This window comes from Ambystoma mexicanum, chromosome 5q (genome assembly GCF_040938575.1).
Source record: "Ambystoma mexicanum isolate Mex_15411 chromosome 5q, UKY_AmexF1_1, whole genome shotgun sequence".
Classification (NCBI taxonomy): Eukaryota; Metazoa; Chordata; class Amphibia; order Caudata; family Ambystomatidae; genus Ambystoma; species Ambystoma mexicanum.
Window position 1 is genome coordinate 1,208,600,495 of NC_090933.1, and position 72,089 is coordinate 1,208,672,583.

The window sequence follows — 72,089 nt, forward strand, 5'->3', positions numbered from 1 at the left end:
CAAATTGGTGTGACAATTCTTCCAGGTAATTATCGTCTGAGGGTACCATCTACTCCTGGGCAGTGAATTGGTTAGTTATCTACTTTCTTAACAGTACAATAATACGCTGTACCTGCATGTGCGAGAGAAAAGAAAGAGAACATTCAGGTGTTACATGTGTATAGGTGCAAACAATGTCCTTCAGTTCAATTGTTACTACGGTGGGCAGGGGGTCAATGGGCAGAGGGTTTGGGTTTTAACTGGCGGAAGTCTCTTTACCCTTTGATCGTGTAACCATGGGGTGGGCGGTATGGGGATCACCCCTTTCTTTTCTAATAGTTGTCTCTGGGGGATATGGCGGGTGGCAGGGTATGGGGACACTTAGGCTGTTAGTCGTGGTAGAAGTCTCTTCCTCCGTTGGTGACGCTGTTGTTGCTCTTCCAGTGGCCCTGTCGGTGGTGCTGGGGCGGGTCTGGAGTTTGTAGATCTTTACGTCGTGTAGGTGGTTCCAAGCACGTTTGTCCTGTAGCTTTACTGCTCTCGTTGATACCTCCTCTACCAGATGGGGGCCAGTGAATCGTGGACTGTTCCACTTTCTGTTGAAATTGCGAAGTAGTACGTGGTCACCTTTAGCAACTTTGCACAGTCCTTCCTTTTCCAGTTCTTTATCCACGTCTTCTTGTTGATCACTGTTAGACCCGCCCCGCGTGCGCTCGAGCTGTTGAGACACAAACACTACACTAGTAATCAAAGAAGACACATATTTGTACATTTCATCACCAAGAACACTCGCAGTACTCTCGTGGTCAGTAAATGCTCTTGATGTTGGCGTTAGTGGAAGGCGCATTTGACGTCCGGTAACCACCTCGTGAGGGGTGAGGTGGTGGTCGGACCCTGGTCTATTCCTTAGCTCAAATAGGGCTAATGGAAGGCAATATAACCAACTCTTCTTTGTTGTTTGCTGTATCTTTGCAATTGCCTCCTTTAATAGGCCATTCAGGCGTTCATATATATACCATTGGCCTGTGGGTGGTATGCACATGCAAACTTATGCTTGATGTTCAGCAAGGATGTGATGTGCTGGAACATTTTGTTTGCGAAATGTGGGCCATTGTCTGACCTCAGTACCTCGCACGCTCCCCACCTGGGGAAGACCTCCCTCACTAGGAATTTAGCTGCTCTAAATGCATCTGGGTGTGAACAGGGCCCTGCTTCAATCCACCTCGAGAATGGGCATACTACTACAATCATATACCTATTTCCTTGACATACGTTAATCATATCAACATAGTTAATATGGAGATGCCGGAAAGGTCCCTCTGGCCGGGGTATAGTACCTCTTATCACCTTCAGAGTATGGCCAGCCGTAAACTGTTGACATGTGAAACAGTTGCTGATAAAATTTGACACATGAGAATTTAACTCGGGGCAGAACCAGTCTTCCCTAATTCGTGCTGCAATACTTCCTTGCCTGTGTGGGCTGGGTAGTGCAGTTGGCTCAGGGCGGTGTTCAATAGTGCCAGTGGTATCACAATCTTTCCAGTGTCACCCTGGCACCATAGTGCGTCGGTTGGTGACATTGCGCATCCTCTTTTTAGCCATATTTCTTTTTCGGCCATTGGTGCAGCCGCTTGTAGCTGCATGATCTGTGTGGCTGGGAGATGAGTGTACCCTTCTCTTATCAACATCTCTTTAGCCACTCCCCTCCCTCTCCCTCTCCGTGACTCTGGGGGGTTCCATATCTCACCAAAGTATGCAGCATACTTCGCATGTGCGTCTGCTGCTGCATTCCCTTTTGAGATGTGGTCTTCATCATTGGAGTGCGGTGCATTTGACCAAAGCTAATTCTTGGGGATCATTTATTGCTTCAATTAGTTCAGCCAATAGGAGGGCATATTGCACTGGAGTGCCATCAGCTCTCCTAAACCCTCTTCTTCTCCATTTCGACAGCCCTGACTGGACAGTGGATGTAACATATGCGCTGTCGGAATATATGGTCACTCGTTTGTCAAAGCTTTCCTTCAACACCAAGATCAGTGCAACTAATTCCGCTGCTTGAGCGGAGTAATGCTGTGGTAATTGTACACATTTCGTGGCCACACACACCGGTACCTCCATCATTTTTACCACTGCTGCCCCAGTCCTCCTTACACCATCCCTTTGGTCGATAGTTGATGATCCATCAATGAACAAGAGCTCACCTCCCTCTAGTGCGTTTTCTTCAACCTTTCTAGCACATGAGTACATGTCAGTTATTTGCGTACAGTCGTGGGCATAATCTCCCTCCTCAATTACTTCTGCTCGGAACCTTGCAGGGTTGACCGTGCTACATCTAACAATTGATAGTTCAGCTCTGGATAAGATGATCTCATAACCTGATGCCCTTTGCGTGGTTAGGGTGGACTTAGGTTTATTCAATATGGCAAATAGTGCATGTTCCACAAACAGCGTAGTTGGGCACCCCATGGTGATTGCTGATGCTTTCTCTACCGCAAAAGCAGCTGCGGCGAGACCTTGTTCGCAAGGGAAATGACCTAGCATCACAGGATCTAAATGGCCGCTGTAAAAAGCTACTGGTTTGTAGCCCGTGCTTGTTTTTTGGGCCAATACTGCTTTCATTACTGCTGAGTCGCAATGTGAAAATATAAAAAATTGTCGCTCATAGTCTGGGGATGCCAGTACCAGAGCAGTTGATATCGCATCTTTCAACTCATCAAAAGCCTCTTTCATTTCCATTGTGCACCCCAGCTTTTTCTCCCCTTTATTAGCTTCCTTTAACGCCTCAAGCAGGGGTCCTATGTATGAATTGTAATCAAATACCCATGCTCTACAGTAGTTGCACAGACCCAGGAACTGCTGCAGTTCCCTCACTGTTTGTGGCACTGGTGTGTTTGAAATGGCCTGTGCTCTTTGTGGTGTAATCTTTCTTCCATGTTGGGATATGAGCTGACCAATGTAAAGTACCTATTCTTGACAGTATTGTAACTTTTCCATGTCTACCTTGTAACCTTTCTCAGCCAATATGGTCAACATCTTTAATGAGTCCTCTCTGCATGTTGTTTCGTTCGTACTGCATATTATTATGTCATCGACATACTGCAACACTGTACTTTCCACTTCAATGTTACCCAAATCCATCTGTATTACTCTGTTGAAAATTGAGGGTGATTCGCAATACCCTTGTGGCAATCTGGTGTGTTTCCACTTTGTGTTTCTGTAAGTGAAGCTTGTCAGATCTTGTGAGTCTGGGTGCAATGGTATTGAGAAGAATGCATTTTTAAGGTCGATCACTGTAAATCGTGATGCTTCTGCTGGAATGCCACACAATATTGTGGCCGGGTTTGCTGCTATGGGGTATTCTGCTTCTACTATGTTGTTCAAGGGCCTGTGATCCTGTATGAAGCGCCAAGAACCCCCTTTAGACTTGCGCACTGGGTATACAGCCGTGTTACATGGTGATTCTGAGGGGACCAATATGCCATTATTTATAAGGGCCGTTATGGTTTCATATATGCCCTCATCTGCCTCTTTTGATAGTGGGTACTGTTTCACTCTGGGGAGTATTGCACCTTTTTTCAATTTTATCCTTACTCCCCCTATACTTTTTATACACCCTACGTCATAGGGGCTAGTAGTCCACAATGATGTGGGTACCTTTGTCATATCCTCCTTAAAGAAGGGGACTGGGGTGCATGCGGGTGCCTCAAGTGCCATTGCAATTTTCTGTGCTACTTGTTTGTACGCCACTCTTAGCCATACTTCCACACTCATCATAAACACCATTTCACCTTCCTCCTTTTCTTCTGAGAACAGCTCCTCATCTGACACCTGGGTCAGTCTACATCCTTCTGCTAGTGCTATCACTGCCCTCCATGCCCTTCCTTCTCTGTCTTGGGCATGTACAGCAATGTAATCAGCTGTTGCTATAATGCTCTCAATGTCCACTGGAACCACCTTCCCTTCTGGTTCATCGACTGGTGTTTCTGGTCTGAACAGATAGGCTGCTGGCCTCCTCCATATTTTTCCCTCTATCCCTGGCATCCATGCAAATGCCATGTCTGTCCCGTACTGGAAGAGTTCGCCATCTACTGGCTCCGCCCTAATCGCTGTCTGTCCGCAGTATGCTTGCATAATCTGTCGTGCTGTGAGCATGTTAATCCCTGGGGTAGAGCAAATTATGCCGTCCTCAGTAAAGGAGATCGTCATATTCAACCTGTTCATTATGTCTCTCCCCAGTATATTTACTGGTGAGGCACTATAAAATAGAAGTGGAACTGACAGGTCATAATCTCCTATAGATAAGGGAATGTTATCAGTAAAAGGAACCAACCCTCTAGCCCCAGAGAATCCTTGGGTTTTCATGGCTTCGCCTGACATCTTAAATTTACCTTCCCTTATGCAAGACCGGGTCGCCCCGGTGTCAACAAGGAATGATAATTTTTTGTCACCTATCGTTACCTCTATGCGTGGTTCCTCCGCACTATTAGGTGTTACTGACAGGATGGGACACACCAAGGCCGTCTGTGGGCTGTCCTATTGAGGGTACAACGATTGACCATTTCCTGTGTAAGGGTTGTGTCCCAGGACCGTCATCCTACCCAGTTGTGTTTGTTGTACTTGGGGTTGTTGTGTTATCGCTACCTGTTGTTGTGGCAGTGAATGTGTCTGTGGCTGTTGTTGTGTTATTAGTTGTTGCTGTCCATTTCCCTGTTGCAACGTCTGCTGTTGCTGCATGCCCTGCTGTTCCTGTGTGGGCCTTGGTTGTCCCTGTTCACTCCATGATGGTGTTCCTGGTCTTACTCTACACGTGCGTGACATGTGCCCTAATAATCCACAACTCCAACACACCGGTGGTTCCCTACTCTGCCATGGAAAGCTCACTGTGTTGTCCTGGTATGCTGGTTGCCCTTTGGGGTAGGAATTTCTAAGTCCTCCCCCTTGCTGTTGGGTATTATATCCGTATCCTCTCCCTCTCATAATTCCTCCTCTCCCCCTGTTGTAATTATAATACCCAGCTCCTGGCATTGGGTATCCTCCTCCCATGTTGGTCGTGTATGGTTGGAGTGGCGGCACCTGTTGTGTTATAGTCTGTGAAGGTGGTATTTGGGAGGGATCTTGTGCAGCCACTACTTGTGTGGGGTTTTGGGTCATTGTTGTAGGCGTAGTTATTAGTGCCCCTTCCATTGTGTATTTAGTGAGCTTTATCTGTACTAGTTTAGCCTCTTCCGTTTTCCTGTCCTCTTCCTTTTGTTTCATTTTTCCTTGCCATGTCCTGCAATGATGCGCTATAGTCAGTTGTATCTCTGGCCATGCTTTTGCTTCCATTCCCACTACTTTCTTCAATTGTTTCTGAACTCCTTCTGGGAGCCCTTGTACTAGTATATGATACAATTTTGCTTGTGTTTTATCCCATTGTTCTCTAGTTTCCATGCGCCTCTTCTCTTGGATTTCCTGGATATAACCCACAGGATCTTCGTTCTCACGCATCTTGCGTGAGGTAATTGCTCCTATGTCTGATGTGTCTGGGTACTGTACCCTCAGTGCCTGCCATAGTGCATGTCTGCAGTTTGCGAATGGTGCCCCATCATGCGATGTGTTTGCTATTGTTACCCCAGGGAATCCCGCTCTTTTTCAAATGTCATCTGCTGCATCCCCTAATATTGATATTAGAAGGCCCTTTACATCTCCCACTGCCAGTTTCTGTCCTGCGGTGTGTTTTTCCATTTCATATATCCATTTACCCGCACCTCCACTTAATGATGGGAGCCTGCACTTTATATTTTCTTTGTCTGTATGCTTCCAAGGGACTTACTGTGATCTAACTCCTCCCCTCTCCATAAGTGGCATTAAGTTATGTCTCGTTTTACCCTTTGTGTTCCATAGAATCAAGTCCTCACACCCTTCCTCTTCTTCCCTCTCTTCTACATCGTCAATTTCGTCTGTATTTCCCCTGCTCGTAACTCTTTCTTCTCCATCTTTTCCCCTTCTTCCATCACTTCCTGTATTTAATATGGGTATGTGTTTTCGTCCTTCCTGCCTGCGTCTAGGGAGGTTTCTAAGCCGACATGCATAGGGTGTCAGTTCGTCTGTAAAGGGCGCAAGTTTTATTGTTCGTGACGAGCGTGAGGTGGTTGAGCATGTAGGGTGGGACGGGAGAGGGCGTGATGGGGACGGTGTGGCCTCATATGTCTGTCTTTCCACTATTCCTTGCTCTTCCCCCTCACTTCTCTCCAGTTCATCCTTTCTCCTACGGATCCATGGTGAGTCTGTGTTGGTCCGGGTGATGTATAGTTTATCTAGGCTTTCCCTTTCACTGTTTCTTCCTTCCTTCCCCACTCCTTCCTATTCTTCACTACAAAAGTCAGTCATAAATGGTAACCCCCACTCGGTCTTTTTCCCCTTGATTGTTACTGTTTTTAAGTTTATTAGGTCCAGTCCTCCTTTTTCTCCTTTATCAACCGCTCCCCCTTGCGCTGATGTTGTTGCTACCTCTGTGTCTCTATATACGTCCCCCCACAGTTCACTCTCCCTTCTCCTATCTTCTCTTTCTCCTTCATTTCTCTCCTCCATCTCTTCTACCATTTTCCTCCCTTTTCCTTTTTAATTCCTCCATTACTTCACTACTCACCTGTTCCAATATTCTTTCATCCTCTTTCTTCCTTTCCCATTTCACCCTTTCCCTTTCTAATATGCTCTCTATCACCCTCCCTTCTTCGTATTTTTTAGTCGTTTCTGATAGTAATCTCCTCTTCCACATTGCCATTTCTTTTTCTTTCTCTTCTTCTTCCCTTTTCTTTTCTCGCAGCACTGCTCTTGATACCCTTTCTGCTGCTGCCTTTACCCGTTCAGCTTCTCTCTTTTGCTCCTCAGTTTGTTCCCTTATTTTTTCCAATTCGTTCTTACCTTCTTTTCTTTTCCTCGCTCTCTCTCTTTCCTCCCTCTCGAGCTGTTTGATCAGTTCGTTCTGCTCATCCCTTAACTCTGCTAGTCGTTCCTCCAAAATCTCTTCCTTTTGCCGTAACAGCTCTTCCCCTCTCATTCCACTCTCCCTGGTATTATCCTCGTCTGTTTTCCTTACTACCTCCTTCTCTTCTCCTGTTAATGAACCTCGTAATTTTAATAGTATCTGTGCAGCTACCCACTCATCATTTCCTATTTCCACAGTTTGTTCTTCTCCAGTCCTCCCCTCCCCTGCTGGCATTTTCCTATGAGCCACATATGGTGGAGGGCTGTATGCCGGATTCGAGTACCCCTCAGCCGCCCTTAACTGACCTCTTTCTATTTCTCCTAACTCCCTTAAAGGGTACAATCCCCCTCCCTCTGTTTTCACTCCCTTTTCTAGGGGTATATCGTTGCTCGGTTCCTTTTTTATCTCATTTGATTTATTATTCTTTTCTCCTCCCTCTTGTCCGTTCCCCGTGTTCTTTGGGTCTTCACTCCCCTTTTTCCCATCCTCTCCTTCCTCCTTGATCTCTTTTTCTTCCAGTATTTCCCCACAGTGAACATTCCATTTGGTCCTGGTCGGGACCCTTGGAACATCCTCCATAAATTAAACACCTCCACGTGGTTTGCCAACTTCTTCCCTTTGTATGTATTATGCAGATGGTTTAGTAGTGAATGTTGGGCATATGGGTCGAAGCTACCATTAGGCGGCCACAGTGTTATCATTTTGTTGTCCGTCCCCTGGGTCCATTCTATGCTATACTTAATCAGTTTCTCCCTATGGGGTGACAGTGTGGTACATATGTGTTGTAGTGGGGTAGTGAGGGTGTTCCCCCACCCTCCCGATCCTGTCCCGTATGACATAGTAGCGCTCCACTTGTTACCCTTCCCCTATTTGGTAGCGGTTATCTCAATAGCAGTTTACAATATACAGCCTTATATCGTTACCTGGCCCCGTAAGTTTGGGGACTTGCGATAGTCCGCTAAGGAAAATTATTAAAATATAGTATTTACATTTATATATTTTCTTCTTTCTTTCTTCCTTACACAACACCCTTACGGCCCCCTGCGTCCGAGGCGCACATAGCCCCCTGCGGCTGCGTACCCCTTGTGACGTTCTTATACAGTCGTCCTATTTTCAGTTGCTCCTCCTCCTTCTTCTACACTCGCCGTGGCCGGCGTTCTTCGTGCGCCGCCACGTCCCCCGTTTCGCCTTTCCTTGATTAATTCATTACCGTTTATCTCCGTTCCCACTCCTTTACCACAGTTCTCTTCCCCACCACTCTCAGAAGGAAAGATGCCTTGTGCTCGGGATATCCTATGAAAGCCCTATTGGTGACGTCACCGATCTCTTCGAGCTACTGGTAAGTTTTTCATATATTCTTTAAGTTCAAAATACACTTGCAATCTACCCCCGTTAACCTCACAGCTGTCTTCCTGTCACTCCTGGAACAAGGTAATCAATAATATAATCGGACTGCGCACGCTGCGTCGCCTCGCGTGTGATACGCCCCTCGACAGGAGGGCTTAACCAGCCAATTATCTTCCGTATTGGGCAACTGACTAGCTACCGCCTACAGGGAAACGTCATCTACCTATCGAGTTTCTTGCTCGAACAATAGGGATCCTCATCTACTCATTGATCAATAAATGCCAAATCGTAGGAAACCACACACACACACACACCCTTACACGTAGTCGCGACCTAGGCCAATCGGTGTCTACGAGCAGCCGCACGTGATGTTTTTGTGCTCCGCCCCCCTCTCTCGCGTAACGTAGCCGACTGCTCTCGCATTCGTTCGGCTACCATTCATGTCATTGCCAACACTAAATTGTCAAGACCTTTGCCGCACACCTGTGCAACACATCCCACCTCCCGTATTTGATTCAATTTCACATTGCTTGTTGTGCGTGGCATGCTCACCAAGTTCTCTTGATGCGGGGCCGCTCGACTGCGTGCACCCCTCCAAGCGGCTCGCCGCCTCCCCTCGTCTGGACCACGTCTGGACACTCGCCAACCACGGGCGGGATACTTCTCAACCGGCTCCTGAAGGCCAATATCCGGATTGCGCTGTCCGGTCTTCTCGCAGTTCCGCGATGGTCCTGTAGTCCTCAGAAGGGGGCAACGGCAGAGGGGGCCGCGCCGCCGGGCCTCCTCGCAACGGGAGTACCTGGAAAAAAGTAAAAATAAAAAAGCAGATCTTAAACAGATCTCAGCAGTGCCTCCAACTTGTCGGGGGGAGAATTCTGCCGGGGTCGGCCGGGCCGTCCGCAGACCTCCGGGCAGGGAGGCCCCAACTCCTCCCGTATATCCCAAAAAAGATAGAGTATGAGACACACGCAAGAAGCAAGGTGACTGCTGTTTATTAGACAAAACGGCAGGGATGGGTCAAGGAACGTACGCGTCCGTCCTGACACACACACAATCGTGGGGCTCGCAGGCCCTTTTTAGCTTAGTATGACGCGCTACTTGCGTCATCTTACAAAGTTTAGTAAAAAACCTATTTCCACTCTGGATTGGTTACTCGAGTGGTAGGGTTAGTATAGCGCACATATAGAGAACGGTGTTAGTGGCTGAGGGTTAGTCAGGTGATATACCTGGGCTGTCCCTTCAATTTGATACATGGAAATTGTTACATGAAGACCTCTGAGGATTGGTCAATGTTAATGGCGTCAGTGATAAGAGCCCCCTGTTCTGATTGGTCCGCTCGCGAGCCTCCCAGTCTGGGACTATCGCTGTTCCCAGCTCGCGGTGCACCTGTAATTTGCAACAATGTTTTAATATGGGTAGGTGTAAACAATGTGAGGATTTATTCATATGTTGGGAGGTCGACTACTCCCACTGCTGCAGATGTCCAATGAGTCTTTTAATTGTATCTGCCTGTGTCTTCAAACGTGGGATTCAGGCATCTTCTTCCTCCTTGGCTTGGCATCTTGTCAGGTTTGGCTTTGTCACGTGAGGTGGGACCGTGTTTGAGGCAAAATTCAACATAATTAATATTGTTTTTCCTACTGTGTGCCTGGTTTATCTTGCAGGTGCGACCTTGGCGTTGGCTTGCAGCGTGCGAGATTGCAACATCGTGCCCTTGGCGGTGTGCTTTCGCCGGGCTCATTTTGCAGGGTCAGCAACCCAGTTCTTGCTCATTCAATGTTCATGGAAGCTTTTGCTTGCGGCCTTCTTGGGCCTTGTGCATAGGTGGAACCGTTTGATGCAGAGCGCTTTAGGTTCCGGTATCATATTGCTTTATCCTCAGTATCGTGTCCGTTATATTCTTCATTATGGTACATGGCTCTTAGAAGAAGCGTAAGCAAGCCTTTTTAGATAAGTTCATTATGCGTCTTGAGTTTCTGCATTTTGAGAGCCTATGTGGAAAATAATAAAGATGCACGTCCGTGAGTATGTATGTCGCCTATGTCATAGCACTGAGTATATTCTTCGTGTGGATTGGTGTGGGAGTGTCCGGTGTGTATATTTGCACAGGTGTGTTGACCGTTGGCTAGGTCGTCATGGCATCTCTAACGACGTGTAGGTTTAGTCGAGATGATCCGTGCTGCAGGTGTCGGCATGGACAGGGCGGGCTGCTGGGCAGGTAGATGGGCACATCCGTATGTTCCTGTACCAGGGTATTTGGTCGTCTGGTAGACAGGCAAACTCCTCTCATGGCGGGTGTCTAGGCCGTGATCCTCTAGGCCAAGCGCGAGGGGGGAAGGGTGGGAGCCTGGTCTTCCATTCTCCCACTTCAGTATCCTAGACAGAGATTATGTATTTCAATTCATCCACCGTGGACAGGAGTTTTTCACTATGGCAAGACTCCTTTGGCTCATGGCCTTAAGCACTTGCTAAGTTCCAACATCATATTTTTTTCATCTTCATTCACTTCGGCAACAGTGTACCTTGATTATGGCCATTGAGTTGACGTGATGAATGATTTTATTAAATCATGGATCCATCAGAGTAATGGTGTCTATTTTGGGCATTCCCATGAATGGGATCATGCACCTACATTTAATTAAACATGCTGATACATGCTTTTTTTGTTGTATACCTATTTATGATCATGTTTACCCTGCCAAAAGATCCTCATTTTGGCTGCCTGTGGCCAGTCACATGAGATTTAAAGCCTGAAATAAGTATGGGTCTAGCTTCATTTTAGAGTCACTTTACAAGATACATATCACTATGACATTTTTGCTACTCTATAGCTAGACTACATACTTGGCCTCATTACGACCCTGGCGGGAAGTGTTTAACTGCGCCGTAAAAGGATGCGGCGCCGTTAAACACTTAGCGCCTTACTACGAGGTCCCTTTGCAGGACCCGACCTGAACGGCTGGTCTAGACCAGCGTTAAAGTAGGGACCCGCAAAGGGACCTTGGTGCTAAGTACGGTACCGCAATTTGCGGTACCGTACTTAGCGCCTTCCCCAATCCAATAGAGCCCTCTGGGGCGAAAATGGGAATGGGGAAGGGCCATGGTTCAACGAGGAATTACCACCCCGCCAACCTTGGAATGGGGTGGTAATTCCCCATTGAACCATGGCGGACCCGTTACAACACCGGCACCAACCATGGTGCTAATAGCGTCATGGTTTAGCGCCGGTGTTGTAATGAGGGCCACTGTGTCTAAATTCCTTTACTCCAGAATAGGGTATAGCTCTCTTTAAGCCCAAGCCACAAGACTATTGAGCCTGCTGCCTTATCTGATCCACACTCAAGAAGATTTCCATATAGTTCATCAACAGCTAAAAAGATGGTTCTCTTTCATGTAGTTCATCTTTAGGTTTCTCAGGATTTCAAAGTATTTTAATGGGAAGATGCCTTATAGGCACAAGTTCAAAAAATGAATGGTGACATATTTGCACTTCGCCATATATAACTTTCAGGACTTATTTTGGATGTCCATGCAGGCTTATGTCCATTAAGAAGCATGACAAACAACCATTTGCCATTGAGATAAACACTGCTCGACCTGAGGGACAGTGGAGGACCAGCTGCATTGATTTTGTTAGAATTATCAGTGGCTTTTGACAACTTGGATCATACTATATTGATCAGCTGTGTGAATCATTGTAAGCAGATTAATGGCAACGTTTTGGCTAGGAAATTCATTATTTTGGTGGAAAGCAGCAGAAAGGTCCAGTTCAGTAATTTAAACTCAGCGAGTCACAGTTCCTTCTGGTGTGCCTAGTATTCCTTTTGCTTCATGCTATTGTTTAGCATCTATATGGATCTACTTGTCAGAATGGTTTAGAATTTCAGTCACCCATTTTCTGATGGATCTACAAATAGACCTGGTTGATTCCGGAAGTATCCAGCAGTGCCTGAGTTAGGTCCAGCATTGGAAGAAGGACAACTGGTTGTGCCTAAATGGTGATAATGTGTAGGATCGGCTCCTGCACTGCACTCTTTCCCTTGCACCTCATTTTTTAGTGGCCTGTCCATATGAGTTCGTCCCAGGCAAAATGTGGCAAGTTAGAAATGTGGGTGTGGCCTTTGGCTGTCTTTCATTTTGTCCTCAGGTAAATGCAGGGATTAAGGTGGTCCACTATTGTTTAGTGAATATACATAATAATGACCCCATGATGAAAGAAACATTACAGATTTTTCTGGTTTTCCTCCATTTAGGACTCAATTGAAGGCAGGTCAAAACTGGGAAATTGGAACCTTAATTCTGTTGAGGGTGTTTGATCATATAAATAAAGCTAACAGTAGATGACAAAGTCCTCACTCAGCTTTGGAAAGTGGCACATGAGAAGATCCCATTCTGCCTTTTTAATGTGACAGAACATACGGTCCCAGCTCCTATGATTCACATGTGGACTATGGTAAGACGGAGAAGGCTTCCACCAGCTTGATTCTCACTGTCCCTCTCTTTCTTGTCTCCTCCACTTCCTCTTGAGCAATGCACCAGGGCAGAATTCACTCCATTCCAGAACAGGGATAGGACCACTAAGGCAGGCTAGCTTTAGCCTAATCACTGAGGACTATTGTCCATAAAAGTAGGGTTTTTTCACCATTTTAGCAGATTCATTCAGATCCCCTAGATCCTTTAAGGCCAAAGATGTGTTCTTAAGATTCTCACTGGACGTCCTTTGGGAGAGATGCACTCTCCAAACTCCAAAGCCCTCAGCCTGAGGTGAAGAAGGATTTATTCAAGACAGAAGCAATGCAGGCTACCACTCCCAGGGCACATTGGGAGTAACCTCCGCTGTGGATCAGGACCTGCCACTCTGCACCAGAATCTCCTGACCTGGGAGAGCAGATGCTGAACAGAACCATCCTGTCCTCAAGAACCGGCAAAAGGGCCTCACAGAAACAGAACAGTCCAGGCAGAGCTCCCTGTTCTACTGCACCAAACCGGACTATCCAAGTTCATAGCATCTGGAACAAGAGAGAAGTCACTGGAGCTGATTGCTGCACTCATCCACCACATTGAATATTGCTTGCATCTTTGCTCAGCTCGCCACTGCATCATGTCCTAGCCAAAGCTCGTCACCTGGTAGTCCCGATGCGACTGCTCAATGCTAGGGCCTGAACCAAATCACTGGAGAGTCACATACAGACTCTAACCGTCGATGCACCTTAGATGTCTACCTCAACGACCGTTTCCCACCGACTGGAACCGCTGGAGTATCACTCATCGACCCCTCCAGGGTGGCTAAAGCCTCACTGGGCCTGGCCTACAACAAAGTATTCCTACGATCCGTGTAAGATTAAACATGCTAAGTAGTGTTACGAGGGAGAGCAATACGACACTCGGACTAAGGCTGGGGTACGTCCTTGCACCATGCCTCTTTCATTTATAACTTTCAGCACGCTGCCTGTGATGAGGACGCCTTTTCTCTCCAACCTGTTGTGTCACTGTGCTGCTGTGTACCTCGAAGTTGTTGGTTTGTTTAAGTGCACCGTCTGTAAGCAGTACTTGTAGAGCTCTAGAGGACTGTTACAAATTGTTTTTCTGGTCTTTTCTCTCTGAAACAATGGCATATTGCTTGCTTGAGCCTTGTGTGGCATTACATCTCTTTTAGATAGGGTTCTTTTGTTGAGTTCAGCAGTAAGTGGTCAGTGAGTCTCTCGAGCTCAGTACTGTCCTCCTTTGACTCATTATTTGCTCTCCCATGTGATTTTTGACCATCCTTCTGCTCTCCCGAGTGCTTTGCCTGGCAACCTGTCTCTTTGATTTTTGTATGGAAGAGTCCTACATGTGCCGTGGAATCCATTGAGTGCGTCAGTCTCCTTTTAGTAGCGCTCGTGCTCTTTTTATTTACAGACTCTGTGATTGGTACTTGTGAGCCATGTAAGTTGATTGGGGTGTTTATATCTTGCAGTTATACTCCGTTGAGATGGTGAATACATGACAGGGAACCATAGTTGAGACATTAACGCCTCACAGGAATCGGATCTCGGATAATAATAATAATTGAGCATTTATATAGCGCTATGAACCCTCAGGTATCTTAGCGCTGCTTATTATTACCCATGGTGTGTGGTGTTCATGTATCGACCTCGGAAGAATGAAAGGCTGAGTGTGGCCTGCCGGGATTCAAACCTGGGTCAGCAGGCACTTGCAGACATGTCAAAGTGAGTGCTCTACTCGTTGTGCTATCGGACCGGATGTGGTGGCGGCCATTGCCGGAAGGAGGAGGCATCTCCAAGAGAATAAAATAAGTCTGTCCGAAGATTCACATGGAGATGCTATTGCAGAGGATTTTTTTGCAGCAGGAAAAAAGTTAAAGTCGCACTAGTGAGAAAGCACTTAGTGTGCGAGTGGATGGCCTTGAATCTGTACCCCCTTTGGTATCTTTGTCCCTACAGTATGACTCTGAAAAAAGGAGTCAGTTGTTATATTGCTCACAAATATCTCAGGATTGTCTACACAGTTTTGTAGCAAAGGGGTACCAGTTACTACACCATTTATTGGTTGCAGTGGATTTAAAGGGTGAGCATTCTACTCAGGTGGATCACTGCAGTCCTGCCCAATGGCAACACGCGAAAGAGGCAATTGCTGCTGATCGTCTTCAGTCTAGAAATCCCCCTGTTTTTTGACTGGCCGTCAGTAGACAAAGTCGCAAAATTAGTGCGCCTCGTTATGATGGATAATTCATGACAAGCCTATTCACTGATGGTTGTGGAGGATGCTAATATTAGTCCCAGCAGTATTATGACATCCCGGCTATACATATACACCAATTAGTAGATATGTCAGAACAAGGCATGGGTTTGAAGATAAATTCAGTCCGACTGAGCTTAATTAATATGTGGGATTGATTGAAAGCTGAGAATTTGAAGCAATCTGACATACATATTATACATCATTCTTCGCCTGGTGTCATTGATGGGCAAACCCATATTGAACTTTCAATCTCTGATGTGGTATCGGACCTAGAACTTCCATTATCTGATCCTTGTAGTTCCTCCAAATCGTGTTCTAATTCTTTTAATGTTTCATGCTTTCCTAAATTACAGATGCCAGCTATGGTGGACAAGTCTCTGAGAGATTTGGGGCCTCATTACGAGGCTGTTGGTAGTCGTGCCTGTAGTACAGGCAGGGCTACCGCCGTTTTTTTAATTTATTCTGGCGCCCAGAAATGGGCAATTACTGGGTCATTACAGCCTTGCTGAACCCGGTATTTGGCCATTCCTGGGCGTCGGAAAAAATTCTTCCCCATTCCCATTGAATGGGAATGGGGAAGCCGGATGCACCGGCACTGTTATGAACTTTGCCGGTGCATCCGACATGCTGGGCTCGCGGGTGCCACTCTGCACGCCATGTCCTTCGTGGCAGGCAGAAAGGCACACACGAGCACAACTGGTAGTTTGCCAGTCCAGGAACTATAGTACCGGCAAGCTTACCTTTACTCTATTTACAATGACCAGCAAGCTTATAATAAGGGCCTTGGCCTTGGATCAATGAAATATCATCTTCACTAATGTTGTGCCTTCATCGCGGCCTGATCCCAGGGATGCTCTTAGAAACAAAGTACTGGCCTGTTTGTGTCTAAAAACTGGACCTGGGACGGTAAGTAGCTCTGATATTAACTTTTTGTGGAGGAAGAATAATGATGGCTGGTGTTCTCAAGTTAACAGGGACTGCATGATCAATAGATGTGATCATACTAATGTTCCCAGCTTCTTAGCTAACTGAAACTATTTCATGAATGTGTCAACTCATCTGAAAATGATTATAGACGGTTTCACTTTATAATATGTTTTATTTATTTGTTTGTACTGTTGTGTTTTTGTGTGCACTGTGGCCTATGGGCGTGTTCCACGTTATAGAAATAAAAAATAATAATATTAATAATAATAATCAGGAGCGCTTGTTGGGTGTCCTGACCCACGTTTGGACTATTATGCTGCAACATTTGGTGCTGTGGGCTTAGGAAATCCAAGATGGCGGAAAAGCCCACATTTGCGCCAGGATCCAGGAAAACCACACAGTTTTTGCGCACACCAAAATGGTCGCCTCACCCACCACCTACCAGTGCGAGCGTGATGGGCCAGGAGTGCAATGAGTGGAATGCGTGCCAAAGGAAAAACAGCAGTGCCTGTTAGCTCAAAAAGCGCTTTGAAATCACCTTTGTTTCTCTGAAATGCAAGCTAAAAATGCCTATTTTAAACATTGCAAGATATATAAAAATCTCAATGAACACCAGCAGACATTTGGCAGAATGTAGTCTTGTATGCATACAAAATCTGGAAAGATGAAGAGCCCAAAACAATGTTTATAACAAAACTGGCTGAGCTGTGGATGTCAGCAGCTGAAGTGAAATTGGACTTAAAGCCACTAAAATCGAAATGTTTAAAATAAATGACCTACTTTGAGTGTCACATAGGTTGCAACTGTTTAAATGTCATAGTTTTGAACTTAGAATCAGCATTCTAGCTGCATGTGTAAAAATGGTAAGTTTGATTTGGATAAAGAAAAACTGGGAACAAAAGTGACATTTGGCTGAAGCCTGGCTTGAAGAGATTGAATTCTGCCCGGAAACTACCGCCGACAGGAGTGGAAACTTGGTCAGCCACTGCATTCCCAGGCCTGGCTGCCTTCTGCTGTTCCCACCAAAAGGAGATGACACCTCCCTGATTGAATCAGGGGAGGAGCACCTGGGAGCAGGGAAACAGAAAAATGAGCCTTCCTTGGCTCCGGCAAATGTTTAATTAGGGGGGGGTCGTAAATGGCTTCCTCTTGAGAGAAACTGGGAGGGGCAGTGCCTCTGTGAGCAACTTGAGTTGGAGGAAGTGGACAAACCAGAAATTCCACCATATGCTTTGGGAAACCACACCCCTCTGGGCCAGAGCATCATTTTAAAAAGATGGATAATTCATAATACGGACTTGTCAAAATTATATAATTGATATCATTATTCTTTTGATTTTTCTGTGCACATTTTAAGAGGTGTTAGGACTCTGTGGTATGTTCTTGGGGGTAGTAGTGGAAAATGAGGTATTACTCCGAATGTATGTATGTTAAAAAACTGACACCTTATCATCTGATACCCATATTCCTTGTGCACATTTGTGTAAAATCTGGAAAAATTAAAAGTCTTTATCTGGATGAAAAGGGCAGAATTCTGTCATAAGTGGACACAACATCTTACAAATACAGGGATCAGATGGTTTGGTGCTACAGAAAATATGTTAACTGGACATATAATAATAGAAAAATGGTACATAGATGAATATGTATTTGGATCAAGAATAGATTTGTGTGCAAATTGACCAGGGGTGGATCCTCTGACCCATGAACTACCTCATCACAATGACACTCCATTTCCTTCCCCCAATCAAGGGAGAGAGGAGAGCTTGGCCAATGATAAGTTGTGAGGGGCAGGCTCAGTTATGCCCACGCACACACCCACTTTCAAAACACATAAAAAGAGACTGCTTGGACAGGCGAGAGATTCACTTTCCACTTTCTTGCGGAGCATTTTGACGGACGACTTCACATCCAGATTCCAGACTTTACATCCAGAGATCCAGAACTTAACTACAGAACTTAAAGCAAAGGCCTAACCCACAAGCTGAGAACTCTTCTCAGCAGGCCTTCAGAACCCAGCAATCCAACCAAACTATTCTACAGCCGGGCGAGCTGTTGGATTCTTTGCCAAGAACTTTTGCCAGGACCGGTAGCAGACCCAGAAAGCAGTGCTGTATCCAGAGAGACCAGACCAGATCGCTGTGAGCAGAACCAGAGATCCAGACCAGAACAGCAGAGCAGAGCTGACCCAGATAGCTGTGACTTCAGAACCAACCGCCCGGAGTCCAGTCCCAACCTGACCAGACCCTGACGGCCTATTTCAAATTCATAGTGTGAGTACTCAGCCAGAACTGTGCAAAACCAATCTCTTAGCTTAAAATAATCTGATTCAAAATATTTGAACCTGTCCAGAACTGCATCATAGGAATCGTGTGTTCCTTCTCCGATTTTAAACCTGTAAAAGTATCATTTTGCCATTTTGAATCATTATTTAATTTCTGAAAAACTACCTTCATAAAATCGTCCGTATCTCTTGAACCGTTTGTGAGAGGCGCACTCGGAAAAAAGTGCAGCGAATTGACAGTTTGCTTCATTTCAACCGCGTGTAAAAATATCTGTCTTTTGCTTCCATTACTGAATCCCGTTTTCAACTTGATAACCATCCCTGAATCATTGGTAGGGCTGACCTGAACTGATTTAAAATATCTCTCACTCACCCTGAACCTCTAGAGGGAATTAAAAGCATTTCAGCATATATTTCACTTCATTGCCACCACATTTAAAAGGATCTTGCCTGCTTTAAAATCATACCTGTTTTCCTCTAAGCTCGCTGAGGGGAACTGAAAATTTGTATTGCATTTTGCATTCCTGAGAATTGTGTGCTCACCTTCCATCTCCTTATCTTGCATAGGGGGGGAGGGAATTGTCAAAGGAAAAGTGATCATATTATCTTTTGTTGAAATCATTTCAAGTTTATTTCTGTGCTGCATTTTTCCCTCATTGCTTTCCTTGAAACCATAAAAGTATTTTCTGCTACCTTATCCTTCCTATACTAACTCGTCATTGATTGTAAAGAAGTGTGCTAGTGCCAGATTACCTATTGTCGATCAACATAATATTCAGATGCCTAAGTGTGATATCAAATATTAATTTATTATAAAAGTGTGATATATATATATATTGTTTCATTTTTCCAATAAATCTTTTAAATTGCAAAACAAACCTACTGCTTGGCTCAGTGAGGTCAGGGGGATTCAAAGCGAGGGGCGTTATATAAGGGTTTATCATCCAGAGTATAACTTGTCATAAAAATATATAAATAAGGGCTTCCCTTGGGCGTCCCAGACGAGGCACTGACTTAGTGGGATTGCTTGATTGGAGTCACTTGACACACCAAATAACTTGTATTCCGAATGTCTAACTGCTTTGGAAAACATCAGTACTACTCCTGATGAATTGTTAACTGACCCTAACTTAATGAAAACCAAAGTCAATATATGGGATTGGCGTAACCATTGTGATGCTATACAAAAATAAGAGGCATATGATCATTATAAATATGGGACTATGCAATTAAATAAGTTGCCAGGTTATTTTTTGTTGGTCCCAGATCATAGGGTTAGAACAACATACCTTAGATTCCGGTTCAACATACTATGTACCCTGTATGCAATGGGCCCTCGTTGAGGGCTACCACTTGATGATAGGAATTGTCACCTTTGTAAGGGTGACTGTGAGTCTTGGAAACATGGGATAGTAGAGTGTCAATAAACCAGTCTGCCACAGATCAATGGTTGCAGAAATATGTCTCTGATATATTAATGCATCATGCAGAATTGTTATGTGTCTCTCACTATTTTCTGATAACAACAAACACATAATTATTGCATTTATACTCTTTATTAAGGAGGTATTTTAGCTTCTTGGAGAGGGTTGTAGTGATGGATTGTAGATTGTATGTGAATAGACTGTATTTTATGCACGGTCAGAGAATAGCAAAAGGATATTTGCGGCTACAGGAAGTACAAACATTAAATATGTACTAGGCAAAGTGTAGGTTGCATTTATATCCTGTTGTATGGCGAGGTTATGTTTGTTGAATGAATGATATTATATATTCTTTACTATATATATATATATATATATATATATGTTTATCCTTGATATTTTGTGTGACTGATGTAAAATAAATGTGTATAAAGGTTTATTGTAATCCATATATACCTAATCAAAGAAGTAAACTAAATTGGAAACAAATCCCCAAATCTGCCATCATTTTGACATTCTATGAACAAAACACTTAGCACTTTCTGGAATATGTTCTTATAAATTTAACTGGCACACATTAAGTAAATGATGTAAAGCTGTCTCACATATGTATACAACATTATAACATTAGTCAATCACATATGAGGTGTTTCAATACATTTAATAGTTAATTAAATGTATGTACATCAAAGGGTAAATGGTTTGAAATAATACAATATAAATACAGAAAAGACATACCAGCATCAGGTAACAATGTATTACTTATTTAATAAGGACATACATCGAACAACAAGAAATTAAAGCATACATTAAAAAAAAACTATTTTTCATAATTTGTAGTAGTATGAACATTATTTCCAAAACCAAAAGGTGTAGGCCAATAGTTCCTGTATGTTTATCAATTCATGTCCATTATAAAAATCAGTAAATCTAGACCAGTAGACCAGTAGTTCATGTGCATTATCATAAAGTCTTAGTTCTTAAGTATTGCTGGTATAGTATGTCATAAAGTCATAGTTCTTAAGTATTGCTGGTATAGTATGTCATAAACTCTTAGTTCTTAAGTATTGCTGGTATAGTATGTCATAAAGTCTTAGTTCTTAAATATTGCTGGTATAGTATGTCATAAACTCTTAGTTCTTAAGTATTGCTGGTATAGTATGTCATAAAGCTTTAGTTCCTAAGGATTGTTGGTATAGTATGTCATAAAGTCTTAGTTCTTAAATATTGCTGGTATAGTATGTCATAAAGTCATAGTTCTTAAGTATTGCTGGTATAGTATGTCATAAACTCTTAGTTCTTAAGTATTGCTGGTATAGTATGTCATAAAGTCTTAGTTCTTAAGTATTGCTGGTATAGTATGTCATAAAGTCTTAGTTCTTAAATATTGCTGGTATAGTATGTCATAAAGCTTTAGTTCCTAAAGATTGTTGGTACTGTCTATGTCAGAAGAACTCTATCTTGCAAGATGTCACTGTTTTCCTAGTTCAAAGACCTTCTTTAGAACAAGGAAGCCATGCTAATGGAGACTCCTAATTAACAGGATCTAATAACCTATGAATTAAAAGGAAAATAAAAAGACTACTATTGAAAAAAAAGACGATTTTAATATTGTAAAACATGTTTGCATAGATGCTCTCCCAAAAGGTTGCTGCATGATAAGCAACAATTTACTAATACTGGAGACGAAGATCATGTTGAACTTAAAGAGGTGGAATAACATCATCCCATCATGGTCAAGGAGGCAAAAAGTGGAGCTAGGAAATATAGAAGAGCACACAAACAAACTATAGTAAGATTCAGATGCACTTTAGAAGATCCCTGGTGTTATGGAATAATGCTTGTTGCAGGAATGAAGATAACTGTATTCACTGAGTCCCCTGCTTACTGCTTCCCTTTTACACTGTTGAAAAAATGCCATATGTATCAAAAGACAAACTAAACAATGGTGGATGCAGGTCACACATTGAAAGATAAGACCTGCAAATACCTTTTGAATCTTCCAGAGCATGTAGGGATGCATACATGGGTGTGTTGGAAACAACAGCAGTTATCATCTGAAAAGCGTGACTTCACTTTCCAGTATCATACTGTTAAGACTAACGCATTGATGAGGGAAAACATCTGAATGCACATTACAAGTGGGGGTATTTCAGATCATCTGATATAACACATTGCCATTTTCCATGGTGAAGACCATGCTACAATGGCATTACAATGAAGAGACACACTTCTCTATTTATGCTGTGCCTTGCATAGACATGCACATGACCAGTGTGCTTGAATGAACAATGTTTGGAGTCATTCCTAAACAACAAAGTTCCATGGCTGAGCATTTGAAAACACAACACTAGGTATATACTCAGACAAGCTACTACCCTATACAACTGTGCCAATTCTCCATGGCAATGCCTTGCTTCACCACCCTTATGCAACAGTTGTGAAGCAAGGCATTGCGTTGCAGGCATGTTAGTGTGCTAATTCACAATAAAATATCTACATTTTTAATCGAAGAATACAATATCATGGTTTTCAAAGATAAGATAGGCCTTTCATTGTCTTGGGAAGGCATGTTCTACTTTAATTATGTTGCTGTGTGGCCCCAAAGGGTGCTTTCATGATTGTTGTTAGAAACATCAGAGCAGCTTGTTGTTTTTTTTTAATTAACACAGAATCCATGACACATTAGAGAACACCCAATGAACAACTTCAACGACTCCTCATTATTTTATCACAACACATAACGTTATCATTTCTATTTTTTGACTACCCCTCTATCAAATGGTTATTATTATTATTATTATTATTATTATTATTATTATTATTATTATTATTATGGACTTTTTTGAGTGGGGATCTAGCTTCGGGAATAAACAGGGCACTATAAAATCATGGGGGAAAAACATGGTGAGTTCATCTGAGAAACAATGGAGAGGGGACCTAACAGGGGTGGGAGAGAGTGGGCAATTTGGTAGCAAAGCACCTACAAGCAATCAGGGGAGGAAACAGAGGCAAGAAGATCACACAGTTTCAGGTAGGGTGGACAGTAGAGGGTTTGTGGACCTCAGTGTTAGGGTGCAGCTATTCCTTGAAGAGGACATTCTTAACGTCTTTCCAGAACTGTAGATGGAAGGGGTGAGTCGGATGTTTACAGGTAGGAGGTTACAGAGTCTTGGGGTGTGGACAGGCAAGGCCTGTCTTCTAGTTCTTTCCTTTTTGCACCAGTGGAGTTCACGTCTGAACATACCCTTCTGTCTTGTGGATTAAGGCCTCCAGAGCTGCTGACTTTTTCATTGAGGTAGCTTTAGAACTTCAAAGTGACAACACTGTAGATGATGCAGCAGGATTTGAAGATGATAACGGCTGCCATCAGGAGCCAGTGCAGTTTGATGTTGTTGTGGTGATGTGGTCCCTTGGTGAGCTGAGCTTTAGCACGTAGGACACCTCTCTTGGGTGCCAGGGTAGTCACGAGAAGGCCTTCCATGAGGGCATTGCCACAATCCCGGTGGGAGAGGACCAAAGCTTGGACAGCAGATCTGAAGTTGTTTTGTGGTATGGAGAGCTTCATCTTTCACAGGTAAGAAAGTAGCTATCAAGTTCTGTGTGTATTTCTTGGTATGTTATGTTTAAACAAGAGGTGTCTGTAGATGTGAAATAGAAAGGACTTTGCACAGGCGACGAGCTGGAGTGAGAAGACCATGAGGTTTACAGCAGATAGCCAGGTCTGGATGTTAGGGTGTTCAGTGTTGTTGGTGAGCAGTATACATTCATAATTGGAAAGGTTGAGCCTCAGGTAAGCACTGTAAATCCATGACTGAATTCATTTGAGGCAGGTTTTGACCCTAAAAATGTCTTTGATGGAGGATTTCTTGAGGTAGAGCTGCATCTTCATCTCATCAGCGTATTGGTGGATGTGTATTTTGTGTGTATCGAAGAGGGTTCAGAACGGTTACATCTAAAGATTGATGATCATGGGGAGAGGATGGGTCCTTGCGGGACTCTCCAGGTGATCAGAAGAGTTTGTGACCTTGAGAATCCATTTTTGCAAACTGTTGGTGATTAGCGAGGTATGGCTCGAAGCAGCTGAAGACAATCTTGCTGATGTGGTGATGTAGAATGTTTGTGAGTGTCTGGTAGGCTACTGTATCGAATGCTGCTGTGAGGGCAAGGAAAACCAGAGGGCAGGGATGATTATCATGGAGGGTTTTATGGGCATGGTGAATGGTCGATAACCTTGATGGAAGCCATTTCTGTGCTACATCTGAGTCTTAGACCAGATTGGTAGGACTGAAGGACGTTTTTGGCTTTGATGTGTTGGAGCAATTGCGTGGCTACTGCTTTCTCAAGGATCCTAGATTGAAAGGGATGATGGGTGATGGGGTTATCGTTACTGAGCTCATCAAGGTCCAGTGTTGATTTCTTAATAAGCTAAATGATTTTTCTGGTCTTGAGGGTCTAGGGGAGTTCATTCAAATCAATGAATCTTAGTATATTGTGCTGCAGAAACAGATCGTACAAGGCCCCTGCAGTACAGTCTGTTATTTTAAAAAGTCCTATTTCCATCACTCTGAATACAGAATGCAGGCTTAACCTATCCTTGGGATCATGGGAAGGAGGTAGCCAATTGGCAGTAGTATTGCATAAAGAGGGGACGAGGAGTGCTTTGATGGGGTGAAGGTGGGTTTGGTTTACATTCCCAAAAGTTACCCCAAAGTAACCCATACATATAATTGTTTCACAAAACATCTGTATCAACAACCAGCAAAAATACATGACTCAGTTTTACATAACTTCTCCCAGAATTTGTGCAAGACGCCCTGCACAGAATCAAAGATAGTGCTAAATACGATACAAGCTAATCCCATCTCTGTCTGCAGATGCTGTCCATGAAGTCAGTAATGGCCCTCTTATTCTCAAACCCGCTCTTTTGGAAGCAGTGTTAATTGACGTAGGCTGCTTGGAGAAGGCAGGGGATAAAGTGAATGGGCCTCATTCCGAGTCCGGCGGTAATGGAAAAACGATGGCGGTAAAGTAATACCGACATCCTTTTCCGCCGTGGACTATTCCGACCCATCACACCATAATTACCGCCGCCGTAAAGTACGACTGCGTAAATAGCGGACCAGTGTCGCGCGCCCGAGACACCACGTCGGAAATAACGCTAAGGCGTTAACCAGTGCTGATCCCAAGTAAAGCGGACACGGTAAAAACGGGCTCCACAAGGACGCAAAGTACCTTAACGCCATGGCGTAATTACCGGCATCGTAGAGAAGGTGTTAACAACCCTGAACAGTGCCAGAAAGAGGAACAGGTGCACCCAATCAGCACAGGTGGAGTCCATAGAGTCAGGCACAGCACAAAAGGAGAACACCCACACACCACACCCCCTCCCACACCAAGATGATACCAATTCTCGCAGCATTCATGGAGCTGGAGGCCCTGCTTGCAAGGCAGCAACTACGACAACATCAACAACAGCAACCACAGCAACCACTGCCCCCACCACAGAGGATACACAGGAGGAGAAGGAGGCAGAGACAGGCCCAGCATGCCCTACCGGTGCAGCCACCATTACCACGCCGTCAGCCCCCAATTCCACGCATCAGACCCACCCCCTTCAACCTCACACCAGAGCAGATACACACCCTGTACCTGCTTGACCGGGACACCATAACCACCATAGTGGCCCTGATACATAACGACATAGTGAGCCTAATAGAAATCAGCACTGCTATCCCCCCTCTACTAAAGGTAGTGTCTGTGCTCCACTTCCTTGCCACAGGGACCTACCAGCATACAGTGGGGCACATGCATGGCATTTCACAGCCCATATTTTCCCGGATACTCAACCAAGTGCTCGATGCCCTCCTCAAGCACAGAAGGGACTACATATGCCTCCCCCGGACTCCCCAGGAGACATATGATACCAAAGCTGCCTTCCATGCACTTGCAGGCATGCCAAATTGCATAGGTGCCATCGACTGCACCCACGTAGAATTGGTGGTTCCCCATGCCATGGAGGTGCCGTATCGCAACCGCAAGCAATATCACTCCATCAACGTCCAGATGGTGTGTAATGCCAGTAAAGCCATCACACAATGCAATGCCCAATACCCCGGATCAACTCATGACTCCTTGGTCCTGCGGAACTCTACACTACCACGCTACATGGAGCGACATGCTGAACGACGTACCTGGCTGCTTGGTGAGTAACCGGAATGGGCCATGGCAGTCCATTGGGGCTGTGAGTAGGTTGTCAGCATACGCCACCCGGGTGGTAAAGGGGGGGGTAGAGAGATGCATACGGGTGGGACAGTCAATGCCATTGTACGATGTAATGGGGTGACTGTATCCTGGGACATGTGTGCATGGCCAGTGAACACCTGCTGCAATGTTAGATTAGCACAGTTCTCCACCATGATTGCACGAACACTTACCTTCATTCCACTCTCATGCAGGTGATGCTGGCTACCCATTGAAGCCGTGGCTCATGACCCCGGTCCGCAACCCACAAAACAGGCACGAGGAGGGCTACAATTGATCTCATACCCGTACACGGGTGGTGATAGAGCAGACCTTCGGCCTTTTGAAGGCACGATTTCATTGCCTCAGCCGGTCAGGTGGGGCCCTCATCTACAGCCACGAGAAGGTGGCCAAGATCACCATGGCATGTGCAATGCTGCACAACATGTGCATCCATCGGAACGTGCCACTGCCCCCTGACGTGGGTCTGCTACCACCAGATGAGGAGGAGGAGGAGGAGGAGGAGGAAGGAATGGCAGGACAGCATCACGGGGCCGATGCACAGGAGGGACGTCACGTGCAACAAGCATTGATTGACCAATATTTCTGAGTCATGGCGGAATACTCGTGCACGCGAAGTCGGAATATGGTGGAAATAGCGCCTTCCAACCACATCGTACATGGTGTTTACGCCATGGCGGTAATATGTATTTCTTACCGCCATACTCGGAATGAGGATGACTTTTATGCTTTGTGTAACGGTGGGCAATATTGATTTGTTTTCCTTCTATAGGGAAAATTGCTTTTCACAGTTACACACACGCTTAACGCAACGCAGATACACATATGGCAATCATATACCAGGTCCTGTCATTTTATGTTCAGGTGCTACTACCACATGTCCAGTTACAAGCCGAGGTACCTACACCTTTTGCACGCTTTTGGCGTGATATACCCATTTACCAGGTGTTGCCATAAAGTGTCCAGTTTCATAGGCCATTGATCACCTATTGCTATAATATGCATAGGTACCCTCACACCATTTGTCTTGTTTTGTGGTCCTGTCCCGAAGTACTCACACAGTTTTCCAGGTATTTCAATCATGCATTCAGGTGTCCCCAGAAATAGCCAGGTTTTGTCACAGTGTCTATGTCCATATCAAAAATAATGTTTATTCTATTGTGCTTAAACCTGAGCGCACAAAAGCACATACAAAGAGGGAAGGGAGCAGCGGGATGACAAATTGCTCTTATTTAAATAGAGAAATATTCTCAAAAAAGGAAAGGACCTGAGCTACTAGGTACTTCCTGAACTTATTTTACAGGTTAAGTTTCTCACCGAAATAAGGAAGGAGTTCCACACTTGGGCACCCTGAACTGAGAAGCGTGTGCCACCTGTAAAGTATTTCTGGGACTCAGATCCTTAGAGGCAAGAGGATTCTGGCATTTAAAATCTAAAAAGGCAGTTTTGCATGTAATCCATGCTGCTACGGGAAGCCTGCGTAAATGACAACATGAAGAAGTCATTACTTGGTAAGAATCATGTGCAGCGATCTTATCCACACGTTTGAATATACTGTAACCAGAGTATTAGACAATGCCGGCACATATATACTGTTTGCATAGCCCAAGTTAGAACCACTGATGGCTCTTATTTGTTTGTTTATTTATGTATTTTTTTATTGCATCGGATTAAAAGAAACTTCAACCAATGCTTAAGAAAAAAAAACAAATAGAAAATGCATTAAACGTAAGCATTAAAGAAAAAACATCCCATCAAATATTCAAGCAATTGAAACAATTGTAAAACAAATACACAATTCAATGTTTATACATTCCACATGTCTAACTAATACTTAATATGTATTTCTAAGATCGTTCTAGTTAAAAAATAGTGATAATACCAAAGTTACACATTTACGTTATTGTCAATACCGCTTTAACATTGGCAACCTGGTCGCCTCAGAAAAACAGGGACAGCAACACCCACAGATGTTGGAAAACCACTCTACACCTTAGCCTAAGGGCATTCAATTCGATTATGGGCTAGCTTTCTAAAGTGCAAAATGCTTTGTGCTCGGAGTGGGTTACAATTAGACAAGTGCTTTAGAGTTTCTAATTCAGCTTTGTCCTAAAAAAATCGTCAAAAGGAATCCTCTTGCATGATTTGTTTACATCGAAAGAGGATTTCTCTGGTGGGAAACAGGTTCCACCTGAATCACCTCAATGCCTTGGCTAAGGTAGGGGTTCAATTTTAAGTGTTTTAAGGATGGATATGCGTGAAACTTGTTAATTGTTCAACTTCAATCCTCCTGAGCAGATTAAACAGCCCTGGTTACTCTCAAAGGACCGCTCAATTCTTCCCAATATTATCTATTAAACAATCACACTGGGCACTCAAAGCATTTATGGTAAATACATTACTGCAGCTCAATGCATTACGCAAATCCTCAAACAAGGTATTTTTCAACAGAAACAATAGGCTCTGGTACAAGGCTGAGACTATACATTTGACCCTCATTTGTAGGGATTTAAGTGATAGCTCACACCATATGGATGTTAAAGGAATTGCGTTATGAACTCTCAGTACATTCCTCCCGAAATAAGATTACATTTTTATCAAGGTAATCAACACATGGGCAGTGCAATTCATGACCATACAGTAATTTTGGTTTACCCTCATAAAAGCTCAGAAAAAGCTTAACTGAAAACCGACCATGCTTCAAATGTTCTTTATCATCTGGGATGAAAGAGATAAGGCCTTATGTTTAAAAATGTGGATAATAGGTTTTCTTTTCGGTGAACACTATAAAGGGAAAACCAAACTACACTTGGTTATTATCGTGTGTTAAGCAGATATTATCCAGATTCCACTTAAATCTGGGCTTCTTCCTGTGCCTTAAGAATTGAATAATCTTAGTTTTCCCTGTGTTGTTTATTTTTGCAAAGTCAGAAAATGTAGTAAAGAGTCTCTGGAGACATATGGGGGTGCAGCTAAATAGTAGGAAGCCATCAGCATAAGGCATCCAGACCGGACAGTGCACACCAATTTTCAGTGGGGTGAGGGAAGCAGATTTCAACTAGTTGTCCACGTCAGAGAAATAAATATTGAAGAGGCAGGGAGCAATAAGGCAATCCTGACTCAATCCGGACTTAGTTTCAATCTCCCAGGACATCAACCCCCCCACTGTCCAGTCTGACCTGAATTTTAGAATGCTCATACAAACCGTGTATCAGTTTTAAGAGGCCATCCGAGATTGCCAATTTGGTCCATATTAGATGATGATTTAATTGGTCAGCTTTTAGTCTGGGGGATTGATCAAGTGAGAAACATACGGTAGCATTTTCGGCATTGTGGACTTGGGACCGCTAGAACCAGGTGTCAACAAAAGGTTAGACTCTGAAGCAGTGCACCACATGCACCCCTAAGGACGCTCTAAATAGAGTTAGCATTAAACCTTCTTAGCTCTCTCTCGATCAAATCCACCATAACCATTGATTGATTGTTTATTTATATCGTGTATATACACAATATGTTTTATAGCGCTTCAAGGCAAGGGAGGGAGCAAGGGAGAAAACAGTGACATCACATACATTCTTGATACATTGAAAATGTGAAATGTACTATCATACTCGGCCTGGTGACATTTCAGATAGTGCAAGAGCTCTAGACAGTGAAAAGGAGGGGAGAGGGCGGGTAGGAGGTGAGAAAGACAAGCGGCTACCTGACTAAGCCTGACGACAATTTTGGTAGTGCCAGAATTTGCCAAGAGGTGAGGGGGAGAGGGAGAAGGAGAAGAACAAAACAAGCAACTATTTTATTAGGCCTGATGACATTTCAGATAGTGCTGGAGAGTGCCAGGGGGGGAAATAAAAAGTAAGGGAAGGGAGGGGGGAGGAGACAAACAAGCTGCCATGAAACAGATTGGGCGACATATCTGATAGAGTAAGTGCTAAGGATACAGTGAAGGGAGGGGGAGAGGATAGAGGAGGGGACTGCAAGAAGAGGGGTACAAATAAGCAGACATATAAGCAAACAAAAGGGGGTGGCAGGATACAACAGACAAGCATACAGGCAACCAGGGGGGAGTTGGAGAAACATTAGTGAAAGAGTTGTAAGGTAAGCATGCCTTGATAATGTATACAAAGAAGAGTCCTGGGAAAATGCACCCCCTGCATCCTCGTGATTAACAACTCTACAGTCTTTTCAGTGAGAACCACTTGGAAGTTGAACCGACAAGACTGCAAAGAAAACAGATTTATCCTGGCTTTTGTCACCCTTCTGTGTACTTATTAAAGTATCTAAAGTCATATCTGTTTGTGCAAGTGTGCTTACTAATACTTTAGACAAAAGTAGGTGTGAAATATTCAAATCAGAGACGTCTGAAACATGAATAGGTTTTACAGAGTTTTCACACATAGACAACTCACTATTGTTGGAATTACCTATTAGCCAGTAAGATAGCTCAGCGGGTCGAGCGTTCGCTGCTGCAATCTGACCGTGATCTGCAGGTCGCAGGTTCAAATCCCGACAAGGCCAACTCAGCCTTTCAACCTTCAGAGGTAGATAAATGAGTACCAATTTCGGTTGGGTGATATTGTATGTAAATATGTGCTCTGTAAAGCGCTTTGGATTAAGGCGCTATATAAATAACACATCATTATCATTCTACGGTCTTGTTGCACTGTCATTTGTCTGCCGAAAGCTTTGCTGATAGTCAAATTGCGTAAAAACTTCCTAGAGGATTTCACTTTCAGATGGCTAAACTTGACATTTTGGATTTTCTTTAGCTGATTTGTATAGTCTTTTTTTTTTTTCATTTAGAAAAAAGTATGAGAACCTGAAGTGCCTTTCAGGGGTTCAGCACCTACCTCTCCTTACATATTGAGGCATCTGCCAGACTATCAGATGATTTATTTCCTGAATGAGAAGGTTTGCTCACATTTAAAAGCAATTCGGAAACCAGTGCCTCTTCAGTGACCCCCAGTCCCGTCTCCCTCACTGGCTCTGAACTGCAGAAACATTTATTATGTGAAACAGACAAGGAATCATTCAGAACCGAACTGGCATTTACATTTTCCACTAGTTTGGCAGAGTGACTTCTGAGCAAGTAGTTGGAGCGCCCAGCCATTAATGAACATACAGCATCAGACGGACTTGTCTATAAGAAAAAAGGAGTGTGTGTGAAGTCTACTCACAGGTTTGAACTCCACCATTCTCCCAAATAGAACACTCAAAGCACCACAACTCACACCAACTCGACAAACTGCAAAAGTGCACTTTCCCACACTTCCTTCATGCGCCAAAGGAACCTTAAGGTCTGCTGTATACCCACGAAGTAGCAAGCCGAGCACCGCGCTCCCAAGCTGATGTAGTGGATCCCCAACCCTCAGAGCAAATTGCCTCTGTTTGCTTTGCTCAAAATAACCAGTTGAATGAAAAATGGCACTGTGCACTTTTCCCGCGCTTCCTTTGCCTTAGGACGACCCTTACTATGATTCCCCAAATAAGGCTTTTCAAGATAATGCTGAATTTGGTGAAAAAGCCACAGGAAATGGCTGTAACTGGTCACTACCATATTTATCGCCTGAGCCATATGGAAAATGGAGTTAAAGTATACTCCAGGGGTATGATATGATATGATATGATATATGATATGATATGATCATTTTTTTATATAGCGCCTATACACAATGTGTTTCAAAGCTCTTCAAGGGAAGGGAGGGAACAAGGGAAAATACAACCACATTCTTACAGGCCATGAACAGTAAGGATGTGAAATTAACTATCGTACTGGCCTGACGACATTTCAGATAGTGCAAGAGCTAAGACATAGATAAGGAAGGGAGGGAGAGAGTGGGAAGCAAATGGAAACAGACAGGCGACTACCGTACTAGGCCTGACGACATTTCTGTTATAGCCGGAGAAAAACAAAAGGTGAGGGAGAGGGGTGCAGAAAGGGAGGAGAGGAACAAAACAAGTGACTATCATACTAGGCCTGACGACATTTCAGATAGTGCTGGAGGGGCGGTGGGGAGGAAAAAAACAGTAATGGGAGGGTGGAGGAAACAGATGAGGTTGCTATCATATTAGCTCCAGGGACAATTCTGATAGAGTAAGTGCATAGAAGAAAGTAAGGGGAGGAGATAGGAAAAGGGAGAAGGGAAAGGAGGAGAGAAAGGAGAGTAAGCAGTCAAAAAGAGTGGAGAAGCAAGAGTGGAGAGCGAATACAATTGCAAAGTCAGTAGTAACACATAATGTTGCAAGCCAGGAAACAAGATGAAGATGGGAACAGCATGATTCAGGGCCACTATGAGTACAAGATGCAAAGGAAGTCCAGCATGAGAGTTGAGAAAGAGTGACGCACCGTGAATGAATGAAGTCCATAAAAGTCAAATCCAGCTTTGGCCACAAGACAGTGATGGTGAAGGAAGGCACCAGGTGGGTGGGGCTTGCTAAGTGGTGAAAAAGAGCAGCAGGCAGAAAGGTACCAGGTGGGCGGGGCTTAGGCCAGGTGACCTAGATCCACTTGCACCTGCTCCCCATCTGCGAGTCTTAACTTTAGAATACATAGTGGTGGGTCCATCATCATAGGAAAAAACAAGTGACTGATCCTATGGGACCCAAATGTAACCAACAGCAACTCCATTTTACTGCTGTGCTGACAGAATTTGCATCCATGTCAGAGTAGTTTAAAAAATAGGCTTGAAATAATTATGGTCATGGGTAAAGTCACTAGTCAAATCAATTATCGACCATTGCTGTCATTGCTCAGGGTAATCCAATAATTTGCATGGATCTGAAATCTTATCATATGTAAGGTTGTGCATCATTAACCCATCAACCAATAATTATGTATTCTCATTCAATGCCGAGTTTTACCATCAAATGCCCAGATACTCAGCCCATATGCAGAGAATATCATGCCACAATGTTCAGTAGGGTTTATAGTGATAATGTCGAAAAAAAAATGTCGACTTACAAAAATGTAGAAAAAAAAATGTCGAAAACAATAATGTCGAAAACCTATACATATAATGAAAAGAGTCAATTTTTAGAAAAAAAAATGTCGAAAAAAAATGTCATTTAGCACTATCAATAAATACATAAACAAGAAGAGTCCCCCCAACCCCCCTCGCCCAACACCCCCTGCCACCCCCCACCCCCCCACCACCCTCTCACCCCTCATACTCAACACATTGTAATTATGTATTTATTTATGTATTTATTCAATAAATAAATAAACAAGGAAAATATCATTTACTAGGGCCCAACCCCCCTCACCAAACACCCCACTGCCACCCCCCCACCCCCCACCACCCTCTCACCCCTCATACTCAACACATTTTAATTATATATTTATTTATTTATGTATTCAATAAATAAATAAACAAGGAAAATATCATTTACTAGGGCCCAACCCCCCTCTCCAAACACCCCACTGCCACCCCCCACCCCCCACCACCCTCTCACCCCTCATACTCAACACATTTTAATTATATATATTTATTTATTTATTCAATAAATAAACAAGGAAAATATCATTTACTAGGGGGGGTCCCGCCTAACCCCCCTCACCAAACACCCCACTGCCACCCCCCAAACCCCCCACCACCCTCTCACCCCTCATATTCAACACATTTTAATTATATATATTTATTTATTTATTCAATAAATAAACAAGGAAAATATTATTTACTAGGGGGGTCCCTCCAACCCCCTTCACCAAACACCCCCCTGCCACCCCCCCACCACCCTCTCACCCCTCATATTCAACACATTTTAATTATATATATTTATTTATTTATTCAATAAATAAATAAACAAGGAAAATATCATTTACTAGGGGGGTCCCCCAACCCCCCTCCCCAAACAACCCACTGCCACCCCCCACCCCCCACCACCCTCTCACCCCTCATACGCAACACATTTTAATTATATATTTATTTATTTATTTATTCAATAAATAAATAAACAAGGAAAATATCATTTACTAGGGCCCAACCCCCTCACCAAACACCCCACTGCCACCCCTACCCCCCCACCACCCTCTCACCCCTCATACTCAACACATTTTAATTATATATTTATTTATTCAATAAATAAATAAACAAGGAAAATATAATTTACTAGGGCCCAACCCCCCTCACCAAACACCCCACTGCCACCCCCCCACCCCCCACCACCCTCTCACCCCTCAACACCCTCTCACCCCTCATACTCAACACATTTTAATTATATATTTATTTATTTATTTATTCAATAAATAAATAAACAAGGAAAATATCATTTACTAGGGGGGGTCCCCCCAACCCCCCTCACCAAACACCCCAGTGCCACCTCCCCAACCCCCCCACCACCCTCTCACCCCTCATATTCAACACATTTTAATTATATATATTTATTTATTTATTCAATAAATAAATAAACAAGGAAAATATTATTTACATGGGGGGGTCCCCCTCAAACCCCCCTCACCAAACACCTCCCTGCCACCCCCTACCAGCCTCCCACCCCTCATATTCAACACATTTTAATTATATATATTTATTTAGAAAAAATTCGACATTATTGCTTTTCTACATTATTTTTTTTGACATTTTTTTCCAGACATTTTGACTGTCGACGTTATTGCATTCAACATTATCACTGACCACCGTTCAGTAGCACACACCATTAGACAGGTGTGGCCACAAAAGTGATCAGAGGTCAGATTACAGAGACTTGCACCATGGAAAGTGCAATGCTACATAGTATTAGCATTAGGGTAAAGTGTGCCCTGGTGCAAAAAAGCACAGGGACAGATTAATAAAATCCCTTTAATAGGGCAACACATTCGAGTGTTCAAACAATATATACTTTCAATTCATTTTTGTACATTGGCATACTTTGCCCTAGAGATTATTCCATGCCCAATTGCAAAGGTCATCCTTTAAAATGTCTTTAGTATGCCCACAATTATTTTTGCATTAGGGCAAAGTTGTCCCTAGTGCTATTACCGTGCCAAATTGCACGTGCACCGGTGCAAAGTTTCTGTAAACTGTGCCCATGTGTTAATGCCTTTTCCAGGCATTGAAATGAAATGCTCAGATACTCAACTGTTTGCATAATATTTCCATCAACACCCAGGTACTCACACATTTTCAAAGGTATTGGCAGCATATACTGCAAACCATATTTGCCAAGGAAAGGAAGAGAAGTGCCACATCTCTACTCATTCTCTGTAGCTCTTTGGTTGGCGTCGCCAGCTAAATAAGTGCAGAAGAGGGAGTAGACATCCCACCCACGTCTTATGGTGGAGCCAGTCAGCCCTGCTCTCTCCTGCTGCTTGCTCTGTAATCCTGATGTAAAAAGATAGAAACCAAACAGAGGCAGAGGCAGTAGACAGTAGCAATGATAGTCTTGTCTTATCCCCTCAACTATATGCGTGGTGCACTCTAACAGGGTGGGCAGTTGCCAGGGGTCAGGAAACAGTAGATCCACCTGTTCAGCCTGAATGAACTTATTGTCGCACACTGCTACAGTAGCCTCCTGGTGTGAAAGGAGAGCAGAACATCTCGGCCACATACACAAACACAAGATTGTGCAGCTATACAGTGTTCACTGGGACTAAGAAGATGCATTTATATTCGCTTTAACCATTCATGAATGCTCTAAAGAGAAGACAGTTTGGAGGCATGATCTCGCGAGAGCAGCTTCCGCCATCATCTTGCAAGACTTCGCATCAGCAAGAGTGGAGAAATAGAGCGAGACACAGTTCAGCGCGCGGAGGTGCGAGGAGTAGACGCACCCCGGTGGTCCTCTTGATCAGACGACTCAGCAGGCTTTGGCTCACAGCAGCCACACTGAAGTCCAATCCAAGACTCACCCAGAAAAATAAGGACAGTGAATGAAACTAGTCCTATGATTGATGTACTATGCTGAAAGGGTGATTAAAGAAGTAAACATCAACTGAAAGTCTTGAGTCGTATGTTAAACCACAGCAACAGTCTAGAGTATTTCTGCGCAGAAAACAACACCAAGGATGTCTGTGTACTATAGTGCTTCTGCCGGAAGGTTGTGAATTGCAGCATATCATGAATCAGTTGATGCATACACTAACATCAGTATTCAGGGGCAGCAATAGGGCGAATCAGAATGGAGAGAGTGCAGGTTGTACCTGCCGGTACACATTCCTGTTCTCTGCTTTCCACTGACATAGCCTCTAGGCTTGCTTTTGTAGGCCCACTCACCTTATCTTTTGGACAACCCACCCGATGTGTAATGACTTGCTGTCGTTATTCTTTGGCAGTATTGATGTGGCACTGATGTCTGCACCGGGTACTGCACACAGCAGGACATGGCATAAGAATAAAGAGACAGGGCTGGAACTTCCTGCAAGTGCCTCACCAACTATCGAGGTGGCCGGACGTGTCCTTTTGTTACTGCCAGGCCACTGGGGCCCTCTATTAAGCTGCAGAGCTCCCATCTATCACGGGGAGCTCCCAGCAACAGAACACTGGTCACGAAGGCGCAAAGCGAAACCTCGCCCAAGTTATAACTTTCCTTGATGCCGGAAAACTGAAATGGACATTGCCTCCCCAGCCTGTGGCCTGAACGACAGGATAGAAGCACAAAGAACCCACATCACTGCCCTAGAGGGCACCAAGCACAGAAAGTGGGGACACATACTCAGTATCTACTACAGGAAGGAGCTGCTCTCCAGGTGCAGCGGGACCACCCCAACCTACACTACAAGGGGACGATTGTTAAAAGAGGGGAATGGCAGAGGGTACATCCACACCCAGGCCAGGCACTCCATCAAAAATGGCAGCATTGCTCATCTCACTCTTGACAGCATGAGGACAGGGCAGCACCACTGCAGCACTGGGCCCGTTTGACCCCTATAAGGACCCCTCATCGGTGGGGCCCAGGTGGACCATCTGGATACAAAAGTTTGAGGTGGCAATGTACTGCAAAGACGTCACAACGCCAAGAAAAATGAGGTCTCACGTGCTTTAAATGTGGGGGATGATGTAATGCATATTTTCAACTCCCTAGCCATATGGGATGGCACAGATGCATACCAGTCAGCAAATGAAGCCCTTACAGCACATTTCATGCCACAGCTGAACCCTGACTATGAGACTTTCAACTTCTGTACTACAAACCAGACCGATGATGACACCCTCAACGCATACCACACCAGGCTCTGGCCCTTGGCCCTACCCTGCCATTTCGATGACGGCGAGAAACAATTCAGTCGGCAAATAATAAATGGCATGCAATCTGAGAAGTTGCGACCGATGGTCCTGAATGAGAAAGGCATCTCCCTAGCAGGGATACTTAAATATGTAGACCAAAGTGAACTATTGAACTATCTTACATCAGGGCAGCCAACATGGTGTTTTGTTTTTTTGGCCACGCACCGGGGTCTCAGGCTCCCACACCCTATTACACGGACCCAAAAAAGAGTTCTTGGACTCAGAGAGACAATGAATCACACTTAGACCAATAGTTAGAAGAAAATAAATGGCTTGTTACAGGTCCTTTATTCACACCCAAAGTATATGCACACATCTAAAACATGCCATGTAGTTGATTATACATAAACATAGACAAAGAGATAACTTGAGATAACGGGGTCTGGAGCGGAGCGTCCTCCCTCTCAGTGAGACTGCATCAACCAGGGTCCAACTCTCTCTCTTTTCCATGAGAAATACCTCTACTCTTTATGGGGAGATCCCCGCCCCTTCAAGGTTACCAGACTGCCCTCGGATGAAGGGCAGAGAGTATGCAATGGGAGCAACGAGTGGACAAATCCAGCTAGAAGTGGACAATCCCAGCTTCTCTCACTCACCTCCATTCCCAGCACCCTTTATCACTACACCTGCAAAGCTATGACTCCCTTTTTGGCTGGTCCTTCAGCGGACAATACAACAACTATGCTCCAAAGTTAGCTCATCTGACATAATTATGTGACCTCCCAACCGTTGCAAAATTCATGTTTTCTTACTGAGCCCACTAAAACATAGGCTTTCATTGCGGTAATGGAAGTGAATATCCAAAATGGCTGTAGCGCCATGTTATTTAGCCCATTTTCGCACACGCACTACACTCCACCTCTTGGAAAATCAACTTTCTTAACCCAATGGCCAAAAAGAAGGTTCCCAGAATTTACAAAACATATCCCTTAAATTCAAAATACACGAAATACAACAGCAACAACAAATCAAGTTTACAAAAACAACAAAAAACACAAATAAAAATAGGACACAATGTTTCGGGAATCCACCCGATCCCATCAATTCCGGCATGGTCTTAAGTTACTTGAGCAATAAGGTCTTTTAACTCGCCAATATGTTTTTCAATGGAACGGGAACGATCATCCAAGAAAAAGCAACACATCCCTTCCACAACATTGCAACCCATATTATGTTTCAAAAACAAATAATCAATAGCAGCCCTGCAAAATAGCCTTTCTGAAATGTTTACTATCTAATAATAGCTCAGTTAAAGCTGGGGAAGTTTCATTAAGCCCTTTTACTACTAAGCAGGCTAATTTAGTCATAGTTTTATATCCTCCGGCTGGAAACCCCCAAATCCCTATTAATGAAATAGCCAATGCCAATACTTCTCCTTCAGATTATAAATGTACATTAGATTCACAGTCAGGTGACAGGGCGGTATAATGAATAGACCGCATAGAACGCCGAACAGCAGGCTGCAAAGGAAACATCATTTAACTAAGGTGTGTTACATTACTCATGCAAATAACATTTGTCAGCGGGAGCATGAGTCCATTTCCTTTTCCCAGGTTTCATCACAAGAACCACTTGATCCTCTCCTGCTGCAATCACGTCTTCCGGGGCTGGCAGACCATTAGGCTTTTCCACCTACACCTTAACTTGCGAACCATGTTATCTGATGAGCCAACACCCCTATCCCTATTAGTTGTTACTGCAGTGGATGGATCTCCTTTCTTCACCATGGACAATTTCACGTGTACAGAATTAATTGTGCAACCCTATTCTCTTTATGGATGGGCAACACATTTCTCAATTTTTAATGAGAATTACTTTTATTTCTCATTGATAGTCTGCATCCAAAATCCCTCCCAATACCTGAATACCATTAAGTGCTAATCCAGATCTAGGGGCAATTAATCCCATATGATCAGACGCAATTTGTACTTCAATCCCTGTGTAAATCACAACAATGCCCCTGGGCTCCATTCAGATTTCTTTCCTCACATGCAAATCCACCCCAGCAGACTCAGGGTTGCTCGGAAAGGAGCTAAAGCCCCAGGAGATATTTCCCAAAACAACAAAGTTTCCATAGCTCTGTTCGGTTTGATCTGCAAGGCTGGCATTAAAAGGCGCATTAAAGGAGTCTCGCCAATAGCAATGGGGGGGTTATTTAGGATTTGCACCACATCCAATACCAGCTCACGCCACCCTTCAAGGGTGCCCTCTCCAGTTTTGCGCAAATATTCTTTCAATAATCCATTAATTCTCTCAATGAACCCTGAAGCCTCGGGGTGATATGGGACATGCCAGATCCACTCAAAGCCTTTCTCTTGGCAATAGTCTAAAACCATCTTTCCCTTGAAATGTGACCCATTGTCACTCTGAATCTGTAAGAGCACTCCATAATATATAGCCACTTGATCCAACAATTTAATCGTATTCAATTGCATGGCACCACCATCAGGTAACCAGAATTTGGTCCTCATTATGACATCGGCGGTAGCCGTGCATCGAACATGCTGTGCTCGCAGGTGCCTTTCTGCCTGCCAGGTCCGACCTGTTTCACCCATTTTTTTCCAAAACCGTTTTGACATTTAAAATTGTAAAAAGCAGAAAATGCAACTTTCCAACGTGTAATTTTGGCTGCACTGTGTTCTTACTTTCAAGTTGATTTTTGAACTGCATGCCCTCTGTTCATACCTTGCCTTATAGTTAATAGTGTTCTTACATCGCTGATATTATTAGAAATCATATTTTCCCCATTTATTTAACCGTACATATAAATTAATTATTTAGCAGTTCTGAATGTCATTTATGCAATTGCAAAGGTTTTCAAACCCGATTTTGACTCCCATTTCGTGAGGGGAAGTCTGTGTGTTGCCTACTATCCCTGACTCCTTGCTGCTCCTTTCTATTCACTCAAAATTCAATAAATAGGGGTTTGAATTAGCATTGCAGGGGGAAATTATAACCCGGGTGCTATCTACCCAAACAGTAAAATTGCTCCTATTCATTTGTGCTTTGGATATGTTCTAGCAGAAGGTCATCCAAGTGTATTTCATCGGTTTACATTGTAATTATCAACCAATTGGTGATTGCTGCCCAATATTAAAATTGTGTGATTTTCTTTGAATTTAAAATAAATAAATATTGTATTCGCACCAATCGGCCTGGTTCATGGTCCATTGTGACCCGGGGTATTTGTAAAAGGGGCTGTGAGATGGGTTGGTTGCCAGCTCAATCTGAACTCTAGGAAATAAATAAAAGGTATTCTAATTGAGCCCTACATCCTAGGCTAAGGGCAAGGGCCCTGGTCAGGTGTGTGATGCCCGATTGGAATCCTTAACAGCTTGTGCCAGGGATTGGGTAAGTATTGCCACCTATGGCAGCTTAACACAGCAGGCTAACCTTCAAGGTAGTGATACTTTGTGTGGCTAGAAAGCTGTGTTATGCTTTAAAAAGCACCTCCCAAACATAGACCGTAAGTACTAGGCCTGAATATAAAATTCAAGCAAAATAAATCCTGATCTAGACAAAAATCAACAGAATACAGGTTACCTTTATATAAATAAATTAATAAAGAAACAACACTTTCCAAAATGACCACAGTAGAGATAAATATGGCCAGTGAGCACCTTCTGCACAAATGATGTGTCAGAGGGGAATGGCAGCAGCAAGATGAGGCGGTCTGGCTAGAAGAGATGATGCAACAGGTCACCGCCATGGATATTGATGTGTGGCAGGACGGTGGCCTATTACATCAAGGTTTGAGCGAGTTGTACATGACTCAGAAAATTAAAGAGAGCAGATTAAAATTGGCAGCGTCACAGCCTACATGTATCTCCATATGGGAGTGATGCGGCCAAAGAATGAAGAAAATAGAACACTTGCACAAAATCAGTCTGAACTCAAATTCAGACTGAGCTAAAATTAGCAGAACACAAATTGCAAAAGAGCCAAGACTCTGAGGTCCAAGTTGAGAACTACATCAAACAGTTAAATGAGGACTTAGCCTTACAACAAAAGAATAATGTAGACCAAGAGGCCCAATTAGATGTATTGAATGAGGAGTGTCAGGAAAAGGTTGACTCTCTGGAAGAGGGTCAACAGAAGCTGAATCAACAAATAAAATATAACAGAGCCTGTTCAGAGCAGATAATCGCTTTACAAAAACAGGTTGACAAATTGGTAGAGGAGAATAATAAATTAATTATTAAAGGACTCCACCTCCAAGCAGAATTTGATCAAGAACGTCAGAAATCAAATGCTATCAAGCAACAAAGAGATGACCTGATGACCTGGCTGAACAGAAGGGCACCCTAAATCAGGAGAAAGATGCCCTCTATCAGGAAGTGAGCAACCTAAAAACAGATTTACAGGAAAGAGAGTTAGGCCTCCAGAAACGAAATGAATTATAATATGAATATGAAAAGTTAATGGAGCATACCAGATGAGTAGAAGGCATGCTGGAATGAACACCCAAACTAAAAATACACACACTCAGGAGGAGAATCTCCTGCAACAAAAATTGTCTCATTGTTCCCATACCAAACAAGCAACGCAAAGAGACACTGAGGCCCCCTGTGAGGAGAACAAGAGACCCCACAAGCAGGTGGCAGCTCAAGAGCAGGACATAGAGGCCAGTCAAGCCCTGATAGCGGAGCAAAAAGCTCAGACCTTTGCCTGTTATCAAGAGGTAGGGGCTGAAAAGGAGAAGCTAGGGAGGTTGGAGATGGAGTATGCCAGGCTAAACCCAAACTTGAGGGACCCTGAACAAGTAGAAAGGGACAGGGCTACCGCTGATCCCAGTGGGATGCCCTCTGTACTAAGGGACCCAAAAACATTTAATACTTTGTGCATTTCTGACTTCATGTCTACTGGTTCACATGAGCCAGAAGCCATGAGGCCTTCAGAATTAAATAGGCCTAGCATGATGGAGCTGACATGTCAGCGCCCCTCAAAAATTGATGGACGAGCATCCCTGTATAGATACAAAAACTTTAGGGCTGATGTCTCTGACCTGGCAGCCTCCTATGAGGAGAACGTCAGGGAATTAGATCTGGAAAGGAACTATCTCCAAAGGGACCATTTGATTCGATTTGCACTAAATGACCACACTAAGAGGTCAAGGGTGATTTCAAACCTACAAGCGAACCCTCAATAAAGTGGAAAAACCCTTTAGACATCAAACAAAACAGGCTTGTGATTTAAGCTGTTAGTTGTAACGAAGAAAACATTTGCTAGTGTAGTCTTATTTTAAACATCACAAACCCATGAATAGGTTAAAATGTACATATTTGAATAGTTATTCTTCAAAGTTGCAATAAGAAAACATATACACCACACATCTCATCAAGCTGGTTAACACACTGTGTCAAAGGTGGACTTGGACAAAACACATAAAATATTAAAAAAACTGTTTCCTACAGTAACTTGCTCCTAAAGTGACTTGTGCTGTGCAAAATCGCAAAATACCTCATTCAGCACTCTCCCACTTTCATCCCATTCATACCATTCTCATTCTCATCTTCTCGTATGCATACTCAATACATACAAATCTAAATGAATAAAAAAAGGCCCAACATGTTTCTTTCCTAATGGTTTCTGAGTATCAATCAAAGGAAATTCATCAGGGGCTAACAAGTGTTGTATAAGATACAAGTTACAATTACAATAGCCGTCTCGGCCACTAGTTCACTTCCAAAATTCCTAAAGCAGTTAGTCTATCAAGTCTTCAATCCTTGAATCAGACTGTGGCTAAACCAACTGCAGATGTCTTCCCCTACAACAAAACAGCAGACATAAGAAAATCAATATTCAAATGTAACTGAGTTAAATATCAGTGATAAAATTGTGTTTAATTCAATAGCATAGTTATACTTTTCATTAGTAAACGTCATCTCATGGTTACATCTCTTAGGCAAAATTTTGGAATCTCCACCTCAGTTCGCATATCTAACCCATAACATTTATCACGGGGGCAGCAGAAGAAAACCTGCGTACCAGCCCGAAATGTTCACCTAGCTCCTAGCAACAGTCAAGGTTAAACCATATATTAGGGAATAGCTCTCTAGTGGTCAGTGAAATAAGAGAGCTTCCCTTTATTAGGATATTGCACCCTTCCAGGAATACAAAACCAGACCGCATCACTAAGTACGTGGCAACAAACTCCCCCACAGCTTACCTTAATACGTGTGCGATTTGCACAAAAGCAGCATGAAATGAGACCTCAAAAGAGCATTTTGAAGACCTCCACCCAATCAGGGCAGTGGTAGGGATCCTCTGCCAACCCTAGAAGCAGGGAGGAGTCGGAAGACTACTCTCCTGTACGCCACAGGGGAGAAGAAACTTGGCCCCACCATTCTGTGAGCCCCTCATAAGCTCAAAGAATCAGGGAGCACCAAGAAGATCATGACCGGTCCTCAAACAGTAGCGCCTCTGAGTCGAAGGGCCAGTGGACTCAGGTCACGCCGCAAAAGAAGGCAAATAAACAGAGGAGAGTTATGGGGAAAACCCCATTAGGCAGATCAAGGCCATTAGGAATTTCTTAACACCGTACCATAAAAATGCAAAATATTCTGTTTTGAAGCATTTGGAACTCTATGAACAAATGATGGACACTTTTCACCTTAAAGATATCCAGAACTGCATAGATTATGCGAAATGAACATTCTCTCCGGAGTACTCCAGCTTCTTTGCTGGACTGGAAGACCAAAACCATTCAAGATGGTCCACCTATAGGGCAGCCACCTTGAAGCCCACAGAAACCCCCATGAGGCTTGCAAAGTGGCCTACAATTTGCAATGCGGAGAAGATCAGGCCCCATGAGAATTTGTGCAGGAGCTAAAATGCACCTTTGCACAAACCACCAGAAGGGTGCACACGGATAGCAGAGAGAGTTTATCACTACCTACTTTCATGCACTCCCAAAATACATCATAACCCAGCTGGTGAGGGATTTTCATGATAAAAGGTCCCTGGACTGGGTAATAGAGCAGGCTACCCGGATCTATGAGGTCCAAAAACCTGCAGAAAATAAAAATCAGGTAGAAAAACCCAAACCAACCAACACACCTGCTGCTTCTAAGGTGGCAGAGGTGAAGGTTGCCCCCATTTCGGACCTAGAAATGGGGAGCCTAAAAATGCACCTACCCAAAACTTGCAAAATCAGAGGCAAAGAAGGCCTTCTATTCAATCAGCAACAGGTGACAGTGAGGGAGGTAACCCCACCAATGGGAGAAAAATATTAATGGAGGGATTCTCCCCACAAACTGGTTCTAGGGACTGCCTCCAGGTAAGAGAGGGCAGCACAGAGCTATGGGAAAAAGGGGATTCCCAAATCCCATCTATTTCAGGATGTCAAATTTTTAGTACAGATTCCCAGACTTCGGCACAGATAATTGTCCAAAACTCCAGTGTGTCGAAGTCAAAAATAAAGAAATTGACCACCCAGCTTGCCCAAAATGCCCATTACCTTTCTCCAATTGAGGAGAAGGAGGGGAGATGTTATGCCCCTGTTCAAGTGCCAGGGCAATGCTCATTTTCAGCACTGGTGGACACTGGATCCCAAGCAGCTAAATTCAGGAAGGGGGAGAGACACCAGATCCCTCTCACCCCTCTTCCTGGACAACTCCAGAACTTCGACAGGAATGAAATTCCTGCCAAGGGGACTGCAGATTTGGAAATGCAAATTGGGCGACATAAGGTGAAACACCCGGTCATAGTCGTGACTCCAGGAGGAACCCCCTGTCTATTAGGGAATTACATCCTATGCAGGCTGTCTCCCCTAATAGACTGTGTGAACAAGGTCCTCTGCACTCAGACTAACCGCCCAATAAAATTAAAACAGAGTGTCACCCATGTTAGTTTGAATGGCACATGCCACATGGTTGAACAAAAGTCTGATCATATTGAGTTTAATTTCCAAAATAATCAAATACCCGAGGTTACAGTAATTGCTGTAGGACAACAAACTGGTGATGGGAACTCCTCTCCATTACTGAAAATCAACCTTCTTTCCAGTTTTAAGTGGTATTCCACACTGGAAGGAAATACTTTGAAATTTATACTGATTCACAATCTGAAAATCCCAATTCTATAGTCAAAAGTGATGAAAAACCAGCTCAAAGTTTAGCTGACATTCAGAAAATTAGAGAACAGCTGTTCCTCCCTATTCAGTTAAATGAGGGCAAGGAGTTTTTTCTCGCCAGAGTGTGCGTGAACAACGGGAATAGCTTCATCAGCGAAGCCATGTTCAGAAAGCTCCCAAAAGATCCAGCCATTCCCACATTTAAATTGATTGATAAGTGGGAAATGGGCATGGAAACTCCCAATTCCAAACATCTCCTGCCTAGCAGGTGATTGCTCAAAATTTCTATAGTTGACAAAAGCATAGAACATAATTGCTGAGTTGTGCGAGATGTGCCTGCTGCAGTCTATTTAGACAGTGACATTGTAAATCGGTTTGCAATTAATTTGGACCTAATAAATTAGAACGTCTGGTCCCGATTTGATGATTCAGAAAAAGCATTTCGGTCAGCACAATTGCTGCCATATGCGGTTGAAGTTCAAATTGGAGAGGAGGTCACCATCCCAGGACAGACCCGACAATTCCCACTTGAATTAAAACTTAAAAGAGGACAGAAACTGCTAAATCATGACGCCTATGTACACCTCAATGCCCAGCTCCAACAGCAGGGGTTGGGTTAAACCCAACACCATTAGTCAATGTACAACACAACACCATTCCAATATTGATGGATAACAGCGACCCTACGAGTATCACTCTGGACGCAGGCACACATTTTTCGAATGGCGGTTGATGACTGACATTTTTCCATGGATCTAGGAAACTAACTGATAGGTCCAATCCCCAATGGCTGCTTTGACAATGACATACCAACAGACAGGATCTTCACCCGGCAAGGGGAGAATTTCCTGGTGTATTCTTCCTGCACTTACGGGGAGGAAGAGGTGTCCTGTGACATCAGTCAGAATGAGGTGATATTCCAGGTCCACAACGACTGCCTCTCCTACCTGAAACCCTCTGTCAAAGTCAATACTCCAACCAGAGACCTCTCCACCCAAATGGAGGTGGCCGCTGAGATAGCAAAACTCAAAGTATTTCCAGGCTTCAGGCAAATGGTTGAAGAGTGGGTCAACCTAGCTGATGCCTGTGAAGCTCTGGAGCAAAAGCAAAAGTTGAAACAGGCATTCTTAGATTTCCAAGATATCTTTGCTGTGAACTTGTACGACTGTGGTCTCACCGAGATACATACTACCACAATTCCCATGGACCCTGGAATGACTCCTGTGTTTGTGAAGTAATATCGCTTGCCTTTTGCATCCATGGAGTCCCTGACAGAAATAATCATAAACCTTGAGTCCTGTGGGATAATTCTTCCAGTCCACAACACCTTTAATAATCTGGTGCTGGGGATTTTGAAACCAAATGGCCAATGGAGACTCTGCGCAGACCTTAGGGAGCTAAAGAAATGGGTCCACATGTCCTGATTGCCTCTGCCATACATTGACCAAGGACTGGCCCAGATCCAGGGGTCAAAGGTATACACTGCAATTGACCTGACCAATGGGTACTGGACTGTGCCTGTCAGTAGGTAGGACCAATACAAGCTGGCCTTTACCTCCGGGGGGGGGGGGGACAGTACACTTAGACCTGGACCCTCTTCGGATACATAAATTCTAGCAACAAATTCAATATCTTCCTATACAAGGCCATGCCCGACTTGGGTGAAAGGGGTAACCTGGCCTATGTGGATGATGTTTTGATAAAAAGCTCAACTGTGGAGGAACACATAGCAGAAATCTGTTATGTTCTGACCCAGTTGAGGGTTGCCGGAGCAAAACTGTCCTTCAAAAAGGTACAGTGGTGCAGGACCTGTGTCAACTTCTTGGGACATGAAATAACTCCTGAGGGTCTCTTACCCCAGAAGAAGAAAGTGGAAACACTTCTAAAACTAAAAGACCCCACCACTCTGCGTGAGCTAAAAAGCCTCCTTGGACTGACTAATTACAGTAGGACGTTAATTGAGGATTACGTAGAGGTCACACGACCCCAGATCCATCTGTTGAAGGGGGGGGTCAAGTGGGATTGGGGTCCAGAACAAGCCGAGGCAGTAAAGCAACTCAAAATAAGTCTTTCACAAGCGCCTTGTCTAGCTTACCCTGTCAAAAACAAGGAGTTCCTCTTGGAGAGAGGGTTGTCGAAGACACCTTGACAGCAGCATTATATCAAAAGCATGACAAGGGCATTAAAGTCATCTCCTATGCAAGTAAGACGTTATCCTCTGTGGAGGAAAAATTCAATGATTGTGAGAAAGCACTCCTGGCAACGGTGTGGACATTGAAGAATTAATGCCCGTTCATCATGTTGGAACTCATCATAAAGGAGACTCCATACCAGCCTTTGCAATACCTCCAAAGTGACAGAATCCGGGTCAGCGATGTGAGTAATTCCAGAATTACTTCCTGGATTCTGTCAATGCAAGGCTTTCCTGTGTAGGTCAGATATGGCCAAAACAAGAAGAGTCCCCTCGCACAAGGTCTGGCTGTCTTGCATATTTGTGCCAGAGAAAACTATCTAGAGGACGAAAGTCTTAAAACCCAGGACAACAGGAGGCGTACCTGAATTCCTCGCACAAAGTCTATGAAGAAGACAAGTGCCAGGGGATGCCCACGGTTCATGTGGATGGGTGGTCCTACCATGTTGATGACAACAAGGAAAAGGAACAGGTGGCTGGCGTTGGGAATGCCTGGGTGAATGATGCCCCAGAACCCTCCGCTGTGTAAACAATCGGTCCCCTCAGTAGCCAGGTGGAGGAGTCGATGGCAGTTCATCAGGCCATCCTCACTGACGTCCAACACCAACTCCAAAAACTGGTGATAATCACTGATTCAGATTATGGGCCTCATTCCGAGTTGGGCGGTAAGGGTTATTGGTCACCGGTAAGGAGACCGGTGAGGTTAAACCCTTACCGCCCAATTCTGAGCTCCCTTAGCGGGACCCGTAAGGGACCAGGGCGCTAGTAACGGGCCCGCTATTATGGTGCAATGGTTGGTTGAATGGGGACTTACCGGGCCCCGACAGGTCGGAATGTCCCGCTAAGTCCCCATTCAACCAGACCGGACCCGGACCTGGTTTTGGAAGCAGCCATGGTACAAATAGCGCCATGGCTGCCTCCAAACTCGAAATTAGGCCCTATGTCTGGAACGGGTTCGTTGAGCACCTGGTAAATTGGAAAACCAGAGGCATGCTGTGTGCTAATAACAAACTACTTAAACATGGCAAGCTAACACAGAATATTGATGATCTGGTCACCACTAGTGGGACCAAGGTTCAAGATCAAGGGTCATTCCAGAATAGAGGGGACAGACAAAACTGCTTGCCACAACAGGGGGATCTCCATGATATTGAGTCCCTGTTGGGGAAAATCCAGGTCACTGTTGTGACTAGGTCCCAGACAAATGCTCACAATGAACTCTCAACTGCCCAGTGGAGTAAGGAGACCCCAGATGCTGATTTAATCACAGCACATAAAGGGGATCCGATTATTGGGAAATGGTATCAACACATTTAGGACCCTGAGATCTTTCCTCTGACGGATACCGATTACATTTGGAAAGAGGACCTTAGGGTGTTGATAAAGTGTCCCAAAATGTTCCGAATCCAAGACGGTTTGTTAGTAAGAAGATCCATCTCTGGGTGTGACCACTGGGTGGTACCTACCACATTCCGGAGCCTGATGCTAAGTCACACCCATGACATGGCCACAGCCGGTCATCAGGGTTTTCACACTTCTCTAGAAATCTTGTGGGAGGTTGCATATTGGCTACACATGGATTAGGACCTCATCCAATATTTGAAGCAGTGTCTTGTGTGTGTACAATTTTAGCCAACTTCACTCACACACCAAGCTCCCCTCCAGAAGAAGGGGCTGACACTGCCTTGGTTAGATTTACAAGTAGATGTCATCAGGCCCGTGATTCACTCCTATAGGGGGAACAAGTACATGTTAATCGTAACATGCTTGTTTACCAAATGGGTGGAATGTCTCCCGGCCCCAAATTGCAAGGCAGAAACAGCGGCTGCCCTGATGATCAACCACATCTTCTCGCATTTTGGCCTACCCTAAAGGACGGAGTCAGACCGAGGAAGTCACTTCACCAGTAAAGTGATGACAAAGATGTGGGAGATACTTGGGGTAAAAAGGAAACTTCACATTGCATACCAAATGTCCTCTAGGGGAGTTGAGAGGTACAATGAAACAATTGTGAGCATTCTAAAAAAATGTTTGTGGTAGTGTGTGGCAGATTCTGGACCAAGTTTGGACATCCGATTACCGCTTGTTCTGATGGCCATCAGATCTACCCAATCTCCTCATCCAAGATGTCTCCATTTGTGATAATGACTGGATGAAGTATGGTGCTACCTCAGCATCTGCTCTATAAAACACAAGAGCAGACACTGATAAATGCCACAACACATGAGTATGTTGAGAATCTAAGAAAACACCTTCAACATGCTTTTGCCTATGCTCAGCGGAATCTGGAAAAATCTGCAGAGGGGACGAAAAACAACCAAAAAAGAGTACCAGGTAGGAGACATGGTCTAATTATATCATTTCCAACCAGTCCAAGGAGCGGAAATGTCTCCCTAGCCTGTGCGGTCCTTTTGAAATTGAAGATACAATTTCTCCTGTCGCCTACAGAATCTGCATCCCCAAAGGAGAGTTGGTAGAAGAGAAATGGGTCCATAATAATTAGATAAAGAGTTGTCACCCCAGGCACACTTTGCAGCTAATTGAGGAGCCAAGAGAAAGTCAAATAGAGGGGACATCTGGAGAATGAGAACAAGTAAAGGAAGAACCAGAAGGGAACAGGTAGGTTCATAGGTATATCTATCTAACAGGGAGTATTTTTTTTCTCATTGTTAGTGCAAAAGGATATTCCCAAAAGCCCTAGTAAAATATCAATAGTTATCATTGTCTTGTAAGTAATCATTTGTTATTGTCTGATTGCGTGAATGACCATAAGGAATGTGTGTCCCACTGCTGTCAACCTTCCGGGAAGACAGTTGGTGGGAAAATGTTGTAACCTGTCTTTATTCATCCATTAGATTTGTACTGATTCTGCTCCTGATTACCAAGGAGGGCTTCCCCGGGGACCTGGAAAAGAATAACTGAAGGAAAATCTGGGGGAGTCGCTCCACATTCTGAGGAAAGAGTGAAGGAAAATCTGTGGGTGTCACTCCCCACTTCAACGAAAGACAACTGGAGGATCGTGGCATACCGCTCCCTGATGGAAGAAGGACTCCACTTGATGAACCCCACCTTGCCCTACTCTCCCTCCACAAGAAGTCTCAGGAGAGTCGGGGGGGGGATCTGTGGGGTACATCCCACCCAGCAGAATTCCCCTCCATCACCAATCTGCACTTCAGCATTTACCAGCACAATAGTTGCGCTGGCACTGTTTAGCACTATCACCTTGCCTAATAAACTGTGTTTTGCTTTTACAAAATAATGGCTGTTCTGTCTATGCCAAGTACATGTGGGGCAAGATGGAACCGGGAACACACCAAGAAAGCCAGCCAGTGTGTTGCCTGATGTGCACCAAGGAAGAGAGTTGAAAAGAAGCGCTGCTTGGCTGGTAGCTCCAAATTTCCCATGAAAAAGGAAATATATTGCATTAAAATGATGGAGCCTGATACCCTTTTTCATCTGTTCAACAATATGCAGTCCTGATTCTGTGAGATCCAGATATGCTCAGCCATATTCAGGTTGTGCTCCAGCAAAAGAAAGCATTTTTCACTGAATGACAGGCTGTGTTAGTCAAAAATCTGTGATATCACCAACAACTTTATTCCCATCTGTATCGAAAAATGCTTGACTTTTTTATACAAAAAATCCCAGATAAACTCTTCAAAAGAAACCCTATATCTCTGTGTACATGCCAGTTTCAATGTATCTTTATTTGGACAGATGTCTGTGTATTAGAAACGTGACTGGGGCTTTGGAAAGATTTTGAAAATAAATGTAAGAAGGTCACAATTGAAAGTGACATCCCATCAGAATTAACCATGTGTAAAAAGGGTTGCTTTTGCAAACAAGAACAAATTCAGTTTTAAAAGTTTAATGATATGATAGGATAGGTTATTTATAATGCGCTTAATACCCAGAGGTTTCTAAGTGCGGATCCGGGGATCAAATCTGTGTTGCCCCCATGTCTTGTTTCCAAGGCGAGCATGTTGCCCATGAGCTATCCTCCTGAGACAATGATAATGTTGTATAAGGCTATGTCCTTGCCTAGAAATGTAAGGGGGTTTGTTTAAAATCTAATATAATGTTTTATTCCAACAGCCTTGCCTTTTGGGCTCAGGAAAAATAAATAAATAAATACATAAATACATGCATTGGCTGTACTGGGGAACCAGGCAAACAGGTTTTCCTGCTTGGCTTCAAAGGACATTTGTGTGCTGGCAACAGGAGTGGCCTTTGCTCAAAAAGAGCCACCCCTGGAAACGTTGAATGGACCAAGAGGAAGCATGTCACACACTCGTCAGACTTTGTGTCTGGGCTTGAGCCTGCTACAATAGAGTTCCAGGACACTTAGATGTGAAATTGAAAATAACACCTCCCCTAAACTTCAAATGGGGAGCTTCAAAGCCAACTCCAGAGCAGCATTGGAAGGTATGCCCTTATTAGAGAGACAATGCAGGCCATCTGGCCCCAAAGACTATTTTATCTCTGCAACCAGGCCACGTTGGAATGTAAAAGTTTTACAGTTTAAATGCAATTTTGATGGCTTTAAATTAAGACGTGGTAGCCTTCTCTAGCATGTTGGGGACTGAAATGATGGGAAATTGTATATTCTGAGGAAAGTGTATATGGTGCCACTTTGAAATTCAATACTAACATGCCTTATGATAATAGGCATACGTGTATAAAGTTATAGATTTTTAGGTAAGATATTTCTCACTGAAAATGATGAAAAATTATTAGAAGGACGAAACAAAGTCCTACAAACATGGAAGTGGGAGTATTATGCTCTGTATGGAATATGTAATTTGTCTATATGATTTCAGGAAGCACCAATACTGTAAAAATGTGGAATTTATGTCCTAAAATAATTTTGGCAAAAGTGAAAGTGGGATGGCTTTGTACCTCATAGAAACACATCCCATAAATCCCCTCCTTCAGTTCCATCTGCCCCTAAGGAGGAGGCGACATAACATACTCTGACCTATCCGACTCTTAGGGGTAGGTCCAGCTTAGTTCTGCCCAACAATACATCCTGTGATGTCACCCACATTATAAAAGGTAGAAGCTCACAGAGACAAGGGGCACTCTTCTGAATTGTCCAGCTGCTGCATATCCAGACGTTTCAAATTCATCCTGCTGATTCCAGATTCACCCTGCAGATTCCAGACTCCACTGCCAGGAAAGGGATAGTTGGTTCAGAACTTCTTATCCAAGCAGAACCACCCTTCAGAACTAAACCCCATAACAAAATCCCACTAAAATCAGGGGGAAAGGGGAAAGGTGGCTGAGCCTGCTTTGGGATTCTCCAGTGTTGCCTGCTTGCCCTGCTACCCGCTCCATCCGGCTGAGGCGTTGCTGTGCCGTGATCAGACCTTTGCCGAGCTGTCTGTTGCCAGGAGAGTCTGCTGCTTTGACAAAATCCTTTGAGTGCAGAAACCTGGTTGGCTGACCCAAATCCAAAACTTAAGCACTGATTGTGAGTTTGAAGGCAAATGAAGGCAAATGTAAAAAATAAATCCAAGATAATGGTAATGAAGTCTGCCAGCAGAAATAAAAAGAAAGAAGATTTCAGCAGCTGGTTTCTGGACAACCAAAAACTTGAGGTGGTAGACTCGATTATATACCTGGGAGTCAGGATCAACATAAATATAAATGAGTGGGCCATTACCATCTGATCAGAGACAAATTAATACAACTGACCAACCAAGGTAGAGCAATTCATCACTGCTATGCCACCTTTTCGATAAACCCCATACTGATGTTTTACAAACAGAAGTTAGTGGCAGTGCTGTCTTACGGAGCTGAGGCACTGTTAAATCTGTCTTGGAAAGTATGGGGAATTTTTGAGGGATACTTTTGGAGGAAGGTTCTGCAGCTCCCAAACTCTATCCCTAGCTATATGATTAGACTTGAGCTAAGGCTACAATCGCTGTTGTCAATTTTTATGTGGAAAAGCATCTCCCTGTACTGGAAGTGCCTGAGGGATCCACCATCGGTTCCTTTTAGTATCCTGAACAAACACCACAAGAAGATAAGTAGCTAAACTCATGGAAAAAACACTGCATGGAGGTACTAGAAGATTCTCAAATCAATGTAGAGATTCTACAAGCAAATCCCATGAAAGCAAAGAGAAAACTCCAGGATAAAGATTGGCAGGAAACCATGGAGAAAGGGGGCGCCTATAAGCTTTGTGATAAGGTTGTATGGGAAACACAGTAATTAAATATGCCACAGAAATACCAGTGTAATTTTCCATCCGCCCACTACCACGACTTACTTATTAGGTGCAGACTAAATACCCTACCGACAGGCGAGGTTCTGCTCTTAAGAAAACACATTGAACAGAAAGACTCATGCTGTCGATATTGTGGAAGTAAAGGAAATCCGTAAACTATCAAGCACTTAATAACTTCAAGTACTGCATTAAATGATCAAAGAAGACATATGCTCGGTGATCATTACCGGAATTGTCACCCAATATCAGAGAAAATGTGGTGGGAGGGGATAAGGACAGCAGAGAAAGTGGGTTTGATAATTGCGGCTCTGAAATTGCTAGAAGAAGCTCTTGCAAACAAACATTACGATGGAGGAGCAGTGGCATCAGACGGAAAGTAAAATAAGAATTTAAAACCTTTTAAATTGACTATTGGGATGAACTTTTATGGATTCGAAATGATAATGTTAAAGGTTTAAATTGTATTAACCAATAAAATATGAAGAAAAAAAATTGTGAGTTTCCCCATCCCATAGTAACACATAGTATACCCTATCTTGATACCTTGTCTTTGTTCCACTCTCTTAGTAACGCCATCAATACCCTGATAACTTGTTTAAAATAGTCTGAATCCTCTGTGTATTCTCTTCTTTGATTTTCTAGTGTTAGCACAATTCTTCCACTCATTTCTGTCATTTGTAAGTCCTTAGTCATATTTGGAGTAAATTAATTAATTTCCACATACAGAGACACATGGCATGAAGGGGCTAAGATGGTCGCTTAACCTTTTTCATCTTCTTGATAATCTTGATAATCTAGTTAAAAAGATATAGTTGTAGTAGCACTTGTCACTTTTCTTTCCACACCTATTTTCTCTGTTAACTACTTTTATTTTCCCAAAACCGAATCTAGTTTCACATTGAAAATCTCATCCAGTTATTCAGCTAGAGTCACTCTTTCACTTCTATATTATCTCTGTGATGTGCATCTACCACCCAGCCTAATAACTGCATTCCGATTCTGTCAATTTCACCCATTTATTTCCAAAACCGTTTTGACATTTAAAACTGTCAAAAGCAAAAAATGCAACTTTCCAACGTGTAATTGTGACTGCACTGTGTTCTTACTTTCAAGTTGATTTTTGAACTGTATGCCTTTTGTTCATTGCTTGCCTTATAGTTGCTAGTGTTCTTAAATCCCTGATACTAATAGAAATCATATTTACCCCATTTATTTCATCGTAATCGTACATATGAATTATTTAGCAATTTTATGCAATTGCAAAGGTTTTCAAACCTTGCTGTTCCTTTCTACCCAATCAAAATGTGATAAATAGGGGTTTGAGTGGACATTGCAGGGGGAAATCTTAACTCGGGTGCTATCTACCCGAACAGTAAAATTGTTCCTATTCATTTGTGCTCTGGATATGTTATAGTCATCATTTTAAATTGTAATTATCACCTCATTGGTGAGTGCTGCCCAATATTAAAATGGTGTGATTTTCTTTGAATTTAAAATACATAAATATTGTATTCCCACCAACCGGCCTGGTTCATGGTCCATTGTGACCCAGGGTATTTGTAAAAGACGGTGTGAGACAGGTTGGATGCCAGCTCAATCTGAATTCTAGGAAATAAAGAAATGGTATTCTAATTGAGTGCTTATCCTAGGCTAAGGGCAAGGGCCCTGGTCCGTTGTGTGATGCCCGATTGGAATCCTTAACAAGTCCGTATAGATATAGCAACAACCAGGCGCCTCTTGCTTCAAAGCCTGATACACAGTCTATAATTCCACGAATTGGCTACTTTTCCCTTTTCCCGAGGTGGTTAACACTTTGTTCAATTTAGGATTATATGCCACTGCTTTCCAATGTTGCTTGGTTCACATATATTTGGCGCAGCCATCAGTAAACCAGGCATGTTCAACTTGTTTACTCGTTAATTCTCCTTCCGGGATTCCCCATTTTACTGGAGATTCACCGATTTCCTTCTCCGGGCTCCAGACCTACTAGCGGAACCCCTGCCACTTACTCATGTAATATCGCAACTCCTCCCTTTCCAGTCTTGCCACGGTCTTGAATATACCACTTCCATTTGATGGCACTGGCCTCTTGCGCATGTCCTATTCGATGTGTTTTAGGGGAGCCCAGTACCCACTGCATGATCAGAATTTCCAGTTGAATCAATACATCATGGCCCACTGTCATCTGTTCGGTACCCACAAGTGCCCAATAGCAGGCTAACAGCTGCTTTTAAAAGGGAGTGTATGAGTACCAGCCTTGGTAGCTTACGACTCCTAAATCCTAAAGGCACCCTCTTCCTGTCCTGTTTTTGCCACAAACTCCAGATGGCATAATTATCCTGTATGGACACATTCAACTCCTCCTCCCCTTCCCTTAGATACCAATTATCAATCACTATCTGTATGGTATCTTTCGCTAACTGGATCTCTTTCTCCTGCTCCGCACCGCAGTCAAAATGGAATTTCTTGAGTGTCACTCTGTAAAGAGGGCACCATAATCTGCCCCAAATGTGGTATATGCTGTCTCCAAACAACCCTATAAACTGCTGAGCTTGTTTCTTGTTCATCGGGGTGGTAAACTCAAGAATATTTCGCTAAGCTTTTGGCACAATTTTTCAATGCCCATTATGCCACTGAATTCCCAGAAAAATCACAGTCTCTGCTGGACCCTGGGTTTTGGCTTCATTGCATTAATTTCCCATCCTTCCTTTCATAATCCTTCCATGATAAAATCTAGGTGGATTTGCATACTATACTCATCCTTTCCAGCCGGTGACAGATGGCCGTACTATGCATATATCCCATTGGCAAACGTTGGAATGTGTATTGTCTTCTATTCCAGGAAAATGCAAACTGTTCCTGACATTCTTCGGCAATCAGTACAGTAAAGAAGGCATTGGCCAAATCTAATACTGCATGCCAAGTTCCCTTAAACTTCTGCACAATCAGAGTGACAGCATCAGAGACTTCAGGTATTGATATGATATGGCATTTATAACGCGCCTATACACAAATGTTTCGGAGGAGTGTACTCACGATAATCCACAGTCATCCTGTAACTTCCGTCCAGCTTCATAACCGGCCAGACCGGAATGTTCCACGCTGTGGTTACAGAGTACAATACACTGGCTTGCACATATCCTATGATGGTGTCTAAAATCTCCTTCCGCTCTCCCGGAATACAATGTTATTTCATAGATACTCGTTTTGTGGCTAATGGAACCTGCACCATGGGCATTTTCAATTTCCCTACAATAACAGGAGTACAGGTCAAAGCACTGACACCAAACTGATAGAGTTTACCTCTCAATGCGAGAGTCAAACCCTCCAAAATGTCAAACCCAATAATAAATTCAGGTATCAGAACAACTAAATCTTGATCAGTATCCATTTTCAAATTACCAACTTTCATATCGATTTTGGTCTGATCCACAGGGGCCTCTTTTTCCCCCAACCCTGTGATAGTAAAATGCCATCCATTAAACCTCGAAGGATACCCATGTATCAGTGAGGCCTCCTCCCTGTATCAATCAAGGCACAGACCTCTTGTATATTTCCTGATTGCCAAAATAACTTCACATTCACATGAAGCCATCTGTCTACTTTAATTTGTGCAGTTGTCACCGGAGTCTGACCACAATCCTATTCATTCTTTGAATGCGAGTATTTGTATTCTATTTCCACATTGCACTCACCTTTTTCCTCAAATCTGCATAAATCAGCTGGAATTGTGGGGACATATCTAGGGAGTCTTCGTCTACTTCCTCCGCATGTGGCGTTGAAGGTATCTGATCCCTACTGGGCTTCTGTACCTCATGCCGCTTCACTTGCTTGTACCGCTCCTTACCTTCCAGCCCTCGCTTCTTATATAATTGATACATGCCCCATGTATCAATTCCATCAATGTCTTCTCGTGGCACCCCATCTTTCAGTAGTGCCAAAAACATATCCTTCCTGAATACCCAAAAGTCTCAGCTGTTGAACATCTTCCCAGTTGTCTGTCTTTCACTCCGCCCTCTTTCTCTCCTTCTCGGGTTCTTTCTTCAGTCTTTTCCCACTTTCCTAGGTCAGCTAATTGCCTGATTGCATCCACCACCTCATTTGTCATTCTACCGGTCATTCCCATCAACAGGGTCATAATGACATTCTTATATTCTAGGGGAGCGGTTTGAATAATGGTATTTATAGCTGAGACCGATAACGCTAGCACTCCCATATGTTGGGGGGTATGTCAATGAATCTCTTCTTTCATGGCATGTTCCCTCACTCTTTGTATCGCCTCTCTCAAGGTGTACACTTTCTTCTCCTCATTAGGCCAGTATGATGCATTTGGGTATTTTCAGTTAAATCCTTGGGCCGCTAGATGTAATGAAGACATTTGCACCTCTCCCCTATCGTCCTCATGAGGAGGACCTACACGTAACATTTCCTCAATATGTGTTTCCTGCGAGAATGCAGGAATCGGGCAGTGTCTGTCGCATATACCCGGAGACCCGCCCCTCAAATAATCTGACGATCCAAGTCAACAAAGACTCACCAGACCTTTGCATCAGTCGGCTAATGATTTCCCCATCCTCTTGCTGGGAATGAACTCAAGCGTTGTCAAATCCACCAACCCCCTTCTGGGACTGTTTGGATGGCACCAGCTTGCCTGCGCATCACTGGTTTAGTACCTCCTTCCGACCGGACTCTGGCCTAGACGATACCTCCTGCCTGAACCACTCTCGGTGCTGGTACTGTCAAATACATCTCCATCCCATTGGTCGGGGTTCCAATCAACCCTTGCAGAAACAATCACGGTTGTTACCTTATGGGAATTCACCCTCCCTCTTTCTATATTTGTATCATGCAACCCTTACAGCAGCTTGCTTGGCTACCGCTTGATATTTGTCTGCTTTATCATGATATAACTTCATTTGGAGCCGACGCATTAACACAATCTGTTTCTCAGCTGCCAGTTCCTTTTCCAATCTCAACAAACTTGCCTTAAGTTCCAGATCCTGTTAATGCTTTTTCCAGAAAGCATGCACCAGAATCCAAGCCGAACACTCTTTCCCTTTTTCAACAGGCACCTGTTTCAGGCATCCTGTCACTTCAGCTGGACTCGCCTCTCCTATACTCGTATCCCAAGTCTCACTCAGACCTGCACCACATACCCAGTTTTGTGCCACTTTGTCATATGGACCTATGGTCCATCCTGGGATGGTTACTTCAGGACAGTCTCCGCGTGCGGAGCTTCCTTTTTTCCTAAATAGGGAGCTCATGGTATCAATGAATGTTTAGTCCCTTTCATCAGTACCTCACCACACACCCACTTTCCTTGTCAAATACACACAATAAATCTTGCCTCTCTGAGTCCAAGACTTCAAAATTATTCACTCACAGGGTTGTTTGGCATCAATGTCAGCACAAATATTCTGCTGACAGCGCCAAATGTTTTGGTTTTTTCGCCACACACATGGGTCTCAGACTCCCGAACACTATTACACAGACCCAAAAAAGAGTTATTGGACTCAGAGAGACAATGAAACACACTTATACCAATAGTTAGAAGAAATGGCTCATTACAGGCCCTTTATTCACACCCAATATACATACACACAACTAAAACATAATATATAGTCAATTGTACATTAACATAGAAAAAGAGCATCACTTTTAGTATGGTTGCAGAAGACATCTTCACCTCGGCCACCCCAACACTGCTTTGTCCCAGAGCAGGTAGACAGAGAGATCACTCATGCTAACGGGGTATGGAGCAGAGCGTCCTCCCTCTCAGTGAGACTGCATCACCCGGGGTCCAACTCTCTCTCTTTTCCATGAGAAATACCTATTCTCTTTATGGGGAGATCCCCGCCCCATTATGGTTTCCAGACTGTCCTACGCCAAAGGGCAGACAGTAAGTATTGAGAGCAAAGATTGGAAAAATCCAGCTAGAAGTGGAAAAACCCAGCTTCTCTCCCTTGCCTCCATTTCCAGCACCCCTTATCACTGCACCTGCAAAGCTTGGACTCCCTTTTTGGCTCGTCCTTCAGCGACAATACAACTATCCTCCATAGTCAGCTCATCTGACACCATTATGTGACCTTGCAACAATTGCAAATTTCACATTTTCTTACTGAGCCCACGAAAACGTAGGCTTGCCTTGCAGTAATGGAAGTGAATGTCCAAAATGGCTGCACACCGGTGCCATGTTATTTAGCTCATTTCCGCATACGCACTACACATGGGCACCACCCTGCAGAAGCTACACCTCACCCTGGCAACCCCGGTGGCACAGATAACAGATCATCCGATAACCAGGGAGGAGAACAACAAATATCAGATGGCCCTCCGGTGGCAGCCGAGGATGCCTGGGCAGAACAAATGAGGATGGTCTGGGGTTCACACCATGGGACGCGAAACTGCCCGGCCCAGGGAAGCATGTGCAGCATATGCGGCCACCGAGATCATTATGCACAAGTGTGCCGGTCATCGTGCCGACCCACACGAAATCAGATCCAAGCTCCAAGAACATACACCAAGAAGAAGAAACAAGCGGATATGCTCCTTGTCATGACAGAGGACAACTCCTCCACAGACAAGCAGGACGGAGCAGCGGCTGCAGTTGAAATGGGACGCACAAAGAAGAAAGGAAAGATTCACCTAATTTTAGTCCTAGAACAAGGGGACAGGATATCAAAGAAGAAGTGCAGGCCCAGATATTTCATACTCATACAAGGACAAGAAACAGTGATGACAGTCAACACAAGAGCCTCCGTAAACGTCATGCCGGTGGGAGGTGGTCAAGCAGATGTAACCTCAGATAGAACTGAAGAACACAGACATCATATAATACACCTATGGGTGCAAAATACCACTACCAGTGGTGGGATAGCTCCAGACACTCAGCAGAAGAGACAAGGAAGGCAGAACGAAAGTATATGTTGTTGAGGCAGGCATAGAATGCCTACTCAGCTTGGGAGTCTGCAGAAGATCTGGGCTGATCAAATGTATGTGTTATGTGACAGACTCAAATGACGTCCTTGGACTATTAGCAACGCACCCCGGCCTACTCCAGGGCATAGGATGCCTGAAAGGAAAGCTAGTAAAGCGACACATTGACACAACAGTGCAGCCCAGAGCATGTGACACCTGGATGCCAAAGAGCTGCATTAGCTTGAATAAGCAGACATAATAGGGACAGCATCAGGCCCCACACCATGGGTCTCCACTATGGTTGTCACCAAGAAACCGAAGCAACTAGGAAAGGTCTAAATCTGCATCGACATGCGCTTGCCAGATGCTGCCATAATCGAGGAACAACACATTACCCTGACCCTGGATGGGATTTTGATGGACCTCACGGAATTCTTATTATTCTCCAAACTAGACGTCGGTTACCAGAAGTTAAAATTACACCAAGACACACAGTACATTATGGCTTTCTCGACACACCTTGGCCTGAGACGATATATATTCCATGGCAGAAGTATTCGATAAGGCACTCCACGCGGTCATCCAGGGGATCCCAGGGGTTCTCAATGTCAGTGATGACATTCTCGTACATGCCAACAGCAGAGAAGAACACCATTGCAGATTGGAAATGGTCCTTCGACAGGTTAGGGAATGATGGGCTTACAATGAATAATGAAAAATGCAAGTTCCTGAAAGAGAAGTCCAGTTTTTTGGAGCGCAGTTTCCCAGGCATGGCCACATATTGTGGTAGGTTTGTACCCAACCTGGCTACCATATCAGAGCCTCTGCAAGAGCTGACAAAATCCAACACCAAATGGGACTGGAGCACTCGTTGCCAGGAGGCCTTCAAACAGATCAAGGAATCATTGTCGGCAGGTACAACTATGGCTTACTACGATGCCACCCTACAGACAGAACTCTATGTGTACACAAGCCCTGTCGGGTTGGGAGTGATCCTGGTACACCATTGCACACTGGAGAAATAAAATCAATTGCATATGCCTTGCATGCTTTGAGCCCAGCGAGCAACAATATTTGCACATAGAGAAGGAAGCCATTGCAGTCTTGTGGGGTTGCAGACATTTGCACATCTTCCTCTATGGTCAGAATTCAAGACATACAAAGACGGAAAATGGCTCCTGTACCTCCAGCAATATGACTTTGACCAAATGTACAAAGTAGGAGCAGACAACCCTCCAGTCCAGGCACCTGAGAGCGGTGACAGCAGTGGAAGTCAAGGAGTCCAAAGAGACAGAAGAGCACATATTCCAGATGGTGAGCACCATGACACCCAGAGCCGTCAGCAACACAGACATCCTGGAACCAACCCACGTTGACCTGTGCTTTGACACAGTGAAAAATGCAATAATCAGCCCCAAGAGGAAGTCATTCCTCTGCAACATCCAGAATCGCATGGTGGCCGCTATAGACTTTCTCACGGTACTCACGGTCTGCCAGGAATACTCACAGTCTGACACGAGTACTCACGGTCTGCCGGGAGGATAGCTCAGGGGCAACGTGCTCACATTGGAAGCAATCTGACACGGAGCAGAACAGGTTTGATCCTTGGGTCCGCTCTTAGAAAGCTCTGGGTATTGCGCGAGTTTTAAATAACCTATCATATCATATCATTGCTGTCTATCACAAGTGATGGGTTGATGGGTTGATACAGAGAGGCACACATCCTCATTCCCACCAGCTTACAAGACAGGATCATCACCCTGGCACATGAGAGACACCAGGGGATGGTCAGAACCAAGTCCTGGATATGACACAGGGTGTGGTTCCCCCAGATAGATGCAAGAGTCAAGAGTGGGATTTCATCATGTCACCCAGGTTGTGTGACCAGTTCACCACCTACACCTGAACCAATGTGATGCACCATGAGGGGCACGGCACATTGGCAGGCTATCAGTGTAGACTTCTGCTCAGTACAGGAGGAGACATACCTTTTAGTCACCATAGATGACTACTCACGTTACCCTGAGGTGGAGATCCTACAATTAACAGTGGTGGTGGTAGTGATTCCTGCCCTGGAAAAGATATTCGCCCCAAATGAACTGCCAAAGTACATCAAGAGTGACAATGGACCCCACCCCTTTCAAGGGAAGGAGATGACTAAGTACTTAGACAACTTGCATATCCGCCACCACCACATCACCTCAAGATGGCCACAAGCTAATGGCGATGCCGAACGATTTATGAGGACAATAAACAAGGTACTGCACATAGCAAAGGCCCAAAACAGCGCATGGAAAGTCTACCTTTACTGGTTCTGCAGAACTACCCGGTGACACTGCACAGCTCCAAAGACATCACCCTGGCAGATCTGATGTAGGGAACTATGTTAAATTCCTCGATACCACATCACCCCAGCATATGGGTGAATAACCTGGACAAGGAATGTACCCACTCCAGAGGGGTGACAGCTAATGAATCTATGAGCATCAAATGACGAGCAAGAGAATCTAGGCATCATGTGGGGGAATCAGGTGCTGGTGTTGCTAGATGCCTCAAAGTCAAAGCTTTCGACCCAATATGAGTTTGCCCCCTGGAGGGTGACCAGGAGAGATGGGACAATGATAACAGCCAACCGAGGCCATGAGATAATCACAAATACTGCGTCTTGGTTCAAGCGCATCTCTGACACCATGTGGAGGGAAGGCCAGGAGCAGCTCAAGCGGAGAATGAAGATGAGACAACCACCCCGATATGACACCCACTGGAAGAAACAGTGCTGGCCCCCGAGCCTCTGGACCAAGCAGAGACGGTTGATGCGCCAACCAGCCTCGTAGCTGACAATGAAGATGAGGAGGGCACAGGCAACAGACCACTCCAGTGACACAACCAATACAACCTGAGAGACTATGAGAGTTGAATTGTTGATGTATATTTTGTTTTAAGGAAAGAGAGGAATGTTATCTACGCGTGCCTTCACCAGGCACAGCGGGACGTGGTGCAAGAATAAAAAGCTGGGTACAGGAACTTCCTACAAGGCCCATGCCAACTTTCAAGGTGGCCTGACGTATCCTTTTGTTCCCGCTTGGCCCCGGGGCCCTCTATTATGATGCTTGAGCTCCCATCCCTCATGGGGAGCTCCCGGCAACAGAACAGTGGATTTGAGCAGGTTTAGTTTAGTTTATTTATTTGTAGAGCGCACCTAACCCTGATATATCTGGACGCTTAAGCTTAAGAACAGTTGTTACAGGTATAATGTAAAGTAAGACAATTAGTTGCTTACACGTGTTACATATCGGTCATCTTGATGGCACACACAAGGGAAGTATGTACAGAAAACCACAGGACGAAGCAAGGTCTCCGGAATTAGAGACATGCAGAACTGTGTTAGTTGTGCTGTTCGTAGAGCCATGATTTCACTTTGGATCTAAATGCCCAGAAGGAGGGCTCTGCCCTGAAGGCAGTGGGTAGGGATTTCCAAAGCTTGGCGGCTAAGACCGGGAAACTGGACCCGCTGTGGTCTTCAGATTGAACTTTGGGATGTTGAGACAGTGAGAGTAAAGGGATATGGTGGTTCTCGAGGATTGGTTCCTGGAGAACTTGTCGGCCAGATAGTCTTGTTCTGACTTAGAAAGGCACTTGTGTGTGATTACTAGCGTGCGTAGGGAGATTCTATCTCACACTGGGAAGCAGTGGATATCCATTCTGATGCTGATGAGATTCTGCTTTAGGGTACCGTGTGTCAGATGGGTGGAGGTGGTAGGGCAGGGGGATGTGGCCCGAGGCCCTCAAAGGCCCTGACAGGCACAGACAGGGCCCTAGGCAAGGGGCCGGCTTATGCCTTCCGTCTTCCCTCGCAGCCTATGAGTTTGCTGTTAGCTGGTTGGCTCGCAACCTGCATAAACAAAATGCAGCTGCCATTTTGAGCACCGAACGGGTGCGAGCAGGGGGGTCCATGGAGCAGCAGCTCCACATGGCAGATGGCAGCAGCCCGGGGGGAGGCTCAGATTCAGGCCAGGTGTGCCTTGTTAGCAGAGTGGAGGCCTGGGTTGTGGTCGGCTGGTTACACTGACACACGCTGCTCCGTCTGAACTCGAGCTTCTCCTGCAGCAATCACTAAGAGGAGAACAGCTGCTCCTGCAGCTGTGACAAGGAGGGCTCCTGCCCTAGCTGGATGCAGACTCACAGTGAGGCACAGTGGGGTCGTCTGAAATGTTACCGTTCTCGCTACATTCGGTCCAGTTGAATCCAGCTACAAAGTCATGGAAATCAAGGATGCCCCACCGTGACAGGTAACATATCTTCAGTAACAACTGGTAGTCGTCTGCTGCATACTGAAGCCATCTTTCTGCAGTATTAGTTCAAGCCTTTTTGATGTGCCACCATTTGCAACCAAGGAGAAACTAAACATTAAAAAAGAATGATTTGAAATCTCCTCCAGGGAAGCAGGAATGCTGCTTTTCATTTCTGTTCAAAACACACAACTAGTTTACTTAAAATAATTTCACATTGTTCATTGTAGGAATTGTAATAGAAAAAGAAAATAGCTTTAACAAACATTTAAAGATAGAACCCGTCTTCGAAACCTGTCTTACTGTGAAACAGAACATATTGTGCAATGCATTGACATTGAGAATTGCGTGTACAGGGAAGGTGTATGCCATTATTCAAATTGCGAAGATTGGCTTACATCTGGATGTGAACAATATGTTATTAAATAAATACAGAAATTACAATCATTCAGGCATATTATCAGACACTTGATTGCACGCTGAGAGTGTTACTGCTTTAATGCTCTTCTAGAAAAATGCTTTACTTTGTCAAAATGACAGCGTGATTGCTGTATTTATGTCCTCCCTTCATGTCTGTTCATTTTCACCTAGTGCGCTTCTAATCAAAACATGTTCTTTTGTCATTCCTGGGCAGTGAATGGAAATCAAGTTATATTCCTTAGAGACCAAACAAAACCTTGCCAGGGACCGAAGAGTCTAGTCACAGGGCGAACTGGTCATTGTGCTTCCAGTCTGAGCCAAATATAACACACTCTGAAAACGTGGTTGCAGTATACAAAGTAAGATGTATTCAGACATGCAAACTGTTGTGAAAAGTGAAACAAGACTGGACTACCTTAAGGAGAAAACCACTTTAAGAAATGAAAAGGGAAGTTAAGGACAGGGGGCTGAGGGAGGGAGAGGAGGGGATAGTATAGCCTGGGGAGCTATTAAGCATGTAGAGGGAAATAAAGGAGGTTGTTACTTCAGCCGGCTTCATGAGTGTTATTTGAGTACATTTTCCACGGTCCCTCAAAACAGTATTTAGCATATCCCCGTTATCCACGGTTCAGCCTGGGCCAGAACACAAAACGCAGGGTTTTGATTTCATAGTTGCACCCTCTTTATATGGGACCCAAAAAGCAGTGTGTTGTTTGGGTGTCATACCATGATTGTATAAGGTAGTTAATTGCAAAAGTCTTTTAGTAAAGAATATCTGTGAAGCTTGTCATCTTTGAGGTGTAATCTTCAGAGTCTTTTCTCAATTATGGGAACAAAGTGAAAGTCCAGTCTTTAGAATCTATGGGCCTCATTACACGGAAGGCGGTAAGGGTTAACGGTCACCGGTAATGATACCGGTGACCGTTAACCCTTACCGCCTTATTACGAGGTCCCTTTGCGGGTTGGTACTTTAACGTCTTTTAGCAGGCGTTAAAAAAACGAACCCGCAAAGGGACCTTGGTGCTAATTACGGTACTGCAATTTGCGGTACCGTAATTAGCTCCTTCCCCATTCCCATTATGCCCTATGGGGGCAAAATCGGGAATGGGGAAGGGCCTTGGTGAATGGGGAATTACCGCCTCCGCTCACCTTGGAGTAGGGCGGTAATTCCGCCATCCACCAATGCGGACACAGTAAAATACCGGCGGCAACCATGGCGCTAATAGCGCCATGGTTACCGCCTACCGTGTAATGAGGCCCTGTGTGTTTTCAAACAAACATGTTTTCCACGTATGCTCGATTGTTAAACAGTTGCGTGAGTGGTTACACATATGCTGACTTCTGGCCCGAGCGGTAGGTAACTAAATCAATTGAACCCATGTAACCAACAATGTAATTTTCTGCTCTGCGCATTACAAAGATGCACCTGCTGCTTGGAGGTAAAATGGAGAAATTCCAGAAATGAGGGTGCAAGCAGACTGAAATGTGGTCAAGTAGCAGCTTCACATTATGTCTTCCTTGTAAAGCCTATTGGTATTAGAAATAGTATTTAATGTTAAACCAATATTAATTGGCACCGTCGGCGTTATCAGCATCAAAGAACACTGGCCAGCAAAACTATAAGCTTAACAAGCAAAGTATGGGTGGCCCCAAACAACCAGGCAGAAGTCAGATTTAACTGCAAATAACAAAGCTTCATCTTAAAATGACATTGGTATGCCCATTGTCTTGTCATACCTTAATGCAATGCACTACCAAACTATATATAGGACAGAAGGTTGTCTTACATGTAAAGCAACAACTTGCCAAAGGAATATGATGCGGTATGAACACAACTAAAGCTTAGCCTTGTCAGATTTAAGAGAAACACATGTACCCACCTTGCCATTCAATGATTGGTCCTCACATGAAAGAACAAGGAGTTTAAAGCAGCCTGACCCCACTCGCATGCTGCTGAGTAGAAGCGACACATGATACCTAGAATACCATAGGGATTCAGTGTGCCTTGAGGTGCCACAGAAGACTTTTGCCTGAGGGAGAATGAAAGAGAATCCCTAGTATCAAGAGACCAGAAGTCCTACATGTGGCAGTTGATCTTGCTCATTAGAACAAACAGACTCAGTAACATGCATTGAGCCATTGAGCTAATTGCCATGTGCCTGTCGTTGCAGCATGTTTTCATGCAACATACCGCTGCCTGAGGAAGCAAAGCCTGCTTTGCAAGATTAAATTGATTCACAATATAATTCCAGCTGAGACAGTTGTTGGGATTATATTGCACCCACCACAAAACAAGGTTGAGAGCTGTGTAGAAGTCCTTAAGACATCCTGACTGAATCTTGCTTCACATCATCAAGTCATGGCCAACCCAGTCAAGCCTCCCACCTTAAGCACAAATCTGAAAAGCCTGACTCGAATAAACCCGAATATGTGGAATCCTAGCTCAAACCCCTGTAAGCATCAAGAACCCCGCGTTCAAGCTATAACAAGTATAAGGTAGAGAATATGTTGAATAGGTGCCAATCCCAGGCATAGTAGGGTTCTGGAGAGGGTTTAAGGTGTAATGTCCTACCTTGGCCCAAAGACCCATTCTTAAAACTATGTTTATGTTTTCTCTTCCTGCATCTCTAATTGTTGATAACCATCTTATAGTGAACGCCCGGTTACAATGTGCGCCTATAGTAGATATTCAGCATGGTACTGTTAGTTGTGTGATTAGTGTTTAGTGTATTCTTTGTGTTGAGTAACAGGTGTTTATTTTCCTCAGGCAATTCTTTTCAATGTGAATGTATTGCAATGGGATTATTTGTGTGCTTCCTATTATGGCCTTACATTCTAGGGAGTATAACCTAACTTCAGTTCACATTCAGCAATGCAAAGGAGGTAGCCTATCTGAAATTCTCTGATTAACATTTAAGAGTGAAAGCCACGTGGTCAATTGTGGTACAACTTTAGGGGTAGAGCTTAGAATACCTCTGCCGCCAGCTGTTGTTGGTGCTTCTTATGTCCAGAATAGGATTTCATCACACTGATCTCTGGCAATATTTTGAAAATATGCCCACAAATCACTTGTAATGTCCCTCTAGAAGCAACAGCGATCTATGTGACCTCAAGAGGCAGCTTGATGCCTTAGTTTACCCTCATAAATAAAATAGTATTGGGGCTCTGAACTCATGTTGCATTCTTCTCTCAAAGGTTGATACCACAATTGATTAAATCAGGTTAGTGTGTAGGGAGAATGAATTTGGGAATATTTTCATGGACGTGTTGTGTTATTTAATTGCATGTTTATTATATTGGCCCTCATTACGACCCAGGCGTTGGACCATGGTGCTAATAGCACCATGGTCCATGCCGGTAACTTACCGATTCCGCCATGGCGGAATGGGGAATTACCGCCCCATTCCGAGGTTGGCGGGGCGGTAATTCCCCATGCCGCCATGGGCCCTTCCCCATTCCCATTTTTGCCCCATAGCGCTCAATGGGAATGGGGAAGGCGCTAAGTACGGTGCCGCCAATTGCAGCACCGTACTTAGCACCAAGGTCCCTTTGCGGGTTGGTTTTTTATGTTAGCATGTTCCTTTCTTGTCTAATTATGGAAATAAAACAAAATAAAATCAACTGATCTCTAAAAAGATGTCTTAGTGTATTTCTAAAAATTCTAAAAATTACCCTTAATTCTTTTTTACTTTGTCTCCTTCCCTCTGTTAATATGTGAGTCATTTTAGTAGTAGAGTGAGTGCATGTTTGTACTAGAAGACAGAAAACAAATGAATTGTATTATAATTATTTTGTCTTGCTCATCCTCATGGGAGGCGGTTGGAAGTGCGAGTGACTACTGTAGTGGGAGCAAAAAAAATTGGGGAAGGGGAATCCTATGCCAATGACTGTATATCAACTGAGTTCACAAATACAATATTTTATAGATCCACTCAAAGAATCAAAATGTATTTATGTCATAAGGCATTATGTATTCATACAATGTCATCAACGTGGTGGGCAAATAAACAAATTCATACAATCATACAGAAATATACAAAAAATCTTTATGAAATAAAACATTGTTTTAACCAAAATTGTGATAAAACAGCTAGAATGCACAAAAGCGTTGCACAACATCAAAACATTGCTGGACTTACAAACCTAGACATACACACATCCTGCACAGGACAAGACTCAAACCACTCACACCATGACTAAAATAAATATATCTAGAAACAAATAATGTGCAAAAACCGATTTCCTGAGCAAATAGGCAGAACGCTGGCTTGTAGTAAATACAGCGTGGCGCTACATTATCATGGACATATGTGCTTCTGGTTTACAGTACCCCACGGTTAAACAGCTTCTCGACCAGGGATGTAACCATTCTTATTAAGAGCATAAAATAATGTCCAGAGAATAGGGCACACTCAAGTTTTGGCTGTTGGGTGATATGATTGAAAACAACCCAGCCTTCTTCGGTACACAGAGTGTCATAGAACATTGATATAAATTGTATCTGCAACAAGAACCCATAAGTATAGATGAGTACCTTCTACCATATATTAGCTGTTCAAGTTCACATCTACATATTTGAATAATCTGTAGATTACTAACCTTCCTATCAACGTCATAAATATTCTAACAGGCACCACATCATTGCTAGTGTTGATACACGTGGTCCTACTTGGTCTCACGTGGCAAGCGGCTCTGCCTGAGTCAACATCACCAATGGGTCCAACCCATCACAAAGAACATCACATTCTTTTGAGAGGCAACAGCTCTTATCCATTACCATTGGTATCTCTCACGTCCATGGAAACATGGACCTGTAGAAAAACCACTTAGACATCCAATCAGTATGCCATCAATCATACCACATCTGATCTCTGCATCACTGTGATCCTTACTATGGCAGCATTCACCGCAAGTCACTCTAACACAAGTCCTAAAGGGATCCCGGTGTAGCAAAATGAAACATGCTGCACCCTGGACCTTCCTTGTGCCAACTGCATGCCAACTGACTCCTGACTGCTGCATGCCCGATAGTGCAAAGTGTTAACCTTTCATATGGCTTTTGCATTCAGGAAAAGTTTGTGTTTTAGGTGGCAGCTATGAGGGGGGAGTAAATGGTTGTAGGTGTTCTAGTTCAAGATGCATCTCTGGGGGAGGGTGTTCAAGGAATAATTAGAGGAGACAGGTTAAGTCTTTTTTAACCTGTTGTTGTGAATAGAGAAAATCAGCCAGAAGGCCAGTCTATGCCCCAATCAATGCTAGTAACATAGTCCAATGTTTGGGAATGATTTCTTTCTGACCAATGACTTTGTGCAGGTAGGAATCAAAATGTGTTATTCTTTGGGCATTAAGGATATTAATAGTCTCATTTGGTTGCTGTATGGAGCCATGTACAACGCCTACAAGCCATCTTCCTACATAGTCTCTAAAGCTGCCCCCATTGGTGCATACTATAATTGTATCGATGTGCCATCTTCTAGGACCTTTGAGGATGTCAATTACTGTGCAACTGAGCATCGGTCCATTTGCATTTCACATAACCCTTCAGTTCCTCACAAGCAGAGTCAGTGGCATGGATATTGTCACAGAAGAGTGTTGTGTTGACTTTCCTCTAACTTTTGTAGAAATGTTATCATCCGGTTTCCTCCCCTGTTGGATTGGTATGTATTTATCTTCATATTGATATTCCTGTGAGAGGCTATCTAAGCAGTTTTGAGATTGACTTTGATCTATTGCAAAGAGGTGTAAACGTGTTTTGCAAGTGACTATGCTTTCTGGATGAACATTTACATGTTTGTCTGGTATGTCTCTCATTTGTAAAGGAATTGTTTTTGCTCTCTGTGATAGTGCTGCAACAGACTTTGATAGAGTCTCTTTCTGTGGGAGAGACCATAGCATTAATGAGGCAGTAGCTCCCCACTGTTAGTGTTTGCTAAACATCTTGTAGGGAGTGAATCTCCTTTGTGGAATAGGCAAAAAAAAGTCTAAGAGAAAGATGTCTCTGTAAATATTTAGGATTCGATTAGCTGGACTTAAAAAGGAGGCTCAACATATTCAGCATTATAAGATTTGGTAAGATTTCCTTTGTTATCACAATCTATGCTATGAATAGTAGAGTCAATACTACCACCTACGATCTAGTCTCCATTTGTTTCTACCCTTATTCTCGGATAACCATGACAGAAAATCTGAGTAGACATCTTGCTGACATTGCTGTGGTTTGGGCTGGTTCATAAGTGCCCTGAAGAAGTCTGCTAAGATGTGTTGCACTTTTATTGTATGGCCTGCCACTTGTTCTACATGTTGAACTGATTGATTTCCCCAGAAGTATTAACAATAGACATGGCAGCACTACAATTATGTTCCAGGCATTTTTACGGTTTTGGTAGCCACTCCCAAAAATGTTGATGTCCACAGAGACATATTAATGAACTGTGCCAAGGTCCTCAGCTAGGATTCAGGGTATTTATCTGTGTGGCCAGAGCACCCAGATGCCCACCTCAGCAGCACCCCCTCCTCCTAGCACTTGAGACATCCTGGCCACCAGAGATAGAATCCGGAACACAGAAAGCCTAGATTTTCAGCCATAACTTGTACTACAATAAACACAACTATGAGGACCTAAGTCCAGGGCCAGCCTTGGTATTAGAATCTGAAATCACGACTTCTGCAGATTCCAGATTCCAGCAACACTAGGGATTTACAGTTGTATGGAAATTCCACACACTTCTCATGGGTTCGAAAAAAACAGATACACGAGTATTGGCAGAAACACATGGATATTACAAGGACACAATGGAAGGGGATATGCAA